This window comes from Gossypium raimondii, chromosome 3, assembly GCF_025698545.1.
Source record: "Gossypium raimondii isolate GPD5lz chromosome 3, ASM2569854v1, whole genome shotgun sequence".
NCBI classification, from domain to species: domain Eukaryota; kingdom Viridiplantae; phylum Streptophyta; class Magnoliopsida; order Malvales; family Malvaceae; genus Gossypium; species Gossypium raimondii.
The window spans coordinates 18529913-18602001 of NC_068567.1; the positions used below are offsets into that span (position 1 = coordinate 18529913).

A 72089-nucleotide genomic window follows, 5' to 3' on the forward strand; every position below is an offset into this window, starting at 1 on the left:
TCACTATTCAGATTATTGGAAGCTCAACCTTTTTAGAAGCTTGTCGGAGATCTATCACACTATCCAGCAATTATATCGGTAATTTTTAATGTTTTAGCAAAGGTTATAATGGCATGTATAAGTGGACTTGTGTTTGATGTTTGTTTAAATGCTTAGTCATTGATTTTGGTATGTATAAGTTGGTTGTTTGGTGCCATTCTGATGATCATTACATTATGATAATTTGGTACTTATAATGTGTGAATGGTATGGTACAAATGGTTAGTTTATGCTGAAGTGATATAGGTAAATTTGTGATAAGTTTTGAGAGGGAAATGAATTAGATGTTGATGAATGAAATGTGTCAAGTACAAGTATATGTTTAAGTAATTTTGTATGTTTGCATTTGAGGTGCCTATATGGCATATTGGTTGAATGGAATTTGATCATTTGAATAGGTCATTTTATGCATGTTTGGATATGTTTTGATGCCTTGGTCACCTGTGCAAACTGTGTTTAGATGCATCCTTGAGGTGGGTGAAGGAAAGGCTTGATTTTGGTCAATTTCTTGTCCACACGGCCTAAGACACGGGTGTGTGTCTCAACTGTGTATCACATACGGCCATGCGACATGGCCGTTTGTCCCCTGTAGGTTTGAAAGGTTGCATTTCAAGGGTTACACGACCTAGCACATGGGCGTCTGGCTTGGCTGTGTGACCTAAGTAAGAGAGTTACACGAAAACGGGCTAGGACACATGACGCATGGCCGTGTGTCCCCTGTAGGTTTTAAAGGTTGCATTTCAAGTGTTATACGGCCTAGCACACGAGCGTCTGGCTTGGTTGTGTAACCCATGTCAAAGAGTTACAAGGGCACGGACACGCGCTGGGATATGACCATGTGTCCCTACTTCGAATTTCCACAAGGCTTGAGACACGGGTGTGTGTCTCAGCCGTATGAGTCACAAGGCCTGGCCACACGGCCGTGTGACCCCTACAGTGTGAATTTTTCGATCTTCTTCCAAACAGTTTTAAATGTTTCTGATTTGTTCCCGAATCGTTTCTAAAGTGTTTCTAAGGCCTCGAGGGCTTGGGTAAGGGATGGTATGCATATGTCTTATTGGATTTTAGAATTATTATGAAATGTTGAGAGTAAATGATTTGAGTTATGTTTTTATGGTAATCCTTTGTAACCCTATTTCGACAACGAATACGGGTTATGGGTGTTACAAATGTTAAACAGCGGTCAGTCGGTTTGAAGAGCATAAGAAAATATAGTCATCGCTTCTTTCTCAGAAGGGAAGGGAAAGCACACTAAGAAAAGCAATGCTAAGGTCTCTAGGCCACCACAAGTGGAAATGAAGAGAACCAGAAAGCCAAAAGACTTATCTAAGTTAAAATGCTTCTTTTGCAGCAAGAAATGACACTTCAATGTAAACTGTAAAGAGTGGAAAGAATACCTAGCTATCAAAGGAAATGGTGTAAGACTTTTGATCATAAAAGCTTGTTTAGTGGAAGACTTAGTAGACCACTGGGTCATGATTCTAGAGCCATTAATCATGTCTATGTTTATCTGTAGGGGTTTGAGGAAATGAAAGATCTTAGAGATAAGAGCTTATCATTGCAAATTGGGAACGAGACAAGTGTGGCAGTTGAAGTATTAGGAGATGTACATCTTTATTTTGGTCATTTATGGAATATTATTTTAAAAGACATTTTCTATGTACCAACTTTCAAAATAAACTTAATATCTATTGCATGTTTATATAAAGATAGCTTTACTGTGACTTTTAATAATGGAATAGAATTGTGCATGTTTGTAGGATACCTAAAGGGAACAAAGCTGGTTTATTTTATAACCCGAAAGAGTAAACTGTTATAGTCTCAATTCATGCTAATTTTCTTAAAGAAAGTTACACAAATGACTTCAAACCTCGAAGTAAAGAGGTGTTCGAGGAGCTTTCGGGAAATATACAAAACCCACAAAAATGGTTCCAAAACTAACTCCTAGTAGTAGATATACAAACAATCAGTAACATAGAGAGCCTCGTTGCAGTAGGAGGGTCTCTCGTAGGCCTAAGTTCTTCTAATATGGTAGAAATGTTTTTAACACTAAGTTTTTATCGAACAGGAAGATGATGACCCACTCACATATGACGAAGAGATGTAAAGTGTTGATTCTAAGTTTTGAGAAATAGCTATGAAAATTAAGATAGACTTTATGTATTCCAACTCACTGTGGGAACTTGTAGAATTATCGGAAGAGATAAAACCCATAGGGTGTAAGTAGATCTACAAGAGAAAAAGAAATGCGGAAGGAAAAGTGGAAATTTATAAGGCTAAACTTGTAGCAAAAGGTTATAATCAGAAAAAATGCATCAATTACAAAGAAACCATCTTTTCGGTTACCATGCTGAAGTCAATCAGCATATTACTATCCATTGTGGTGGCTCTAGATTATGACATCTGCCAAATGGATATCAAGACAACGCTATTGAATGACTATCTTGAAGAAAACATCTACATGATGCAACCCACCGAATATATAGTTAAAGGAAACGAGCATAAAATTTGCAAATTACTTAGATTCATATATGGACTTAAGCAAGCGTCCCACTCATGGAATCAAAGATTTGATTAAGAAATCAAGACTTTTGGATTTCAGCAAAACATAGATGAACCTTGTGTTTATAAACATTTAGGGGATGGAAATGTGGTCTTTCTCTTTCTATATATCGATGATCTTCTACTTATTGGGAATGATGTAGGAACATTGTCATCGGTTAAATTGTGGTTAACCCAATAGTTTAGCGTGAAGGACTTCAGAGAGGCTAATTTTGTTATAAGGATTCAAATATTAAGGGATCAAAAGAACAAAGTGATAACACTGTCTCAGGCTTCATACATTGACAATATATTGGAGTGTTATGCAATGACCAATTTGAAGAAGGGAAATCAACTCTCTGTATCAGGATTTCATCTCTCTTTAAAGGACTGAGCTAAGATAACGGAAGAACGAGAGAACATGGGGGAGGTTCCATATGTTTCGGCAGTAGGAAATGTTATGTTATGCACACGCCTAGATTTTTGTTTTGTAGCTGGGTTGGTAAGTTGATTCAGGCAAATCCAGGACCAAGGCACTGGCAAGCAGTTAAGCATATACTCAAGTATTTTCGGAGAACAAGAGATTATATGCTTGTCTATTCTAGAGAAGACCTTACTCCTATCGGATAAACTGATTCTTGGGGTTCGAGGAAACTTAAGTGTGGCTATGTTTTTTTCCTAGACGAAAGGTCCATTATGTGGAGAAGTGTAAAATAAACTTGTACTACTGACTCCACTATGGAGGCTGAATATGTGGCTACTTTTGTGGCTACCAAAGAAGCAGTATGGCTTGGAAAGTTCCTCATGGATCTTGAAGTCATTCCTAGCATGGAAAAAGTTATCACATTGTATTGTGACAACTGTACGACAATAGCTAATACCAAGGAGATGGGAAACCACAAGAGGACAAAACGTATTGATTGAAACTATCATAGCAAAAGGAAGACAATTAAAGATGAAATCATGGATGTAATCAAGGTCGCATCTGAGGACAATCGTACAGACCTTTTTACCATGTCTCTACTAGCTAAGAGTGTTCAAAAACACGTGGAGAGCATGGGAATGCGAAATATGGCTCATGTACTTCACTAGGGCAAGTGAAAGACAAGTGGATCTTGTGCCCTGGGTGTAGTATATTCATTTGTAACTTGTAATTTTTTTGAATAGATTGGTTAACAAAATAAATTCATTGAATACTTTAATATACTTTGTATAATTGTCCTCACATGGTTTTTGCATGCAAAGCAAAATAGGTGCAAATGTTGCTCATCATTTGTCTAAATGTTTTACTAATACTAAGTGGTATTACATAGCCCGATCGTAGTACGGATAGACAACTTGTATTAGTAAACGAAACTAAAAATGTCATTAGTCTAATCAGAAATAAACAAGCCGATTAAAAGACTAATATGTTGTCTATCATGTCCAGTTAGGGAGATGCCTTGTCTTGAGCATCGAAGCAAATGACTCCCATAAGATATAGGCATAGATGTGACTGACTGGACTGACAGTACATCGGATAGGACTCAAGCAGAATAGATCCTGAATCCATTTGTGGATTTATTCACTTGTGACATTCATACTGTGGCATCCTAAATCCTGAATTTATGACATACTATATATGCGTGACTCATACACTTTGATGTAAGTAAATGCCTGAGTTAAAATAGATAAGAAAACGAAAGTTGGTGTGTTGGGTGTATGACTTCTATAGTATATATCTTCATTCACAACAGTGGAATTCATAACCCAAAACATAGGTAAATGATATCCTCTCATTGGAATTTCATGGTTGATGAAAAGTAAACGTGGCCACGAGTCGTCTATCTTCGTGATGGATGACTTAATCACTATTTGATTCTGATTGACATTTCATGAAGGAAGATGTAATGATTACCATGAGATAAAATAAGATCATATTGGGAGAATGGATATTATCGCAAAGACATCAATGATATACTATGATGGTAACACACATATGACAAGGTCATTGGACAAGCATTGAGTAGTTTCTTTCATAATGGTATGTCGTTAGGGAGAGCTTAGTGACGATACTATAGTGGAATGACTTCATGACTAAATGAGTTTATAATTAATAGGAAAAAGGTCGAAACTTAATTAAATCATTTGAGCCTCAACTACATATGTCTAATCAGTCCCTCCATTAGCTCATTGAAACTAGAAATGTGTTGTGTGTTTGAATAGAAATGAACAGAATGAAGAGGAAAAGAGAAATGGGAAACATTCAGGAATGGTTATGGTTTTATCCGAAATGAATAAATTTAATCATTTGAAAATGAATGTAGGTTTCCAAAAATGGAAATGGAAATGATCCATTTACAATCATATGTGGATTATTTAAAAATGATCATAAGAATGAGTTTATATTTTGAATTGTTTTGAAGCTCTAAAATGAAAATAAATAATTAGGTCATAGTGAACATGTTAAGTTTTGAAATATTGAACATATTTTCTCAAAATTTTACCAAGGGCTAAATCGACAAAATTTTACCAAAGGTAAAATTGTCCAAAATTTATTGGGGGTAAGATAGGGATGAGAAAATTATTTATATATAAATATTAAATTTTCTTTTAGGAAATAGAAAAAAATTGAATCGGGTTGGATCACATTCTAGAGTACTGGGTTAAAAAGGCTTAGGAAGTACTCGTAATTGGACTAGATGTGAGAGAGCCCCAAAAACCCCTCATGGACATGAAGGGGGCGACAATGTAGCAACTCGTTTTTGGTGGTGTGAAAAATAGTAGTTTTGGACCACAAATCTGACGAGTAAGTCCGTGGTAATTAGTATTTAAATTAAACGAGTGAATTATAGTTTTAAATTGAATTCTTATTTGATGAATTTTAAGTAAATGAATTAATAGTTAAGTATAAGTGTTTGTTTCCAAAGTCAAGTGATTTCAGAAAATGAGGTATCGGGACCTCATTTATATAAACCGAGCCCGCAAATATTTAATATATAAGGAGTCTTATTGGAGTCATATTAAAATGTGGTTATGAAATTTTAAAGTTTAAATAATTAATTAATTAAAAGGATTAAATTGTAAAAGCTACAAAAGTAAGTTACTATAAGTTAAAGGTGTTAATTTAATAAAGATATAGTAGTGGAAGGATTTAATGGGTAATTTGACCCTTGGATGTGTAGTGGTCCGTTATTACAAATATTTTAATTATATTTTATGGTTGGTTAATGGAAAATTGGTAATTTAATTGAAATTATAATAGAAGCAATTAGAAACAAACATTGGTTATCATCTTTTTTCTCCCCTACCATAAAAAATGAGAAGAAGAAACACCATTTTTGCATTCATAAGGTTTGGCCAAGCGTGAGTCTATTTCATGGTATGGTATTTTGTTCCGTTTTCAGTAATTTTGATGTTTTTGAGCTCGTATTAACTTAATCTAGCTAGCCCGAGGGTCAATTTGTAAATTTTTTAAAAGTCTAGGGACTTTCCATGAATGAATGTGAAGTGTTTGTGAATTTAATTGATAAATTATTAAGGTTAGTAGTTAAACATAAATGTTTTGTTAAGTAATTTTTAATGATTTTGTGTTTAAAGATCCATTTGTGAAAATAGGAAAATTCAATGAAACTAATGTGAAATGGTGGAAAATATGAGTTCTATGGAACCCCTAGTAAATTCAGCTAGTAGGATTTCTCTTTAAAAAGTGTAAATTTGCAAGTTTCAGGTTTAGGGACTAAATTGCACAAAAGTTAAAATGTTAGGGGTAATTTTGTAATTTCATATTAAAGTGGGTTATAAGCTAGAATTAATGATATTAAGCTATTACGACTATTTGTATCGAGGTAAGTCCATAGAATTACTGAATAAGTTTATATGCTTGGAAATTATGTTATTTTTCTATTTATTTAATTATGAAGTGCATATAAATTAAGTATAAATTAAAAGTGTACAATTCGAAAATTGAGAAATGGTTGTGAAGTATGAATGATATTATCTCAGAATGGATGAAATAAATATACAGTATGTGTACAGATATTGTGGAAGTCCCTTTGATTTTGTTTATGTGATGAACTCAGTTTAGATGCCCGTTTGAACATAGTAAACGATTAAGATACAATTGACATGCCAATAGTGTTAGAACGCGCACTTGTGTAGCGCCCCAAAATTTGTATATTTGTTTCTGTGTATTTATGACATAACTGTGTATCCGCTTCAGTGGTTAAGTGTTCCGAGAGTGTCTGAAAGGTCTTGAGTTCAAGCCTTAGCTTGGGTAAAATTTTTTTTAAATGAATAAACCCTTATCTCTAATCAGTAAGCTTATAAATAAATGTTGGTAAAATATGACAGAACAGGCCTGCAGGTTTGGTGGTTAAGTGGAGTGGCAAAGTGTTGGTGGCCTTGAGTTCGAGTCCTAGTGTGTGTAAGGGAGTGTTTTATTTTGCTACTTGTGCCATGTGGGTGTTCTAGTTTAGCCAAAATACTGAAGAGTTTGACTGGAATTTGAATTAGGTGGTTAAGGGAGGGGTATGGTGAGAAAATTAAGGAGTGAGGAGTTTGAGAACATCCAAATTGTGGTTGCAAGTCCGGTTCTCCCCCTCACTTTTTCATTTTCTGACAATTTGTTCTCTGATGTTTTGTTTCCCCATTATCGAATTTTTTTCCTCACCCTTGCCGTTTCTCTTCTTTTCTCCAAATTCTAATGTTGTCGTTTATTCATTTCCCCTTCTGCCGAAACTTCTGCTAGATTCCCCTCCCTCTTATTTTTCCTTTTTGCAATTTCAGCTTCCGCTCATCTTCCCAAATATTTCTTACGCTTTCTGTTGATTCCATTTTTACCATATTTCCTTATTTTTCTTTTGGGTTCTAGCGTTTCCCTCTTTTTCTTCTGCTGCTGATTTGTTTTGTTTTCTATCCTTCGTCTAGTGGCCACGACTTGTTCTTCTAAATCTTTGAGCATTGACGGAGACCAGTAAGTGGTTGCAGAACTCTTCTCGGTGCCATTGAATTGTAAATCCACTGGTGTTCGATTGAAGAATTCTTAGCAATGAATTGTGAGAGTGTGACTTATCTCGTTGGAATTCGTAGTCGAGGGTTGCTCAGTTTTGAAGGTGCTGGTGACCTTAAAAGTGCTTTTAAGTGACAAACGAATCAGGTGTGTAAACACAACTTTGAAAATAGAAATCGGTAAAAAGCCAAAAAATGTGATTGTTGACGCCACACGGACATGCGGCCGCCCGTGTGGTAGGCTGTGTGATCGAACATAGGCATGTGATTGATGAGCTGGCCATGTGCAATTCATGGGCTGGGCCGAATTGGGCCGTATGGGCCACATGAGTGCGTAGGCCCCACACAGGCGTGTGAGAATATTGGGCCAGGCCATGAGATCCACACAGCCAAGGCAATTTTGGGTCGTGTGGGTCCATATGGGCAAGTAACATGGGCCATGGGCCCATTTTCACTGTTTGACTGATAAGGTTGCACGGGTTGCCCGAGTCAACTGTGGACCTACTATAGGGTCGGTAAGCTTACCTAGACCCCTAATTGTTTGAAATGATTGTATGACTGATACAATTATGCATGTTATTAAGCATGATGATGTCCCACTGGTTTGATACTGTATGCCCCTGATTTTATGCATTATATTATGTTTTAGCATGTCATATATGTATATTGCATTGCGTTGGGGTGAGGTTATATTGTTCTGAGGAAGTGTAGTGAAAGGCCTCGAGCCTAAATTACTGGCAGCTAAGCTACAAACTACTGTCTAGTGTCGCATTCGGTACTTTTTGGAATGTAGGGATGGGTGGGTTGATTATATCCCCACATGGAGTGTAGGGTTGGACGGAGTTGGAGTGTAGAGGCTAGTTGGGTAGGATTTGATACGGCATATCTGTTACTGTACTAAGTATTGATACTGTATTGGGGTAAGGCCCAAATGCATGACTGCTTTTGTATTGTAATGGGCTAAGGCCCTAACTGAAACTGAAACTGTTACCAAAATGGGCTTAGGCCTAGACTATGATTGCATACTGTCAGCTTGTTTATGTGGGGATTACACACTGAGTTTTCGTAAACTCACCCTTCTGATTCATCTGTTCAGGTAATCCCCAGGCTTAGGCAGATCGGAGCAGTAGAAGACTCAGCTGTGGCCACACGACTCATTTTTACTGTTTCGTATTTAATTAGGTTTATTGTTTTTAAAGCTTTATTTGGGGGATTTTTCTGTTATAATGGCCACTATGAGTTTTTGCTTAAAATTTGGATTTTATACTGCTTTATGTTTTATATTTGCTAGAGGTAGATAAAACATGGGTTTTAAAAAAATGCATGTGTTTTAGCAAAATACCCACAAGGACACAAACTGTTTTAAAAAGTTTCCGCAACGTATAATATTTTGCAAACTAACGACTGAATAAAAATCACTATTTTAGGATTAATAAAAGATAACGACGAGATCTAAACAGAGAATGTTTTAAGCAAAGTTACGGTTTTTCAACATGAGCATCAGTTTTCAAACACATTATCATGTGACATCGCTAGATTCGGCCATAACGTCCAGGCTGGGTTTGGGATGTTACAACTTGTACGGGATTGCACTTCGGTGCCTCTGTTTGCACATTTGTGTCTTTGTTTGCACTTTGGTGCCTCTATTACACATCTTTGATGCCTCTGGTGTGGTGTAGTTTCCCGAGTATCTGAGTCAATTTACTATAGTTCATCGGGCTATGTATTAATTAACTTAAAACTTATTTACTTGCTCAATTCTATGGAATGTTTAAATTGCTACTATTTGATAAATAACATTATGAAATGCTTATGTATAAATGTTTATAAGTACCTTAAGATATCTTTGTTTGATGAAATCTGGTTAATTTTTTGTAAAGTATCATTTATGTCATATATGATTATAAACTAATGAGGTGTGATTTTGCATTTAGTTATCGTGAATTAGAAATTCATCCTCTTGATTATCTATTTTGTTTAAGGTAAGTTGATATTGAATTCATGATTGATTTGAAACTTATATGTTTAAGGTAAAATTCCTATTTGACTTGGATTTTTGTTATTAAATTGTTTGTATATATGTATATGAAAATATTATTTGCTTTGGTTTGAACCATTGTGTATATGGATTTTCTTTCAGTATATGTTCATTGAAATGGAGGAATGTTTGATGTTTCATTATTAAACTCCTTAAGTTTCGAGATTGGTGTTATAATAGGAAAAGGATAATCTCTTAAGCATGTCAAAGAAACTTTTTATGAAATACATAAACTGAGCCTATTCGATAAGATTATGTTTAAGATTTATATGAGCTTACTAAGCATTGTTTCTTGCATTGGTTGTTTTCTTTTCCTGCATATCATCAGAAAGTTTGACTGGTTAGAATCTCGTCGGAACACCATCACACTATCCATTCATCATATTGGTAGTTTTGGTTGCTTTAGTTAAAGTTTATAAATGACATGTAATAGGAGTTTATTTTATGCTCTTTGTCTATATGCCTCGATGTTGGCTTTAAAATGTATATATAAGTAAGGGTTTTGGTCACTTGTAAATGTCTTATGATTTAGATGACTTTTGGTTCATTGAAGTGTGAATGAGGTGGTTAAATGGTAGATGTGTGATGTGTGATGTAAGTTTAGAGTATGAATTTATGGCATTAAGTTTGAGTTGATTTGGATGTTAACTTCTCGTACAAAAGAGGGTGAATTGGATAGACATGTAGATGAAATGGTGATCTGCCGTAATTTGGTATAGCAGATTAAACTAGTTTTCACATTTAAGGAGCTTGAATACAAGAATTTTTGTGATGATTTAGATAAGTTTTCTTAGTTTTATTTATATTCAATAAAGTGTGCAAATTGACTCTTTTATTGACCTTAAGGGCCAAATAAGGCTTAAGTGTGAGCTAACGCACTCTGTGAGTGTGCAGGAGAGCATTAGAAGGTATACTAAACCGATAATGGTTGCTAGTCACAACAAAGATAACTCGATGTCGCAACATAGGGAGCAGAACCGAGAAAGCTCAAGACTGCCATCGATGTCGCGACACAGACTGAGGGTGTCGCGACATACCCTTGAATATAGCTGAAGAGGAGTATATTGATTGCTATGTCACGACACAGATCCTAGTGTGTCGCAACATTGACTTTGTGAAGGATATTAAACACGAAGCAGCGACATTTTGGTCTGCACAATCAAACTTAAAGATTGGGAATGTCAACTAACGTAGGGTTAAGAACAACGGCCACCTGAAGGCTATAAATAGGCTCATTTGTCACTTGTTATGAACACTATTCCTTTAGCCTAGATTCTTTGTGTAAAATTTAGTTTAATATTTCATTCTTAGGTTTTAGATTTATTTCAGTTGTTTTTGTTGAGATTTGATTTGTGGAACCATTCAAACTTTGTGGATTCACAACTAACCTTAATATCATTAGACTATTTCATTTACTCTATCTTGTCGATTTAATTAGCGTGCTTTCTCTTTACATCAATTCTATATTGTCTATGAATGTCATGAGGAACTAATCCTTCTATGGGGGATTAGCCAGTAGAGGTATGATTTGTTAGCTATGTTGGAGGGTTACTTAACGGATCAGCTATTTGGGAAAGGAAAAACATGAAACAAACCCTAGGTCTGAAACCATGGGAAGTCATCAAAGTGGGAATTAACCCAAATTGGTATGACCTATTTGTGAACACCTTCACCCTAAGCCAGTCTAGACTGTGAGGTCGGAAGATAAGTAGTTCTTGCTAACTTATTATGTTAGTGGAAGATCAGAAGATCCAGCTAGGGTAGCGACAAGTTGATTGATGTGGAACCCAAAACAATAGTTGATGGAGATTCCCAAAGCGAGCTAATCACCCATAATTAAGATTTGATTTATTCTCCCTTTCTATCTCTTGAATTATATTTGTTTTATGTTATTTTGTCTTTATTATTATAAAAACCCTAAAAATCCTTTATTTTATATTTTCGTACTATAACTAATTTAAAAGTATCAATTAGATATTTTAGGATTTAGGTTAGAATTGATCTAGCACTCGGTTCCCTTGGGTACGATCCTTAGAGTACTCACCGACTTCATTGTAAAACTATATTACAACTTGACCCATATACTTGTGGAAACTGCCTTGTCTTTCTATATTTTATTGCAGTATTCACACTCTGGATGTTAGTATGTCCGGAGGTGGTCAAGTTGTTGGCACCGTTGTCGAGGAGGCAACGTCACTATAATTTTAATTTTTGCATGTAAATGAATAATTACGATATCTTTAAGCTATAAATATGAATTTATTTTAATTATTATTACTAATCTTTTATTTCTGGGTTTATTGTATGACTTGTAGTAGGGGTCCACCAGCAGTCACAGATCTAGAGAATATAATCCGAAGAAATCGCTGACAACAACAATAGTAGCAACAATTGATGCAAGATCCACCACCACTTGCTGTAGGTAATGTACCACGTGAAAATCAATTGTTCGGTGACCCTGATAATAACGCCCTAGGAAACCCTTCAGCACCACAGCTACCTACAAACATACACATGGCTCGGAATGAAAGAACTTTAAAGGATTATGTCTTACCAAGTTTAGACATGGTTCAAGAAAGTATAGTAAGGCCAACAATTACAATTAATAATTTCAAGATCAAACTGACGATGATTCAGATGATCCAGAATAATCTACAGTTTAGTGGCACAATGACAGAGGACCCTAATTAGCAATTAAAAAGGTTCCTCCAACTCTGTGATACTTTTAAGTATAACGGGGTCACATATGACGCTATTCATCTTCGATTGTTCCCCTTCTCTCTGATTAATAACACCTTTTCTTGGTTAGACTCGTAGGCACAAGGTCTATCACAACATTGGATGAACTCACTGGAAAGTTCTTATAGAAGTTCTTACCAATTAGAAAATCAATTCAACTAAGAAGAGAGATTGATATCTTTAAACAGATGGAGGGAGAAAGTTTCTATGAAGTGTGGGAACATTTCAGGATGTTGATTCAAAAATCCTCGCACCACGAATTTCCTGAGTGGATGCAGCTGTAGGTATTTTATAACGGGTTGGATACGAATGCACAATTTGGATTAGACGGAGTAAGAGGAGCCCTTATGAATAGAATGTTCGAGTATACGCACGAAATCATGGACAACATGACATTAAAATCCAGTCAGTGGCCTATCGAACGATTTACATGTGGTCAGAAACCTGCTATGGTTAAAGCTGTCCAGGAGGATGACAAGTATTAACAGTTAGTGGATAGAATCAACCACATCGAATCTGCTTCTACACCATCTATGCATAGGGGAGACAAACATCTCTTCCATTATATCAAAAATCCTGTCGAGGATATAAATTACGTAGGGAATAAGGCTGGAAACCTTATACGAATACTTATAATCCTAATTGGAGTGATCACTCTAATTTGAGATGGAGAGAAAACCAAACAGTAGATAATGGTCCATATCAAGTTAAAAATACTAATTGTCAACCTCCTTATTTGCAGAAACCCCATGATAGGGCAAACCCAAGTGACCATACTACATGTGGTCAATGTTTGGATAGAATTGAGTGAGAAATGCAATCAATGAGAATTGATGTCAAGCAGGTGCAGTTCGATTGCACAAACTGAAAAGGAACAATAACTAAGCTCGAGGATCAAATGATCCAATTGATCAGCATGATGGGAACCATCAAAAGACAAATTTGCATAGGTATTCCTAGCAATACAGAAGACAATCCATAGAGGGAAGGTGAGGAGCATGTGAAGGCGATAGCACTTCGATCGGGAAAAATACTGAGTAGCCCAGAAAACCTTACTTTGGAGGTAATTATGAAGAATATTGATGACCCTCCAGAGGAATCCTCAAAAGCTGAAGATGAACTGAAGCCATTAGAGGTAATAACCCCAGTAGCTGAACTAGAAAGGGAAACACCTCAAGATGTCGAAATCACAAAGATCCCATTCCCTTCGAGACTTGAAGAAAAACAAAAGCAGATAAGGATGAATTTGTAAGTTTCTTGAACTTGTTTAAAACATTAAATGTTAACCTACCTTTAATTGAGTTAGTTGAGGAGGTTCCCAAGTACGCCAAGTTTTTAAAGGAGATGATGTTGAGGCGTAAGAAAATTAAGGTAGGTGAACAGGTTAACTTAAGTGCTTCTTGTAGTGTCATTATTTCAAGACAGATACCTCAAAAATTGAAAGACTCGGGGAGTTTTACTATTCCCACAGAGATAGGGACATTCATTTTAATAGAGCTCTATGTGATTTAAGAGCTAGTATTAATTTAATCTCTTTATCAATTTTTGAAAAATTTGGGTTGAGAGATCTTAAAACAACTCAAATAACATTACAGTTGGCTGGCAGGTTTTCACTACATCCGAAAGGGGTATTGGAAGATATGTTAGTCAAGGTGCGAAGTTTCATTATCCCTGCAGATTTTGTGATGCTTGATTTTGAAGAAGATCATGAGATATCGATCTTATTACAAAGACCTTTTTTGGCGACTTCTAGGTCTACCATTGATTTAGAAAAGAATGAATTGACCATGAAAATCAATGATGAGACATAAATATTTAAATACAGTCATTAATCAAGCGAAGAGGAATGTAGGAGGAAGTTAGGAGAATAGTGTAAATTATTTGTTTCTAAGGTTCCCAGATCAAGAGACACACTTCCTCTTATGCATGTAGAAATATTAGGCAAGTTCAAGAAAAGGGATAAGCAAGATAAAGTGGAATGGCAAGACAGACGATGGATTAATATCGATAGAACAAGAAGATCGTCCACCTGTAAATCGACAATACTACTGGATGAATCTGGCAGTAAAACTTAAAATTATTTGAATTTCTTAATGTTTGTAAATTATTGTATATTTAACTAATCCCATAGTTTAGATTCTCACTTTTATTTGATAAATGTTTATTTTTAGACCTAGGCATATGCAAGATGGAAATTTAGGTTGAAATAGAGTCAGCGGGCAACCCTATGTTGCAACATTATGCACAGAATACAGAACTTAACGAAAAGCAGATCAACGTGGCGACATGGCACCATCGAGTCGTGACATCATAGATAGTTTCCCTAATATCTTCAAGCTAATAGATGTGTTGGAACATGGAACCCCTATGTCCCGACAATGGTACACTGCCAGGTATGTCGAGACATGAAACCCCTGTGTCGCGACATCGCTGCAATTTTTCGTAGGGTTGACCCCTCATTTTAAACCCATTTCTGTAACTCGATGACTTAAAAACCAAATTTACCTAATTTTAAATCCCCAAAATATTTTTTTTAACCTAGAACCACATTAACCCCTATTTAACCATTATATTTTTCTTTTAATCGTTTAAACTCTCTTGAAACCATAAAACCCTAAAATCACACCCTTTTTCCTCTTTTTTGAGTTGTCTAGAAGAATTGCTTCTCTCAAATTCTATTGGTTCAGACAGAAGCATAGAAAAGAACAACGAACAAGATGAAAACATGACAAGGCATCCAATGATCCATACAAGGTTAAGGGTTCCTATATCAAATTTTATTGTTCTATTGAATATTGCTTGATTTGGTTCTTAGTTAAACATGCCTCTTAGAAAAGTTAGACGAACCAATGAACTCAAACCATTGATGGTTCCAAAACACTTTAATTTCGTAAACCTGAATATTGGAAAATATTTGACTAAACTACAAGGAAAAACTTTTATCAAAGAAAGGGGATTTGATCTGTCGATGATTTTGCGTAAGGAAATATGGCCCTTGGTTAGATATCGTACGTAAGAGTATTTTTGGACAATCCTTAATGATAGTTTTGTGGTTCCTATTGTTCAAGAATTTTATGCATCTTTATGGGACCAAGAGTCTAAAATTATTGAAGGCCATATGTGGGAACCAATACTTGTGCGAAGGAAAGAAGTGCAAGTAACCCCTCGAATTATTTCTAAATTTTATAATACTCCATACTATGAGAATGATCTCATTGATGACACTGATTTAGAATATTTTTGAGATATAGATATGGATAATATTATAAACTTTTTAATTGAAGGGACAGGTGAATGGAAATATCGCTCAAGTACTAATATTACAATATCCTTTCATCAAGCTATTATGTATCCTAAGGCGAAGATGTGGATCCAATTTGTGTGCACATGAATTGTACCTGATTCAAATGTTTCTAACATTAATACTTTTAGACCAATTTTACTCTATGCTATTTTGCAGAAAAAGTAGGTATGTATTGTCAAAAGGATCCACAAGAACATAAGGACATGCATTAGCTACCAGAAGGTGGGAGTTTTCTTTCCCCATCTAGTGACTGCCTTATGTAAAAAGGCGAGTGTACCTATGACATCTACTGAGTAGTCGCTGAAACATTTCCAAAGTATCATCAAAGATACCTTGTTCCAACAATACATTGAGCTGCGAGCCAAACAGATAAAAGATTGGAACAAGCTATAGCAAGAAGCAACAACTACACCAACTTCATCACAAAGGTTGGCACGAGCTCAACAGGAAATTGGTGAGAGTTTACATCCAAATTTAGATTGGATGATTCAATGGATGCAAGATTTGGTACCAATTTTTTAGGAAATTGCTAGGCAAAACAACATTCGGTCCCCAATTATACACCTGATATGTTTGGGGCAACAAATCTGGAACAAGAAGAAGTACATGAAAGAAAAAAGGGAGGAGAGGATGAGAAGGACGACAGAATTGAAGAGATAGATTTTGTGGAAGGAGATTGAACAACTCTTAATTCTGTTTTTTTTTCAAGACTTGTATTAATTTTGGATGCTTTTGATTTAGACTTTGTAGGAGTAGGATTAATAGTAGATTTTTAGTTATATTGAATTTTTTATAAGTTTTCTATGTAGGAACCCAACATGAAGGAGACACGACAATTCGAGCTTTACACGATGAAAGGAGGAAGCACCCACCATTAGCAATTGGAGCAACCAAGACCAATCAGGTAACTTCTTTCCTTATCTTTTTAAGGGCTAGACATTGAGGACAATGTGTCAACTAAAGTGTGGGAGTAACATAGAAATTTTGTTTTGTTTTCAATATTTACATTTTCTTTGATTTTTCTCGTCTTTTATGTGCTTGAGCTTGTGGGAATACAAGTGATTAGTTAGGAGCACGTACATAGGTTGCTTGTCTTTTCAAATAAATTTGTCATGATGATAGGTGATTTTAAATTTTTTATTATTAGACTACTAAAGTTCTATATGTTACACTGTAAATAGGAATTAAGCAATCAACTGTACCAAGTGATATAAAAAATACAAGGAACGAGCATGCTAGTATGAATGATAAATGGTTGAATTTGAGTCTGTTTGGTTGACAAAATTTGGGCATGTTGAAATATTTAGGAATGACCGAAGGCATTGTCTGGAACACATCCAGAGCAAAAATTCCAACCTATTAATATTAACCTTTAGTACTAATTTTATAGCCTATTGCCACTTTTTGATGAGCCTCATTACAAATCTCAAGCCTAAAAATGTTAATTTGTATTCACCCTTTTTCTATGGTCCTACACTACATAATTATAGACATCTGACCATACGTATTGAGGGTTAAGTAGATACATTAAGGCAGAGTTTGTAAAAACAAAGTGAAATAGGAAGGATCAGCGTGATATGGGAATAAAGCTTAGCCTCAAAAGTGCAAAATAAAAGAAAAATCTAAAAATAAAAACAAAAGTAACACAATTAGAAAAAGTTCTCAAAAAATGAATAGCATTCTTGAATGAGATAAGCTGAAAAAAAAGTGACAAAGTCATGAAAGAAAGAGAAACTCGTTCATTAGTGTATAGAAATTTGTAGGCTAGCCATAGTTACTATGTCATGCTATGATTTCCTATACATCTAGAAACAAGGAATGTGAGAGAAGGAGAAATAAGGTGGTGAGCGGGTAAGGGTCACTAAGGGGGGAAGAATAGGGATCAATACGATGTGCCAAACTATTTTCTTGTTTGTAACCCTTTTTGATGTTTACAATTTTTGAAATCCATACCTTTCCTAAGCCTCAAAACATTACAAGCTGAAAAGTCCTATGTGACCTAAATATCCTTATACATGAATAGACATCATACTAAACATAGACATAAATGATTATTTGTATTCTACTCAGATAATCAAAGTACTTTTACGATTTGTTGATGGACCTCTACAACTAAGACCCTTAATGCTTGTATATTTTGTAACATACTAAACTTAGATGTTTGTGATCAAAAGTGGTAAGTCAATTATTCATCATGTTAAAGTTGTTAGTAAGCATAAAATGCCTAAGTCATATGCTCCAAAGGGAATACATGTATCATATTTTCTCAAAGGGTGTCATTTTTCTTTATGTTGTATGAGGAAAGCAATGACTTAAGTGTGGAGGATTTTGATTTGTTGTAATTCGGTGTAGTTGATAAAACTAGATTTCACATTTAAGGAGCTTGAATAGAAGCATTTTTGTGATGTTTTAATTAAGTTTTCTTAATTTTATTTATATTCAATAAAATGTGCAAATTAAGTCTTTTATTGACCTTAAGGGCAAAATGAGGCCTAAGGCTGAGCTAACGCACTCGGTGAATGTGCAAAAGCCCATTAAAAGGTGTACTAAATGGATACTGGTCGTTATGTCACAACACGGATGACTTGATGTTGTAAAATAGGGAGTAGAATGGAGAAAGCTCAAGACTGCCTTCAATGTCGCGACACAGATTGAGGGTGTCGCACATACCCTTAAAGATAACTAAAAAGGAGTACATTGATTACTATGTCACGGAACAAGTCCTGGTGTATTGTGGTATCGACCCTGTGACGAAAATTAAACACGAAGATGGGGCGCTTTAGTCTGCACAATCAAACTTAAAGCCCGAGAATGTCAACTAAAGTAGGGTTATGGATGACAGTCACCTGAAGGCTATAAATAGACTCATTTGTCACTTGTTATGAACACCATTCCTTTAGTCTAGGTTCTCTGTGTAAAATTTAGTTTAGTAGTTCATTCTGAGGTTTTAGATTTATTTCAGTTGTTTTTGTTGATTTCAAGAGATTTGAATTGTGGAAGCATTCAAACTTTGTGCATTTGCGATTAACCTTAATATTATCAGGCTCTCTCATTTCCTCTATCTTGTCAATTTAATTAGCATGCTTTCTCTTTACATCGATTCTATATTGTCTACGAAAGCCATGAGGAAATAATACCTCTATGGTGGATTAGTGACTGGAGGTACAATCTATTAACTATTTTGTAGGGTTACTCAACGGATTAGGTAATTGAAAAAGGAAAAATGTGAAACAAACCCTGGGCCTAACAACCCTAGAAAGTCATCGAGGTGGGACTTAACCCGAAATTGGTATGACCCACCTGTGAACACCTTCACCCAAAGCCAGTATGGACTGTGAGGTTGGAAGAAAAGTAGTTTCTGTTAACTCTTTATGTTAGTGGAAGATTGGAAGATCTTGCTAGGCTAGCGACTAGTTAATTGGCGAGGAACCCGAAATGACAGTTGATGGAGATTATCGAAGCGAGCTAATCACCCATAATCAAGATTTGATTTATTCTCCCTTTCTATCTCTTGAATTCTATTTCTTTTATATTATTTTTTCTTTATTATTATAAAAACCCTAAAAGTCCTTTATTTTATATTTTCTTACTATAACTAATTTAAAAGTACTAATTAGATCTTTTAGTGTTTAGGTTACAATTGCTCTGGCACTGACCTCCCTTGGGTATGATCCTCAGAGTACTAACCTACTTCGTTGTAAAACTATATTACAACATGAATGGTATACTTGCGGAAACCAACTTATCTTTCTACATTTTACTGTGGTATTCACACTCTAGATGTTAGTATGTCCGGAGGTGGTCAAATGGTAAATGTGTGCTTTGGCATGTAGTTAGGCTTGAATGTTGATTTGATAACTTGATTTTTTTTGAGTTTATGCCAAGCTTATATGTGTCTTAATGTCCTTAGTTAATGAATTGCAAATGAAAGTGAAAATATATGCGTATTTGACATTTGTGTATGCTCATATGAAAGTAGGTAAAATATGGTTGAATGGTATGCTTTGAAATGGTTATTTGGTTTATATGTTTTACGTTTAATGAATTAACTTGAAATGTTGAATTGAGTCAAGTTGATGTGTTAAATTGTGGTGTCATTTGAAAGTATATTGGTTAGGCACCTAATTTGGTTGATTTTGGCAAGTTTTTGGTTTGTTTTTAATGTGTTTTGGTCATGTGAAAATGATTAGAACTGGTATCGTGTGTTGTGCAAGAAAAGGTTAATTGTAACACCCCTAACTCGTATCTGTCGCTGGAATAGGGTTACAGAGTATTACCATAAAAACATATCTTAAAACCATTCATTTCCAACAATTTCATAAATCATAGCAGAATTCATTCAAACACATGTATATCATCCCTTATTTGAGCCCTCGAGACCTTAGAAGCACTTTAGAAATGATTTAGGACTAAACTAGGAACATTTAAAACATTGAGGAAAAAGTTAAAAAAATTTATATTGCAGGAGTCACACGGCTGTGTGGCTAGGCTGTGAAACAATCAAAATAGGGACACACGGTCATGTCCCAGCCTGTATCTGTGCTCGTGTAACTCTCTGACTTGGGTCACACGGCCAAGCCACACACCTGTGTGCCAGGTCGTGTAACATTCGATATGGCCTCACACACCCGTGTGCCAAGCCATGTTCTAGGCCCTGTAACTTTTGAAATGCAACCTTTAAAACCTATAGGAGACACACGGCCGTGTCGCAAGGCCGTGTGTGACACACTGCTGAGATACACGCCCGTGTCTTATGCCTTGTGGACAAGAAATAGGCTAAAAACAAGCCATTTCATTCACCCATCTCTAGCATAAACCTAAGTAATTTTGCACACATGATCAAGGGTTTAAAAAATGCTCAAAACCTACATAAAAAGACCTATTCAGAGATCCAAAATACATCCAACCAATATGTCAATAAGACACCTCAATCATCCAACATCAAACATACCTAAATATGTGTATATTTGTCCATACCTTAACCATATACACCTAACTTATTTCCATATTAAACATACCACAATTGACCACATTTCAAACATACCATACCATACTAGATCCATACCATATCAAAATAACTTTACAATTATTCACATGCATCAAAACTACCTAAGTGACACAAACTAACCATTTTCAAATGGTACAAAACAACTATCATATATACATACCAAATTAAACACTTAGCATTCAACTCAAACTTTAAACATAAGTTTCCTATACATGCCATTATAACCGTGGCAATAACATTGAAATCTATCGATATATCCATGTGATAGTGTGATAGGTCTTTGATGAGCTTCCAAACCGAACGAGTTTCTGATTATCTATAAAACATAAGAAAGAAAACTACGTAAGCACATTATGCTTAGTAAGTTCGTAAAACATAAAACATAACTTACCATTTCATAACATGACATTAAATTTATGCATAATACAATCCAACCCTAAGCTTGACACAAGCCTAAGCACCAACAACAACACACGTTAGCATACTAAAACAGAATCCACATGAGTTTAACATAAATAAGCCATTATACATGAACATAATTCATTTGAATTCATCATTTTTCTTAACACATACTTTCAATGCAACTCACCATTTAAATTCTTTTCATATATACATATCATGGTTCATATTGAACACTTACCATTCCCTTTCCTTTTTATGCACATTGAATCGTTTAGAATATCATCGGATACACGGGATAGCTCACACAAAGTGTGCTAAACATATAATCGTAACCTTTCCTTTCCTTTACATCATTGCTCGCACGAGCTGTGAAATGAGCCTACTCAAACGACTGTAGGTCGGAATGCAAGCTACACGATGCTGCTCAGACGAGCTGTGGAGTATTTGTAACAAATGCAGGACCTCAACCATCGTTAGGACATTCAAGACCAACACCCGAAACATGGCAACCCTAATGACATGTCATTTGAATCCTACAAATTCCTAAGGTTCAAACAGGGCTCGATAGTCGTCGTAACATCATTAGATTTACATTATTCAGATACATACTATTAGTACATTACATATAGCTCAAAACATAGCATTAAAATGATAGACAATCATACGAACTTACCTCAATGATTAAGGCATAGAAACAATGTTGAATAATCTGAAGCTTTCGCTTTACCCTGATCTATATCCGTACGAGACCTATCTTGATCTAAATAAGAAAATTCAATCTGTTTAATTCACACACTACTCAATTTAATCCAAAATTCATATTTTCGCAAATTTACATTGTAACACCCCAAACCCAACCTAGACATTATGGCCGTATCTGGCAATATCACACGATAGTGTTTTTGAAACCTCGTTTTTACGTTGAAAACATTCCATGTTATTATCTTTAGTAAAAATTTGTTAGAACTTAGGAAGTCGTCTTTATTCATTTAAAACATTTGTTTTGAAACATCCCTCATTGTGAAAGCTTTAATAAAACAGTCTAAGTGATCATGCATTTAGAAACTACTTTAACTGTTTGAAAACCGACTTTCCTATGACCAGCAGGTATAAATCCATAAAATAAAATAAAAAAATAAAAACACAAAATTTAAAACCAAATTCGCAGAGGGTCTTTAAATTACAACCCAAATAATCAATCATAATTAAATCATAAAACGTAAATTGCCATGGTCACCGCTGAGTTCTTCGTCGCACTGATCTGTCTAAGTTTGGGGATTAACTCTGCACATTCAACAAAAAGGTTGAGTTAAACTCAACGTGTAATCCTGTAGAAACAAACAAACAGTTAGTATTCACAGTCCACAGTTGAACACTCTTGGGCCTAAGCCCTTCTAGTATCAGTGACAATTTGGGCCATAGCCCATCACAGTATCAGTAGCAGTAACAGTTATGCAGTAGCAAAATCCTACCCATCCAGCCTCTACACACCATCTCCCTCCAACCCTACACTCCATGTGGGGATATAATCAACCCACCCATCCCAACACTCCAAGTAGTACCAAATGCGGCACAAAATAATAGTTTGCAGCTGAGCTGCCAGTAAATTAGGCTTAAAGCCTTTCAGTACACTTCCTCCAAATAACAACCCCCAACCCAATGCAATGCAACATACAATGGATGATATATGATTATGCCATTTCAGTACATATATTCGGTTCAGAATTGACATGCTCAGTACAGATATCATTCACTCAATTTCACGCATTTATGGGTTTAAGTAGCGCTCACTAACCTTACAGTAGGTTCACAGTCGACTTGGACGACCCGTGCAACCATAGAAACCTTCTGGTAAGAATGGGCACACACGGGCGGCCCAATTGGCCCAAATCAGCCTTGGCTGTGTGATCCATTTTTAATGTAACCCATGCTATGTAAATATTCATATATGTTTTCACTATTTACTTATATGTTCATTCAAAGGTGTCTACTTGAGTCATTGTCTCTAAATTATTTATATCTTGAGCTACAGAATTCAGAATTAAGATGCGTTTGATGTTTTCGAAACTAGACTCAAATACCTTTCTACCATAAATTTTTCAAATTTTATAGTTCATCAAATAAGTACAATAAAATCTTCAAATCTATCCCGATTCTGCTGTTCGGCAGCTTCAACCTTTTCTTACTAAAAGTTATTTATCTCTTAGTACAGAATTCAGATGATATTTCCATTTTTTTCTCTTGAAAATAGACTCGTTAAGGATTTAAACATATAAATTTAAGCCCCTAATTAATTTTTTATAATTTTCGATGATTTTTCAAATTCAGAACAGGGGAACCCAAACCCATTCTAACATTGTCTCACAAAATTCATTATATCTCATAACTTAAAATTTCATTACTTACATTGTTTCTTCCATGACAAACTAGACTCAATAAAATTTGATTTCGTATTTTATTCAACCTCTAACTCAATTTCCACTATTTTTGATGATTTTTCAAAATTAGACTACTGTTGCTATCCAACACTATTTTAGTGCAGAATGTTGATTTCCAAGTTTATAACACCCTTATTTCCTTTCTCTACAATTTTTCGCATCATTTTCTCTTATTTCTCGACAGCAAACAATTTTGAATTTTTTCTAAATCCCATTTTCTACGTTTCAGGTACACGCCTGGTATCATTTCTGATGTGTAAGCACTCCTAAGCCTCCAAAACCTAAAAATTGACCAAAAAATCTTCAGATTAATCACTTAATTCATTTTTAATCAACCAATTTTGGAAGGAACTCGACTAAAAACCTAAAAAAACCCTTACCTCGCTTGAGTAACCATGACTTCGCACAATCACAGCGTCAATTCAAAACCACCAGCCCTTTGGTTAACTCCTAAACACTAAAAAAGAATCCCACTTTCAGAGATTAACGAAGAACGATTAACAATAAACAAGATTGTTACTTACCGAACACACGCAAGCAACAATGAACAACCAAATAAATTGGAAAATAAAGAAAGAAATGGAAGGGGAAAAATAATGGAATTTTCAACAGCAACTAGGGGAAAGAATCCGCAGAGAAGGGAAAAAAGAAGAAGAAAATATCAGAAAAAGTTTGGGTAATTGGAGAGAAAACCGAAACTCTACTTTTTTTCTGCAACAAAAAGATAATCGAATTATTTTCTGATAACCTCTCCCCCATTATCTCCTAAAATCACTCTATATTAACCCACTAAAACACAACTACTCAAAATTTTGCCCTAACATAACTCTTAGCCGAAATTGGAGCAAAAATACTGTCTCCCAGCCATCACAGAGAATTGAACACAGGACCTCCTTCACACCAACACTCCACTTATCCACCAGACCAGCAGGCCCATTCTATTAATTATTTGCCAACTTTTACTTAAACGCCTACTAACCAAAGATAGGGCTTATTCATAAAAATATCAAAATTTGTTCAAGTCTTGGCTTGAACTTTGGACCTCTCACACACCCAGAACACTTAACCACTGAAGCAGATACACAGTTCTATCACACCTTCGCAAGAACAAAAATAAAAATTCTAAGGCATTACATACAGTTTTTCCCTTAACATTTTAACTTCTTTACAATTTAGTCCTTAAGCTCGTAAATGGAAATTTATGCAATTTCGTCCCTAACCCATGCTAGCTGAATTTATTATGGACACATATCATATCATACAAATCATTATTTCATAATTTTATGATGTACTTTTACTATTTTTACAAATAAGTCCCTAATTGACATTTTCATCAAAAATTACTTTACAAAACTTGTTTATTTATTAACAATGACTCATAATCATTCATTAAAATCTATAAATCATACAAACATGTTCATGGAAAAACTCTAATCCTTTAACAATTTTGCAAAATAGTCCCTGACCTAGCTAGATTAAGCTACAATGATCCCGAAAACATAAAAATTATTAAAAAGGGGATGAAATTATACTCACATGCAATAGATACTCTTAGCAGAACCTAGCAAGCTTCCTTGGAGGTATTTTCTTTAGATTTTCAGTGAAAAAGATAGATTAAAGATGATGGGTTTTATTTTTCTTTTATTTTACTTGAACTTATTTACTAATTTACATAATTAGCCTTAGTAATTAACCTTTCAATCACTTAATAAGTTTTCCATATTTGTCCACTCATAAGAATAATGGTTTAATTACCATTTAAATCCCTTACATAACAGTTCTATAGCCATTTAACTCCTTTAGCTACTAGAACTTCACTTTTGCACCTTATACGATTTAAACCTTTTTATGAAATTAAGCATGCAAATGAGAAAATTTCCTAACGAAATTTTTATACGACACTAAAATCATACCATAGACCTTGAAATAATAATAAAATTAATACTTTCATGTCAAATTTGTGGTCCCAAAACCACTGTTCTGATTTCACTAAAAGCAGGCTGTTACATTAATGTTTTGGTTTGTTTTAAAGGCAACCAATGTTGTAAACGGCCCAGGACACGGGCTATCACACAGTCGTGTGCCACATACGACCACCCTACACTGTCGTTTGTCATTATTTTTTTAGGTGCAAGTTATACACAGTCTGGCACATGGCCTACGACACGGCTGTGTGACCAAACATCGAATGTACACACGGTTATACACGGTGTAGCACACGACATCCGACACGACTATGTAACCCTATTTGAAATACACACATAGGCTGACACATGGGCTAGGACACGGCCGTGTGTCCAGATTGTAACGTCCCGCTTAGTTTATTTCTGATTCTCTAAATGTCTGACATAAATATGTATCTATTTCAGTGGCTAAGTGTTCTAGGTGTGTGTATGAGGTCTTGGGTTCAAGTCCCACTTTTGGTAATTTTGTTATTTTAGATCCAAGCCTTACCCTTGTTGAGTGGGCTTATATAAAATTGTTTGATAATCCATATCAGAATGAGCTTGTTGGTTCGAATGGTAAGGAGTTATTGTCTTGGAGGTCTTATGTTCGAGTCCTTGTGTGAGTGTGGATGATTAATTTTTTGTTTCGGTTGGCTTAAAGAGTTTAAATGATCTTGAAAGTCTGAGTTAGTGGGGTTGTTAGTGGATGTAGTGGGCTTGTGATCAAGTGGGGATCTTTTTTTTTTCTTTCCTAAAAATTTGCTACCTTCTTGACGTTTCTGCTTCCTTCTTCCCTGCCACTTTTTGTTTTGCTTTCTTTTTATTCTGTTCAACCGATCGTTCATTTTAATTGTTGGGGTTCAGTGTTGCGATTGTGCATCATTCCTCTTGGGGAAGACCATGAAGCTGTGGAATTTGCTACAACAGCTTAGTTCGTATTAGTGATTTCCGTTTGACGGTGGTTTCGTGGGTCTCGGGGTTGGTTTCCACAACAAACTGAACCAGGTGTGTTCCCAAAATGCAGAAAATTGAGTTTCAGCGAAATCCAAAAAATACGAACGGGATTTACAAATATAACTTTTTTATGACTTCCGCTGTAATTCTGTTTTGGCAAATAAATTAATTAAATAAACGCTTTCGATAATGGTTATCAATGAATAAGAGTTACAAAATTTGAATGATTTATCGAACGACTCAGTTTTCAAAAACCCTTCTTTATGACATCTCTGAAAACGACCATAACATCTAGGTCGGGTTTGGGGTGTTACACAGATTTTGAATGTTCACACAGCCGTGTGACCCCTATTTCAAATTATTTTTCCAAACTTTTGTGTTTATTTCAATATGATCCCTGAATGTTCACCCACTATTTTTAAGGCCCCGTAAGCTCGATTTAAGGTCTGTAACTGTAAATTTATGTATTTTTAAATCTTGTTATTAAATGTTATCAATTAAATTGCATGACTATTTTTATTTTACGTTAAATATTCTGATTTGTACAGAAATGCTGCATAACCCTAATCTGACGATGGAGATGGGTTAGGGGGTTACAGGCAACCCTAGTAGGAATACTAGGGTGTGTCGTCCACCTTTGTCCTATTCTACGTAGGATATTGTTTTTCTATTTGAAATAAACCACTACAACTCAGTAAGGGTTCTAACTTCTCTTCCTATAAATAGATGGAACTGGTAGAGATATTAACACAACTTGGGCAGATTGTTATTCTACCAAAAAATAGAGAGAATTTATTCTCAACTATTACATATCTTTTTCAAGAATAACAATTCTACCGATTTTTATTAAGAAGAGAGAATTTTAGTTTTCACCAGAAAATGAGAGAAATTTTTTTTTATTTTTGTGTTTCGATTCAATTGGTTCAAGCCCACACTCGAAGCAGTTCGTGGCATGAGAATAGTGGGGAAGATCGTTTGGTTAAAAGCTAGGAACAACCAATGTCTGCTAAGCCAAAAGCACATGTACGAATTAAGTTAAGGTTTATTACTATAAATATAACAAATCCAGTCAGTTTCAACTTTTAAATTTTTATCTATGCATGAAAATTGTTTTCAAAATAGGGTTTTTTCAACAAGAACTATAGCAAGTTGCTTTCTATTAGACTTGTTGCAATACCACTTAGGTCACATATAGATACTAAGACCCTTAGCCTTGAAAATTGGTTCAAAAACACTTGAAAACATCTCTAAATATTACCATAACGTATAAATGGGTTTCAAATAATTATAAGCCAATTTCTAAACTAATTTAAACTAAAAATACAAGGCATTTACGCATTTGGGATGAATAGCATAGTAAAGCTACCTTAAGAAAAAAAACTAAGATTCAAGTTACGAATCAAATTTTACAAATACAATTCCAAACTAAGCCATTATGTACATGCCAAAGTTATCATACCATAAAAAATATCACAAATACATAACAACCTCTAATAATGGGTGATGTGAAGCTCCCAAGTTGAAACCATAACGGATTAACGAATATGGCACCTACATGTTGAAATAACTAACATGTGATCTCGATGTGCTTAGTAAGTATCAATGGATAAACCTACTTATCCTATGTCATTATTAGTGTTGAGCCCCGTTTAGTCGTGTCTATTACATTTTAAGAATTCAAATAAATACATTCCATATTGCCAAATCTTTAAGGCTTAACTTACCCCTTTATAATATATTAGTCATTCACCTTAGTATTTCATATTCGAGACTCTCATCAAGGGTACCATTATTGCATAGTCCAAAGTTTATTACCTTTTTTGACTATAGCCTACTAACATATTCACATGTGAGTTCCAATTATGGCCTTTGGTACATTATGCAAGTCTTATATTCCCTTGTTCAATTCTCTATTAAAGGCATGTAGAGCCATAAAATTTAATCTCAATTTTATGACTTATGGCTCATAGTTTAACCTTGTTTTTAAAAACATATTCTTTTCACACGTAAATCTTAACATTTTCCACATTAGAATATATTTTTTGACTTATAGGCATAAAAGCATCTTACCTTTAAGATTCTAGTTCAATAACCACATAGTACTTTCCTCATTCTATATCATAATTAAATTAAACATATTCCAAATCACTTATAACTTACAAGTAGAATTTATCATAAATTAAGTTTATTATTCTAACGTCGTGAAAAGTATGATATGACATATGGCATAATTCTCAACTCGAATATCGAGAAAATTATGAGAAAATTTATGGAATGACTCGATTAAGAAGTTTTCTGAAAGGAATTTGATATTGGAGATGAGAACATATGAAAATAATTGAAAATGAGAAAATGTGGCAAAAGGACTAAATTGTAAATTTTGAAAAGTATGAGGACTAATATGCAAATTATTTGAAAATGGAAAATATAACTATTATGAATTATTTGGCATGAAATTAATTGGAATGTGATTTGGAGTGATGAAAACCACTTTTGGGACAAAATTGAAAAAATTGAATAGTATAGAGACTAAATAATAATTTTCCCATTTTGATGAGAAAAAGGCTAATGTGAATTTTCATTACTCATAGAGTTATAATAAGGTTTGTGATGAATTACGGACTTGATTTCATCTCAGTATCAAATTTTGAGAAGAAATCGCTAAAAAGGGGAAAATAGGGGTAAAATGATAATTTAGTCATAAAAGAGCAATTTTGTTAATTTTTTAGGCTTTTATGTTGAAAATAATATTTAAATATAATATTTGATACCCAAAATTATTTTGGATCATTGGAACTTCGTATTAAGGATATGAGATTTGAATTGACATAAATTGGACTTGAATAGTAAATACCCATTTGTGGATATTTTTACATGGTTGAACACCCATCAGTGTAACGCCCCTAACCCGTCTTTGTCGTCGAATTAGGGTTACAGAGCATTATCGTACAATAAAAAAATTAATATCATAACATTAAATAAATTAAACATATTATAAACCAATCAATCATATGTGTTTTGTCCTTAAATCGAGCCTTTGAAGGCCTACAAATAGCTTAGAAGCGATCGGGACTAATTTGGAACAAAATAGAAATTTTAAGAAAAGGTTGTAAAAGTTGGAAAACAGAGGTCACAAAGCCGTGTGACATAGCTCAGGCCGTGTAACATTCGAACAGAGGGACAAACAGCCATGTCCCAGCCCGTGTCCTCAACCGTGTAAATCACTGAGTAGGGTTACACGACCATGTCGCAGGCCGTGTAACTTTCTGAGTTGCCACACATGACCATGTGTCAGGCTGTGTGTTAGGCCTTGTAACTCATTGACTTAAAATAATAGAATTTTACAAATGACACATAGCCGTGTGGCAGCTCGTGTCCCAGGCCGTGTGATCACAAAAATTAACCTAAAATCAAGTCATTTCAAGTCCAAATCATACCTAACCAATTCTCGGAGCCAGAACTCACACTTGATAAATTTAGCAAACAATTGGTTATCGCGCAAAATCTACAAAATTATTCTCAAATGCTGGGCATGCTCAATTTCATCTCGGGAATAAATCAAAATGTCATCAATCAGCACAACTACAAATCTATCTAAATACGGTTTATGCTCATCAAATCCATAAACACAACAGGTGCATTAGTCAAACCAAAAGGCATAACTAAGAATTCATAATGTTCGTACCTGGTTCTGAAAGTAGTTTTTAGCACGTCCAAATCTTTAACCAATAATTGATAATCTCCAAAATGGAGATCAATCTTTGAAAATGCTATCGCACCTTTCAGCTGATCAAACAAATCATCAATACTTGGCAAATGATACTTGTTCTTGATCGTGACTTTGTTAAGCTGTCGATAGTCGATACATAACCGCATTGACCTATCCTTTTATTGACAAACAATACAGGAGCACCCCAGGGAGAAAAACTAGGCCGAAAAAAACCTTGGTCTATTAACTCTTGCAACTGTGCTTTCGACTCTTTCAATTCTGTAGGTACCATTCTATACGGAGCTATCGATATTGGAGAAGTTCCTGGTACTAAATCAATTGCGAAATGAACCTCTTTGACTGAAGGTAACCTAGGTAACTCTACTAGAAACACATCTGAGAATTCACAAATATTTGGAACCAACTTTAATTCCAATTTTGAAGCCCTGGAATCAAATATATAGGCTAGATATGCCTCACAGCCCTTTTTGACATATTTTTCTGCCAATATAGCTGAAATCACATTAGTTGTAGCATCAAATCTTTCAGATTCAACCTGAATTATTTCACCATTCTAACATTTCAATACAATTTGCTTTCTTCTAAAATTTACAAAAGTATCATGCAGAGTTAACCAGTCCATTCCTAGAATCACATCAAATTCATCAAATGGTAATAGAATCAAATCAGTCGAAAAGTTGCAATCTCGAATCATCAAAGGACAGTTTTTACATAATTTATCAACTAACACATACTTACCTAAAGGATTTATTAATTAACTCACAAATTTTGTTGACTCACAAGGTATTTTCTTCTCCGACACTAAAGTTGTGCATACATATGAGTGCGTTACACCTGGGTCAATCAAAGCATTAACATTAGTTTCAAGGATAGAAAATGTACGGTAATCACATCAGGTGTTGAAGCATCCTGTCGAGCTTGAATCGCATAAGCCCTAGCTGGTGCTTGAGCCTCAGATCTAACAATAGAATCTTTCATTCCACTTTGACTATTACCCGTATTTCCAGTATTTCTAGATAGTCTCCCTCTCGTAGCTATATTACTCGAATGAGTTTTATAAGTTTTCTCTCTATCAGATCTTTCAAGACAACCTCTAAGGAAATGATCATAAAAACCACATTTAAAGCATGATCCTTTATCTTTTCCCGAAAATGTCATTTATTGCATTGTTGGCATTCAGGTTTATTATTTCGGACACTACCCACACTCGCTATAGAAATAGCCTGAGGTCTCGAACTTGAATGTTTCTTTCCTTTATCTTTTCTCGAGAATCCCACTAAAGCTGATGTACAACTATGAAATTCATTTGATTTCTTTGATGGAGATGAAAATGACTTTTCCATAGGTCATTTACAGTGTCAAGAGCCTCAAAATCTGCCTTTCTTTTAGCTTTACTGAGTTCTTCGACTTTATGTGTTTGATCCACCAAAACCACGAATTCTTTCAAATCCAGAATTCCAACTAACAGTTTGATATCTTCGTTTAGACCGTCTTCACACAGGGTACACATAACATCCTCAAATGGTATACATTACCTAACATACTTACTGACTCACACGAATTTTCTTTCATACTTGGCTACAGACAAAAGGCTCTATTTTAACTCAAGAAATTCTTTTCACTTCTTGTCGAGAAACCACTGACTAACATATTTCTTTCTAAATTCTGTCTGAAAGAAATCCCAATTTACATGATCCTTAGGTACCACTGCAATAAAGGTATTCCACCACTGATACTCTAAACCTTTCGATAATGATACTGTACATTTTAAACATTCGACAGAAATATAAGACAATTCATCAAAAACCCTCATAGTATTTTCTAACCAAAACTAAGCTTTTTTAAGATCGCCTTCAGCTGTACTGTGAAACTCTTCAGCCCCATACTTACATATTTTATCAATTAGAGGCTTACTTACACGTACTTGTTCCAAAACTTAAGGAATGATAAGGATAGGTTGGGGTATGGGAGGGGGTGGAGGTTGTTAAGCCATCGGGTTCGTTCTAACAAACTCAGAGAACCATTCTGACATCATTTGGAAGAAGGCTTCTTTCTTCTCACTTCCTCGGCCCTCACCTACAGGCCCACTGTTAACTGCACCGTATACGGAGGCTTGCGCATTACTCTCAACCTCATCGAAATTGGCTCTGTTGGATGATATGTTTTATCTATACAAAAACATAGTTCAATTTGGGTCAGGAGATATCACACTATCACAGGTTCTATAATGGCAGGTATTTCTAAATTCCATACATGCTATGTTCAGTCTAAGAAAAGACTAAACCCTAGCTTTGATACCACTAAATATAACACCTATAACCAGTCTCCATCTTTGGATTAGAGTTATAGAGCATTACAGTACAATTGGAAAACATTTAACAGAATAACATTAAATAAATTAAACATATTATAAACCAATAAAGCATAAGCGTTTTGTCCTTAAATCGAACCTTTAAAGCCCTACAAATAGCTTAGAAGTGATTCAGGACTATAATCATACAATACAATACAATGCAATACAATACATAAAAATCAATAAAAATGGGGCACTAAATCATACAATACAATGAATAATTCAAACCCGAAGCTATCCCCCTCTTTAATGGTGTATTCAGCCAAAGCAAAAAAGAAATGGGGAAGATGATATCTTTTTCTTAGTTTAATATAATTTTATTTACTAATTTACCATTTTACCTTAATAATAATAAAAATTCAATAAAACCTTGTCCATGTACATCCAATAGCTCTTTAAATGGTATAATTATTATCTTAGTCCATTAGTTTAAAATTTCATAGCCATTTGGCCCCTTTAACTAATGGAACTCAACTTTCACTTTTTATGATTTAATCCTTTTTACCTAATTAACCTTTTAAAATTTAAAATTTCTTAAAGAAATTTTAATACGACCTTAATATAAACTCAGTAGACATTAAATAAATATTAAAATAATAACTCACTTGTCAAAATTGTTGTCCCGAAACACTATTTTAAACACCACTAAAAACGAGCTTTTACAATCAGTCATTCATTATTTTTGTTTCTTTCTTTCTCATCCAGCCAATAGCCCTCATTGTTGTTCAACTTCTTCCTCTTCTCTTCGTTACCATTTTCTCCATTTTTCTTTTAAATGGAATATTTTCCATCACTTTTTATATGGTAAGATATTTTGGAAACCACTTATTTATAGTTACCATATTATTACATCATTTTTGATATTTTTATGTGGTTTTAGACTTGTATGAAAAATTTCGACTACATTGAAATCATCAAAATTGATTTAATGGCCTTATAATAAATATGCTATTGAATATTGATATCCGAAATGTTGTTAAAACATGTTTTTGAACATATTTGCTAAAGTTCTTTTATATAAAAAAATGTTAAATTTTGTTAATGGCATGGAAACTATGTGGTATATGATTTTCATTTAAAGTATCCTTATGGAGATGTAAATGAAATTTTTCAAAATCATAATACAGTGATTTACTACTATTAATGAAACTACTAATTTTATGATCTAGTGGCTAATGCCATGATTTCTACTTCTAAATTGTGATTTAATCTAGTTAATGAAACATTGATATTCTGAAAGAAATGAAACAAGGCCCTAGTAGCTTAGATAAATAGTTAGGATACGATTGACAAGTTAATAGAGGATTCTAGTTTTTTACTTTGGTACTCTTGTAACTAGAACTTTGGTGCTCATATTCCTGGCACTATGGTGCGATATTTATAATGTCTTTAGACACCTGTGCTATAGCACTCATGATATTTTAGTTCCAGATAACTTGTCTCTAGTACCCCTTCTTTATTTTCTAGGCATACTAAGGGTATAAGTTAACTAATTTCGATTTTGAGAATAAATTGCTTTAGACATGTTAAATGTGGATTCTTGAATTTTTTGATGCAAATATTTACATGTGCTCTTTATAGTACTAAATTGCTCTCTGTTTTCCTATACTATTGTGTAGTTATTATGCACACTATTTCTAAACGATTTATAAAACCTTATACTTAGTCTAAACCACGATTTTAAAGGTAAGTATATAAGGTATTTCCATATTATCTTACTAAGTTTTATGCTTAACGCATTATTATCTTTTCGCATAGGCTTTCTATATTCAAGGCTTAGAGCACCTTGGGATGACAAGCATTTACCATTGCCATTTTCAAAGGGTATAAAACCATTATATTTGTACAAACATTCTTGGTGGCATGTACTAGAAAGGTCTTTAAGGAAAGCATGCATATTTTTTTATACTACCATAATATCTAATGGTTGTTTTAATGATTTCCACTTTTAAACATGATTTAGATGGCTTTGAGCCAATTTGATATGGTTTTAAAGTGGTGGCATCAGTGATCTTGTTTGACCTTACTTGGAAATTGGTTTTGAAGAGTTTATACACATTTTATAATGCTTGCAAAAATCATGCATGTTTCACAAGTTTTCATTCCATTTGACTATGTTATATGTTAAGTTTTAAATGAAAATTTGTTAATCTCGAAGCATGTTTTATAAATAACTCATTTGGAGGTTTTTTAGTGTTTGGCTCTAGAGGCTATGCCTTTTTTGGAACTTGGGCTCAAGGATATCAGCACAAGTAAGGCAGAATGCCTCCGTGTGCTTCTTGGAGCACTTGTATCAGTACATCTAGGTACTTCTACAGCAACAAGTGGCCTAGACTCAAAAACATGCATTGTTTTGAGTCGTTTTGACTTTTCAAGGTCCATTTTGCATCCCAAGCACCTCCGAACTTCCTCGAGCATCTCCAAAAAAAATTTTAATTATCTCTAAAGTCTTTTATTTGATCAAAACTAGGATCAATAATTTTATGAAAATGTTTTGAAAGTTTCAAGTTTAGTAAAACTCTACTTCAAACATTTTTTTATGAACTAAATGGGTTCTAACATGTATTCAATAACCCAAAATAATTTCAAATTTGTATATTACTCTTTCTTGAATGTTGTGAATTGTTTTAAAGAAAATTTTTAAGGCTGCCAAATTGTATTTTATTAAAATAAAATTTTGACTATGGTTTGGAAAGTACTCTAATAACACCTCCCAATCGCATCGTACCTCGGGAAGAGTGACAAGTGTTATATTTATTCATTTCCCACACTGAAAAGCAACTTATTATAATATTTAATTTTCATATCCATTTTCTGATCCTAGTAAAATATATTCGGACACCCGAGATCCTTTCATAGCCCATTAATATCAAATTACTTTGATTTTTAGATATTCCATTTTAGTTGGTGTTTTAATAGTCGTTCCATAGAAGCCAAGTTCTCAACACATTATTAAGTAATTGTGGCACCTTATAACCAAGGCTAACAATACCATAACCTCTTTACCACTTAATTTCCTTAAAGTTTACACACATATATCTACAATTTAATTTCATATTCCTTCCCTAATTTAACCATTTTCTAATCATATTAATATAGGAAAAGTGTGGATATCCAATGTTACTTACCTCCTGGATGTGCAAAAATAAAATAAAAAAACCTAGCTTTCTAACACCTTGAATAATCTCCCATACAAGCTTGAAAATTTCATTTCCAAATTTTCTCATAAATCAAAATATAACAAAATATTAATCTTTAAGCTTTCATAGTTTTCTCATAACATATATGAAGCTAAATTACCTAACTTGATGAAGCTTTCTCTCTCTAGCTTCCATTTTCTCTAACTCCATGGAAATTGAACAAAGTTAACAACCAAGCTAAATTAACTTTACAAATTATCCCTTCATACTCAAAGTTTCAAATATATCAATTTCAAGCTTAATTCTTCAAGAAATCAACAATGGCAACTTTCCAAAACTTAAACAATTTTACACATTGGTACATGGGCTAGCTAAATCAACTTCCATGACCTCAAATCTATGAAAATCACAAGAAAATAACCTAATTTTTCTTTTAAGTTTTACAGCTTTACTTATTGGTACATGGGCTAGCTTGAAGGTTTTTCCCTTTTGTTTTGTCTTTCTTAGTCGGACAGTGGAATAGCTTGGAGAAGATGATACCATTTTTCTCCACTAATTTTATTATTTATACTTTAATTATTACTTAATTAAATGAACTTAATTATCATTAACATAACTTAATTAAATTATTTTCAATTTAATAATTTTTAGTGAATTTTGCCATCATCATCTATTATCTCTTGTTTATAAATGGTTTAATTGCCATTTTGGACATTTTGCTAATTGCAATTTAAGTCCTCAAGCTTTTTGTTAATTAAAACTCAATAGTGATTGGAATTTTTCAATTTAGTCCCTTAGCCTTAATTAACCACTTTTTCAGCTATATTACTTAACCGAACATTAATATATTTTCAAAATAATTTTACATGTTTTTATTTAATATTTATAGACTTGATTTACGAAAATAGGGATCTAAAACCGTATTTTTTTACTCCACTAAATTTTGGGTCGTTACATATTACCTTCCGTAATCCTCCTTCTATGCGTCTAGGAGCAAGGTTATTATTTTTACCTTCTATAACTCGGCCCCCCCATGTGTTTAGGAGCAGACTCATTATCTTTACCTTCCCTAAGCCTCCCCCCATACGACTAGGAGCAAGGTCACTATTCTTACCTTTCGTAAGCTTCCCCAATGTGTTTGGGAGCAAGGCCAAATTTATTACATTTCATAAGTCGTCCCCATTCGTTTGGGAGTAAGGTCATTATTTTTACCTTCTGTAAGCCTCCTTCCATACGTCTAAGAGTAGGGTAACTGTTTTTACCTTTCATAAGCTTCCCTCATATGTATAGGAGCAAGGCCAAATTTATTACCTTTCGTAAGCCTCCCCATACATCTAGGAGTAGGTGATCTGTCATACTTCGATGTAGCATATTAAACTACTTTTCACATTTGAAGAGCTTGAAACATGCATTTTTATTATGTTTTGGTTGAGGTTTTATAATTTCATTTACATTTAATAAAAAGTGTAATTTGAGTCATTTATTGACCTTAGGGATCGATTGAGGCCTAAGGGTGAGCTAATATACTTTGTGAGCGTGCAGGAGACCATTAGAGGGCGTACCAACTCAATACTGATCACAATGTTGCAACACGAAGAACTTGATGCCTCAACATAAGGAGCAGAGCATAAGAATCCCAAGATTGCCTTCAATGTCGTGACATAACCAAGGGAAGTTGAAACACACCCCTGAAGCTACCCTGAGTACAAGCATACTGCCTTTGATGTCACGACACATGCACTAGGGTGTCACGACACTAGTCTGTACGAGAAGTAATTAAGAACCAAGGGTGTTTTGGTCTGCAGAATCAAATATTAAGCATCAGAGCATCAGCTAACCTAGGGTTGAGGACAACAACAACCCTAACTCTATAAATAGGCTCTTTAACACTTGTAAAAGGACAACTTTCTTACTTGATAATTTTCTTTGTAATTTTAGTTTTCAATTTTTCCTTTTTCTTAGGCTTAGGTTATTTTTAGTTTTTCTATTTCCATTTGTGGGGAGATTTGATTTGTGGAACTTGATCAACTCTTTGTGGATTTCGTGCTTCAATCGATACAATTCAAGATTATTTTAAACCTCCATCTCTTGATTCATTCTTAATGTTTATCTTTTGCATCAAGTTTATGGTGTTTTTAAGATCCATGAAGAACTAATCCTCTTAGGGGGATTAGCAAATGGAGGTGTAATTAATTGATTGTTGTGCAGGGTTTTCTTAGCGAATCACCTATTCGGAAGATAAAGAACTTAAACCTAGGTGAGAATTAACCCAAAATTGGTATGGCCTATCTATGAACACCTTACCCCTGAACCGGTCTGGACTGTGATGTTGAGAGATAAGTAGTTCTTGCCGACTCGTTAGCCTAGTGAAAGATCAAGAGATCTTGCTAGGGTAACTACTAGTTGATTAAACAAGAAACCCGAGGCGATAGTTAGTTATGATTATCGAAGCGACCTAATCACCCATGTTTCGATCTAATTTACAAAAATACCAAAAATCTTTCTTTGTGCTTAGGCTAGGACTTATTTAGTGCTCGCCTCTCATGGGTATGATCCTCAGAGTCCTCACCTACTCCGATGTAAACTATATTTATAGCTTGAACCGTATACTTGCAAACACCGACTATTTCAAATATCTTGTGCGGGATTTTTACTCTAGACGCTGGTACATCCAGAGGCGGTCAAGTTGTTGGTTTTAATTGTTGCATTCTAATAGAATAATTAGGAAAATTTTAAATTATAGATACAATTTTATTTTCTTATTGTTGCTAACATCCTTTATTCTCTTTTTGGTTTAGTATATGACTCATAGTAGGGGAACGCCTATAGAGCTAGCCACAGCAACAGCAACAACAACAGATGCAAAACTTGCCACCTGCAGTTGGCAACTTACCTCATGAAAATCCACTATTTGACGTGGCTAATAATAACCTAAAAAACCTACCACCACCACCACAGCTACCCCCAAATATACATATTGCACGCAACAAACGAACCTTAAAGGAGTATGCGCTACCGAATCTGGATATGGTTTAGGGAAGTATAATAAGTTCGACCATCATGGCCAATAATTTTGAAATCAAACCATCTATAATCTAGATGATCCAAAACAACTTGTAGTTTAGAGGTACAATGACAGAGGACCCAAATTAGCATCTAAAACTGTTCCTTCAACTTTCTGATAGGTTTAAATATAACAAGGTCACTGATGATTCTATTCGTGTTCAGTTGTTTCCCTTTTTCTTAATAGAAAATTCTTTCTCTTGGTTAGATTCACAGGCACCAGGATCTATCATGACATGGGAAGAGCTAGCCGAATATTTTTTACAAAAGTTCTTCCCTATCAGCAAAACAATCCAACTAAGGAGGGAGATTGCCACATTTAAACAGTTAGAAGGAGAAAGTTTTCATAAAGCTTGGGAGCATTTTAAGGCACTAATTTATAAATGCCCACATCACAGACTACCTAAGTGGTTATAACTGTAAATTTTTTATAATGGGCTGGATGCACATGCAAGATCAAGACTAGATGAAGCCGCAGTAGGAGCTTTAATGAATACGACATACGAGGAAGCGTATGAACTTATAGAAAACATGGAAATGAACTCTTTCCAGTGGATAATAAACGCTATAAATATGGCCAAAAACCATCTACAGTAAAAGTTATCCAAGAAGATGATAGATACCGACATATAGTGGATAGACTCAACCGTATAGAGTCCTCGTCTAGCGTATTGTCCATATATGGAGGAGACAAACCACTCTTTCATTATATTAATAACCAATTGAGGATATGAACTACATTGAGAATAGAGATAGAAATCCTTATTCGAATACTTATAATCCCGAATAGAGAGACCACCAGAACCTGATATGGGGCAGAAATTAAAAAGCAGGAAATAACTCTAACGAGGTTAAGAATGCTAATTATCAGCCTCTTTACTTGCAGAAGCATCAAAAAAGGGTCAACCCAAATGACCATATTGTATGTGGTCAACGCTTGGATCCGATCAAGGGGGAAATGCAATCAATGAGGACAGATGTCAAACAGGTGCAATCTGAGTGCACTACTACTGCAAAAATATTGACTAAACTAAAAGATCAGATGAGCCAGTTGATGAGCATGATGGGAAAGATTAAGAGATAATTTGGCACTGCTATCCCTAGTAACACTGAAGATAATCCTCGAAGAGAGGGGAACTAGCACGTGAAAGTAATCGTGCTCCAATCAGGTAAATTGCTAAGTAGTCCAAAGAACACAACTCAAGAGGGAACCAAGAGGAATATCAATGATCTTCATGAAGAGCCCCTAGAAGTTGATGATGGACCAGAAGAAGTAGTTAAACTAATAGCTGAGTCAAAGAAAGAGCTAATCAAGGAACTCGCAACCACAAAGGTACCATTCCTTTCATGGTTTGAGAAAAAAAAGACGAGTTTAAGATGAATTTGTAAGCCTTTTAAACTTATACAAAACGTTAAATGTTAGATTGCCTCTGATTGATTTAATTGAAAAACTCCCTAAGTATGCTAAATTCCTAAAAGAAATCATGTCTAAGCATACAAAAATTAAAATAGGGGAATAAGTTAACATAAGCACCTCATGTAGTGTGATTATATCTAGATAGGTCCACCAAAATCTAAAAGATCTCCCCATAAAGATAGGGAATATTCACTTTAGTAAAACCCCATGTGATTTAGGAGATAGCATAAACTTAATGCCTTTATCTGTATATGAAAAACTCGGGCTAGGGGACCTCTAAAACACTCAAATCTTACTATAATTGGCTAACAGATCTTTAGTGCACCCAAAAGGAGTATTGGAAGATGTGTAGTATTAGACTTTGAAGAAGACCATGAGATACCTATCCTGTTAGGGAGACCATTCCTAGCAACATCGCAATCCACCATCGATCTGGAAAAGAATGAATTAACCATGAGCATTAATGGTGAAACTAAAATTTAAAGGTGATCACCAACAAGATGATGTAGAGAGGAAAGGATTAGGCAAACCATGTCATGAAATATTTGTAAATATCCCTAATAACCTTGAACAAGGGAAAATGTTTCCTGCTATTTGTACAGGGCAGAAGGATAGGTATAAAGAGCAGGACAAACGAAATAAAATGGAGTGGCACGACGGATGTTGGACAAAAACAGATAGAAACAATTCAAGAAAAATATCCTCATGCACATTACTTAAACTGACAGATGAATCCGACAATAAAACATAACAGTTCTAATTAAACTCTAATTTTATGCATATTATTGTATATTTGACCAACTACTTAGCTTAGACTTTAATTCATATTAAAATTGTGTTGTATAGGAACTGGAGACTTCAAAATCAGAAATTTGGGTTAAAATAAAGTCAGTGTCACAAAATAGAACACTTGTATTGCAACACCACGTCTAGAATGAAAGGATCAAGAAAATCATCTCGTTGTCACGATACAGGACATCTGTGTCGCAACATACAAGAAAGTTTACCCAAGGTTCCAAAATTTCAAAGTGTGTCACGACATTCTACCCTAATGTCATAAATTAGTGTCCTGCCAGTGATGTCGCAGCATGGAACCCTTGTGTCACGACATCGCTACAATTTTATGTAGGGTTGACCCGACCCAATTGCACAACCTGGTGGCATAAACCATGTTTTAACCCATTTTTAAGACTAATATAGCCTTTATTTTAATACTAAAATATATTATCAACCTCTTCCAAACTCTACTACCCTCCTTAAACATCTTAAAACCACTCAAATTAAAAAAAAACCCTAAAACCCTTATTACTTTTCCTTACTGTTCTATCACAAAATCCCTTCTTCTAATCTTATTCGGTGCAGAAGCAAACGGAAAACTCTCAAAGGAACTACAACAATCAAAAATTACAAGGAATTCAAAAAGAATTTATACGAGGTTAAGGGTTCCTAACTCATCTTTTTATTGTTCCATTGAAAAATTTTCTTGTTAGTTTATTAGTATTAGCCTAGTACACCATTAAATACTCCTTCAAAGAAAGTTATGAGAACTAGCGACCTAGAACTATCGACAGTTCCCAACCCCTCTAATTTCCTGAATCAGAATATTGAGAAATATTTTCTAGAACTTCTGGGAAAAACATTGATTCAATAAAGGGGATTTGAATCGTTGATGATTCTCTATTAGGAAATTTGGCCTTTGCTCCGATACCATAGATGGGAACACTTCTGTGTGATCCCAAAAGACTCTGATGTGGTCCCCGTAGTTCATGAATTTTACACGTCTTTGTAGGACCAATAGTCTAAAAGGACTGAAGGTTCCACTTGGGAAACAGTACCGATGCGATGGAAGGAAGTACGATTACTTTAGAGACAAATATGGACAATTTTATAAACTATCTAATGGAAGGAAGGGGTGAATGGAAATGTCGCCCAGGTACTGACTAACATCGTTTAATCAAGTAATAATGTTTCATGTAGCAAAAAAGTGGATTCAATTTCTATGCACTCGAATTGCTCCTGCGTTAAATGTTTCTAATGTCAATACTTTTTGAGTGGTTTTTCTTTACACTATTTTGCAGAAGAAATAGATATGCATTAGAACATGGATATACAAAAATATGAAACGGTGCATTAGAGGGCAGAAAGTAGGAGTCTTCTTTCCCCACTTAATGATGGCTTTATGCAAAAGAGTATGTGTTTCGATGGCTTCCACTAAGTAGTCCATGAAGCCATCCCAAAGCATAATTCAAGACACACTTTATACACAGTACACACAGCTTCAGACCAAATAAATAAATGAGTGGAACAAATGCCAACAATAAGAGACGACTACTCCAGCCTCATCTTAAAGGAAAGCAAAGTCAATAATATGACAGGAAATCAGCGAGAGCAGTCATCGAAAGTTGGATTGGATGATACACTGGATGGAAGAATCAGGCCCAATTTTTCAAGAATTGTGAGCAGGAAGAAGAGGAGCATGAAAGTGATTAATAAGAAGAGAGTGAAGATGAGGAAGGAGAGAAGGATGAGGACATGGGCTCTGAGGAGGATGGTTGAACTTTTTTTTTTAAAAGATTGTAACTATTGGGATAAATTGTTTTTATTTTTTATTTTTTTGAGTAGATTTTTATTTTATTTATTTTTCTATTTTAAATTTTCTATGTAGAAACCCCACATAGAAGAAGCACACCAAATTCAAACTCCCAATGATCAAAGGAGGAGGCACCCATAAATAGCCTAAGAAACAACCGCAATCAATCGGGTAACTTATTTCCTTATCTTTTCAGGGTACACATTGAGGACAATGTGTTCTCTAAAGTGTGGGGGGTAACATAGAAAATTTGTTTTAATTTTTATAGTTTTCTTTAATTTTTTTTCTATTGTGTGCTTGAGCTTCTAGAAATACAAGTGATTGGTTAGGAGCATGTATATGGGTTGATTGTATTTACTGTAACTTTAGCATGATAGTAGATGATTTTAAACTTTTTAGTATCAAACTACTAAGTTCTATATATTATACTATAAATAGGCATTTAGCGATTGAATGTACCAAATGATTTAGAGAGTAAAGGGAAATGAGCACGCTAGTATGTTTGATAGATGGTTGAATTTATAATTGTTTAGATGATTAAATTTGTTTATATTGAGATACCTAGGGATGACCTAAGACATTGTTTGGTAAACACCCAGAGCCAAAAAGCTAACCTTTATTTATCCATCCTTAGCGCCTATATTTGAGCTAGAAAACACTTCTTAAAGAACCTTCATACAAAACTCGAGCCAAAAATTTTAATTTATATTTACCGTTTTTCTTTGATCCTAAACTACAAAACTATAGACATCTAGCCATACATATTGAAGGTATAAATTGTTTATTTGATATGAAAATAAAGTTATAGTTGCTCAAGGTATTTAAAAGGAATAGTAAATCTTATTAATATGAAAATATACTACTAAGATGGATTAGTTTTCAATGTCTACAATCCCGCTAGCATCTATAGGGGGTCCTTAATAAGTAGGTCACCACCACCACCCGAGACATTGATTCCCTCCTTCGTGGCCTCAATTTAGACCTCAAAGCTCTCCACTTTGAGGATGATTGACACATATTGGTCTCGCATCATCTCGAAATATCCTTCCCACGTGGAACCATTGGGATAAAAAAATCAAACCCAAGATCCTTCTCTTCGGAGCTTGAAATTCCTTCAAAAGGGTTGAGATCTAGGTTGTAAACATAAAGTGGGCAATGGTACAGTAACATTCCCAAGATAATTGATATGTTGTAAACATAAACTTTAGGAGCTTGAAATTAAGCATTATCATTAGGATCTTATTATGTTTTAGCAAGCTTTCTTAAATTCGATAAAATGTGTAAATTGAGTCTTTTATTGACCTTAGGGGTCGAATGAGGCTTAAGGATGAGCTAATGAACTTTATAAGTGTGCAGGTGTAATGCTCAGTTTGTGCAAGTGTACACAGTCGTTATCAAGTAATAAGTAAAAGAGTCATCGTCTCCACAGGGACTATGCATGTTAATCAATATTTTGCAACACTAAAGTTAACAAATTGGTGATAAAAACAAACTATTTTGAGTGATGATGATTAAGCTATCTAAATGCAAGATGATTCCTAATGCAATTTAATCTAAATACCAAGTATGAAATGAGATGTATGAAATGAGATGTAAGAAATGAATTTAGTAGCAAAGACACAAAATTGAACAATCAATAACATGAATAAGCTAGGGTAATTACATCTTTCAACTTAATTCATTTTTCTTATATTTAGCAGTGTTCGGAAAATATTCCACGACAACTCGATCTTTCATGAGTTTTGAAACCAAATTAAGTCCTCTCGAAATCTTTTACTTAGAAAACATGCATTTTACTGATCATATTAAACTAAGGGTTTCTTAGAATTCATTTGAAGTAACAGAGACGAGTCAGGTTTGAAATAGTTAAATCACATAAACCTAAAAACTATGCAAGATAATAGAGCTCGTCAAAGTTACTACGAACCTTCAAATTAGTCAGGTTAGGATCTAAATTATGTATGTACATTTCAATTATTGCGTCCAGTAGCTGTCGTTTGGTCAGGATCGCTAAGCTAATTCTAATACATCCAATCACGTATGAATGAAATACGTACTTGAGTTTAATTGAAAACATGATCGACTAAGGCACAAACACTATAAACATGATTTAAACAAACTTCATTGAATCAATGCAATCATCCTAGCTAAACATATTTAAGCTACCATTGTTGATGAAAAGATAAAAAAAGCACATAGCAAACATGATTAAAATCAAAATAACAAAGTAAAGGAAGAATAAATTCTGTCGAATCAACAGTCTCATGAACTCTGATTGAAGATATTCTCCTCTGGTCCTTGTATTTCTCTTTTGCTAATGGCTCTTCAAGTTAGCCAGCCAAGAGATGGTATTCTCAAAGTTTCGCTGGCTAAGGGAAATGGGATGCTATGCGTGGGAATGAAGAGAGGAAATGAGAGAATAGTTGAATGAGTGATGTAGGGAGGATTAAGGAATGAATGAATGAGGGATGAGGGATGAGTGGGGGTATTTATACTTGAAGTATATAGTAGATTTTACTAAAAGTAGGGATTGGAATCCTCCATTTTCTCCATTTCTTGGTCGGCCACATATAGTAGAAGTAGGTGGATGGTGGTTGCTTGATTTGAGCATAAAATCATTCTAAATTTAGGCATGGGTTGGACAGTTTCAATGGAAATCTTTATGTGTTGATTTCCAATAATTCTCCAAATGTAGGGACCTCCAAATAATTGACCCAAAAGAGATTTCTGGGCAGCCAACATGCTTGTGCCAAATTTAGGCTTGATCTCCCCTTGTTGGACAGTTTTATGACCCACTAACCTTGCCAGACTTGTCCATCATGTTTAACCTTTTTTACTGGGTCAAAGTAATACCTTGATGACCCATTTAGCATGGTTTTGCCATCCAATATAGGAAATAAATAGCTCTTGTTCATGCAACTTTATAATAAGCTCCATATTATGTCATCTCTATGGTTCACTGCATAATAAAATATAGCACATTAATAATTAACATGAAATAATTTAAATTATGCACAAAATTAATACAATAAAGCTTATATTTGTATTTTTTATAAATTCGTGGACATCATCGAAATATAAACAAAATCCACTTAATTAATTATCAAATACTCAGGATTAGTATTATTATTAAGTAAAAAGGTGGTAAAAATGACCAGAAAAGCCCTATATAATTTAGAGTTTACACACCCCCAAACATAATCCATTGCTCGTCCCGAGTAATGTTTCATATAAAGCACAACTTTTTCTAAGGCAATTTTTTGCAATAAGTTTAAGTAGTATCAATCTTTGCACACAATCATGCATCAACAAAATAATGCTCACAAACTCTTTTTATTGATAAGTCACTCATATGCAAATATTATTTCAAAATTTTATTCTAAGTGCGGAAAAATTCTAACATAAGTCATAGAGTGCATGTTTTTCAAGATCATACATATCATTCACCATTCAATCAAATTTTCCTTCTCAATCAAACAAAACAATCACAAGGTCTAATTTAATGGTCCTCATATGTTGAACTTAGCAATTCCTCTCCACTAATGTAGTCAGCATAATCACCTAAATCAATAGGTCTTTTATAAGGTTGTAATGGGGTTAGGCTTAAGATAGGGATAAAGAGAAACGAATTTTTAGGTTCAGTAATCTTAACCCTATTTTTTCCTTAGATTAATTCGAGGTACATCCTTCCAGTTAATGGGTTTTACCACCCCAAACTTAATTTTGAATCATATGCCCATCAATATTTCTCAATACTTTGAGTATTTATTTTTTCCCATTTTACTTGACATTTGAATAGAGCTTTTTTTTTATTTTTTTTAAAACATACGAAGAACATGTACATCTTTTCAAATTTTTCCTCGATCTTTGCTCACCAAGACAAGTATAGTTAAGATAGGAGCAAAAATAAGATAAAATTTAAAAATATGGTAGCATTGCTTATAATTAGAGGTGATCATGGGTTGGGCGGCCCGGCCCGGCCCGAAATATGGAAGGGTTCATGTAAAAATATAGGCCCGAAATATGAGTTTGGGCAAAAAATGAGACCCGTTTAGAAAACGGGACGGGCCTCGGGCAAAACTTTTTTGGTCCAGGCTCGGCTCGAATATATAATAAATATATTTTTTATTTTTAAAATATATTTCCCATTTCCCATTAGACATTTAGTATTTATATAATAAATATATTTTTTTATTTTTTTATTTTAAAGTATTTTTAAAATACTTTTTTTAAATACATTTCCGAATATAATAAATTGATTGCAAAAAGGACGATGAGGATGATGTTTCTTCGGTTGCTTTTTAGGATACTTCCTTTCTAATTGTTGAAAATTTATTTTAGCTTACAATTTATATTTTGTTATAAAATTAAATATATTATTGGTTAATGTATGGATATTCTAGTTGGTTGATTATATTTTGTAAGTTTTTTATAAAATTTTGGTGTTTACTAAAAAAAACAGACCGATCCGGGCCGGGCTCGGACTTAGGAATTTTTTTCTTGGGCCAGGTCTGGACAAAATTTCAGGCCCATATTTCGAGCCGGGTCGGGCCCGGGCCTAGGACGCGAGTAGAAAATTTTTTCTAGGCCCGGCCCACCCCATGATCACCTCTACTTATAATATAGATAAATGGTAATAAAGTAGGCTTTAAGGCTTAAATTAAGGTTTCAAGGGTCAAATTTTATATGATAGGCTTGAAAGCCTCAAACGATCCAAAGAAAATGCGTCTAAATCATGTTTAGATTCTTATGCCTCCTAACATCTCGCCTCAAGAAAGTTACTAAGTTAAGGGAGTTTGATTTTCATGGCAAACGGCTATATAAGATCTAAGAGCATACAAGCATTCCATAATTCAACATAACATAAAAAAGCTTAGATAAAATCAAAAATCATGCCCACATTTAAAATAACTTATGAACAAAAATATTCTCTAAACATCATTCTATTTTAGCATACTTATATGAAAAGATTGAAACATATTTGAAAATTTTAAAAATTTATGCAAATATTTCCTTACTCCCCTTTTAAAAAGAAGCAATGTTCTCATTGCGAAAAAAAAGTAATGAATAAAAACTGAACACCAACTAGGGTTGTAAGAAAGAGAGGTGAATCATGAAGACTACTTAAGTACCAAGTCTTTCTCAACATTCCATCCTAGACATGTTCATTCCCATTACCACATCACTTCATTTTTTTCTGATAAAGAGGCATTGAGCTTATTTTATTCATGCTTGCAATATCTTATTTACTATATGAAAGCAAAATACTAACTAAGTAACAAAAATAAACGCTTAAAAATAAATACTAAAGACAAAAAAATTCCCCACTTTTATTTGCGTCATCCTCCACATATTTTTCCTTTTCCCTTCTTTGTTGCACTTGATCCCACAATCTCTTCTTGTCATGTCCCGAATATATGATCTGGGAACTAAGGAACAAAAGTGTTAGAAATATTCTTTAAATTATTTCGTAAGCTATCATCTTTAATTTTTGTATATCTCTACTAAGGTAGTTGTTGGTTCTGCATGAACTTCCTCATATCCATTATAGTTGAAAATTTTGATTTCTTCATAGTGTTTGAAGAAGATGGCATTGGAATGGTCAAATCAGGATTAAAACTCGGCTCCACTGGTTCAGCAGCATTTGGCTTTGCCCTCAGCTCAGGGCTATTTGGTTCCTCCTCAGTTTCTATTTCTTCTGTTGCGTTTGCTAAGTCAGCTTCCAGTTCAAACTTAGTTGATGACTCATTAGATTTTGGTTCGTTCGGTTCATTTGGCTCTACTTGGTTTAATAGTTCAACATTCTCCACTAACCTCTCAAGGTCATGTCTTATTATGCAACCTTGAACATAACGATCTTTTAGGTTTGCTTTCGATCTTACTAGGGCCTTTAAGCAAAGTGAAGTAATCAATAATGGAAAGTAGGCACTTCCTGCCTTTTTCCTTGTACAATCGTGGATCTCCTTAAAAATAATTCTCCCACCATTGATAGACCTTTCTGTCATAGTCGGATACAACAAAACCATTCGTTCCATCGAGATGGTGGAACTATGTGAGATAGGCATGAAGCTATATCGAATAAAGTAGAACCATACCTTAGACACTGGATTTAATTTCATTTTAGCAAAAATGGCTACCATACTTTCTTATGATTCATTGGGATCCTAGATTTGTAACCACATTAAGAACTTGTTGAAGAAAATCCCAATTGATATTTGTCATCATGGTAGAGTATTCATCTTCTTCAACATCAGGTAAATTAAACAAATAATTAATGGGCTTAGAAGTAAGGGGTACCTTCTTCTTATGAACAAGAACTTCATTAACATCTGTCATGGTCAAGTTGGTATTGAACTCTCATATTAAGTCTTCATCAGGCATTGATCGTGCATCATAGAACTGCTCCCAATTTAAAGCATTAATCCTCTTTCGAAATGACAATGGCATGACCATCTTGTCATTTCTCTCCAAATTAAAACCTTTTTCCGGCATCATGGGTTGATTCTTTAAGGTAGAATCAAATCTTTCCATTTCTTCCTCGTCTTGAATCACAATTGGATTCTCGGTAGTAGTTTTGGAAGATCTAGTTCTTTTGCAAGATAATGTGACTTTTCCCGAAAAATAGGTAGAGTTTTTGCAAAGGGAAAAATAAAAAATCGACAAGGTGTGTTGGTGAAAGTTGTGGCGGTGATGGAATTGTGCCAGCTACGATGTTGCGACAACGTCAGGATTGCAGTGGCAAAGGCGTTGCTCTGGCGAAGGCTTTACGACGGTAATAAGTGAGACTTGTGGCAAATAAATAAAATTGGGGAGAGGCTTTTGGGAACTTGAGGCTGACGGCTAAGAGAAGAAAATTAGGGTGAAACCTAATTGTTTAGGTGTTGTGAATTTTATGAAGTATGAAGGTGTTTATATAGTGATGGATTAGGGCAAATTTGTAGAAAAATTTAGCTACAAGGGTTGCTTGGGCAATAAGGTAAGGATGGAAAAGAAAAGTGGCAGCAAAATTAGGGTTTTTAGAACCCTATGGATAGCACCTAGTGGATAAATTTCTCCTCTTCACTGTTTTGGGCCTTGAGCCCAAACTACAATTATTTGTTGTACTAAAAAATTAAACTGAACTAGAAAAATAAATTGATGAGTCCTTGGGCCAAATTGAGCCTCTTATTAAACATAAATAAAGATTTGCAAATAAAAATTAAACTTAGAAATTTCTTTTGGCTTATTTAGAATTTTTCTTTTCGAAAAATTACATTAAATTAATATCCTAGGAAAGGTTGAAGAGGTCACTAATGGTCCTGCTTAAGTTCCAATCTCTTCAGGCAGTTTTAATTTAATGTATTAATTCAAGAAAAATAATTTCTAAGTATGTCATTTATTAAAAATAAAAATATGAAAAATTAAGGGTCTTTTAAATTCAATGAGGTTTCAATTCGCTCAACTTCACCGTCCCAATAGTGTTTGAGATGTTGACCGTTAACTTTAAACGTACCTCCATTGTTGTTATACAATTCTATAGCTTAATATGGATAAAATATATGGATGGTATAGGGCCCTTTCCATCAGGATTTGAGTTTTCCCAGAAATAACCTTAGCCTTGAATTAAACAACAACACTCTCTATCCTTCTCTAAATTCACAAGGTTGTGTACAATTGTCATGCCATCTTTTAGTCTTTTCTTTATACATCTTAGCATTCTCGTATGAAAATAACCTCAACTCCTCTAACTCATCAAGCTGTAAAATCCTTCTCTTACCGGCTTACTTAAGATCCAAATTCAATTGCTTCAAACCCAATGAACTTTATTCTCCAACTCAAGCGGCAAATGACACGCCTTTCCAAAGACTAATCGATAAGGGGTCATTTCTAATGGTGTCTTACAAGCAGTTCGAGAGGCTCATAGAGCACCATCAAGCCTTCAAGACCAATCTTTTCTATTAGGTCACACCACCTTCTCAAGGATACCTTTGATCTGATGGTTTACCCGTTCAACTTGCCCAATTGACTGTGGATGATAGGAAGTGGCAATTTTGTGTTTCACCACATACTTGTCAAGCAACCACTAAAGCCATTTGTTTACGAAGTACGATCCTTCATCATTAATTATAGCTCTAAGAGTCCCTAACTGTGTAAACACATGCTTATGTAGGAATGACATAACTACCTTAGCATCATTCATTGGGTATGCCTTGGCTTCAACCCACTTAGATATGTAGTCGACGACCACGAGGATATACCTGTAGCCATAAGAAGAAGGAAACGGGCTTTGAAAATCGATGCCCTATACATCAAATAATTCTACCTCTAAAATGTTTATCAAGGTCATTTCATTCCTCCTTGATATGTTTTCAGTCCTCTGGCATCTATCACAATTTCTCACATACGCATACACATCCTTAAACACTGAAGGCCAAAAGAATCCTGCTTGTAAGATCTTTGCTGGAATGCGAAAACCACCAAACTGTCCCACACTTGGAGATGAATGGCATTGATACAAGATCTCATCAATTTCACTTCCGACTGCGCACTTCCTAATTATGTTATCTGCACGTTGTTTAAACAAAAATAGATCCTCCCAGAAATAATATCGACTATCATGAATTGCTGGTATGTCATTTCTCGAGGAATTATTCCACATGCTAAATCATTTGCATAATCAGCAAACCAAGGTATTTCATGAATTCGGCTTACCTTTAAGATATGCTCAGCTAGAAAATTCTCATTGATAGGAACAAAAGAATGAGTTACCTCATTTTGTTCCAACCTCGACAAATGATCGGCTACTTGATTCTCAACACCTTTTCTATCTTGTATCTCAAGGTCAAATTCTTGGAGTAAAAGTATCCATCAAATTAGCCTCGATTTAGCATCTTTCTTTGTGAGTAAGTATTTAATGGCCACATGATCGGAAATAGCTGCAACTTTGGGACCTATGATGTAACGACCCGATAGTCAGGGATGTCAGAAAATGCATTTCCATGACTCCATTTTCATAAATCAGACTTGTAAATATTTTTAAAAAATATGTACGAAGCTAGTTGTGTAGTTAATTAGGTTTTGGTTAAGTGAATTTGCTTCAATTAAGAGTAATTATGTATAATGACTAAATTGCATATAGGGTGAAAGTTGAATTATAGATTAAAGAATAATTAAAAGGACTAAAGAAGTAATTATGCCATTTTTCTTTAATGAGGCAACATAAGTGTAAAATTTATATATATTATTAATAAATTAAAGTTAAAATATATATTATATAATATGTTTTACTTAATATTTAAGTAAATATATATAATATAATAATAAAGTAAGTATAATAAAAGAATGAATGAATAATAAAAAGAGAGAGAGAAAGCCAACGAAATTAGAATGGAAAGAAAGAAAAGAAAAATGGAAAGTAAGAAAGAAGAACTCATGGCCAAGGATTTCAAAAATTTCAAAGTTTAATTCGTTAGTCAATTTAGTCCCTCTTTCTTGTAATTTATGTTTTTGGAATCCCAGTGTTGAATCCCAGTGTTAATTACTACTCGACCCATGTCAAAATTTTAGAAATTATTGAGTTTTTAAATGTTGTTAATGTTGATTAATTTTAGAATTAGGGATTAAGTTGATAGATCTTTAAAAAGGATTAAATTGTAGAATGAATTGTAAATTTTGTGTAATAGGGACTAAATTGTGAAAAATTGAAATTTAGGATTTAAGTGAAAATAAGGAGTTGGATTTATTTTAAAGTGGAAATTGTATGAAAATATAGAATTAATTGTGAAGAATAAAAATTAGTCTCGGTTTAGGGACTAAATTGGAATTTAGGCAAATATTGAATAAAAATTGAAATATTCAATATGAAATTGAATTGTGTAGTATTGATGAATTTTAATTGTTTTAATTACGTAGCTAACATCGTATCGGAATCCTCAACTAAAATGGGGAATGATAAAGTTGAAGTGGAATAGCTCGGAATTCTTGGTTTGTATTTCTATAATCTGAACCTAGTTACTAATTGTTGTATTTTGATTTAATGTATATGGTAAGTGGTTGAGGTGAGTATTTGGTACTTTGATATTGAATTGAATTAAAGTTTGATTGAAATGGATTGAATCGGTATATATATTATGAATGTATTGATTATTTGAATAGAAATGAATATATATGTGTAAATGTGATAATGTGCAAATATGATAATTGGATATTGGTTGTATTGGGAAAGTGAATTGGAACCCTATTAATTGTATCGGGCTGAGTCGGATATAGATGGCATGCCATAAGATAGGAAGAGTTCAGGGATTTCTTCGACTTCAAGTCGATGAGGTACTGGGTGCTAATTTACTTCGATTTAACCGATGAGACACTGGGTGTCAAATTTATATAGCGCCGGGCGCATATTACTTCGGATTAACCAATGAGGCACTGGGTGCCAAACTGGTGTGATGTTGGATCTGTGTACCCGTCCGAGTCTGAGTCGTGTTAATAGGGGTAATTAAATAAAATAGTACTATGATTGATATAGGATGATATTGTATGTGAATGAAAATGGGATAGTGAATTGAAACATGGAAATGAGACACATGAATTACGTATTCATGAATTGGATTTGGATTGAATACTATTATTGTTTAAATGATATGTATATTAAATTGTGGAAAGTTATTATATAACAAGTGATGAGATTTGAGAATGGTATGAAATTATGTATTTATGAATTGAATATTGAATGGCTAATTCCATTGTATGAATAAATGTGGTCTTAAATATTCAAATGTGCTTATAATTAAAATAGGCATATTATATTATATTGTCTTTAAATATTCATATTATAGAAATACCACTGAGTTTTACTTAGCGTACGGTTTTGTTTTTCATGCGCAAATCAGGTACAGTGATTTTGAAGAGTTGTAATTGAGGTTGTGAGCATCCATCTCATCACATCTCCAAGTGTCAAGAGGGTATGTTTCAAAATTTTGAATAGAATGGCATGTACTTAGGAAGATCAAATGTGTTCCAAGTAGTAGGGACTAAAATATAATTTATGAAAACTTTATTTTTTTTAATGTTCAAATATATTAGTGATTAGCCAAAATCACTTTAGCACCAAATGTAATATCCCTATATCAAGTTGTCAAAAGCAAAAACTTGGTATAGGGGTGTTACATATGAGAGAAGAACAGAACTTCTCAAAAGCAAAAACTGTAGCAAAGAGTTCTTTTTCAATTGTCATGTAATTAAGTTGGGATCCCGTCAAAGTTCTACTTGCATAGTAGATAGGATGAAACACTTTGTTTCTTCTTTGCCCCATCATAGCTCCAATAGCAAAATCATTCATGTCACACATTAATTCAAAAGGTGAGTTCCAATTAGGTGTAACAATTATTGGGGCTGAGATTAATCAACGTTTCAACTTTTCAAAGCTTCTAAACATGCTTTATCAAACTCAAAAATAGTATCTTTCTCTAACAACATACACAAAGGCTTAAAAATTTTGGAAAAGTCTTTTATAAACCTTCGGTAAAATCCGGCATGGCCTAAGAAACTCCGAACTCCTTTCACACTAACTGGAGGTGATAATATTTCAATCACATCCACATTTGGTTTATCAACTACAATTCCTCTTTTGGAAATTTTATGCCCTAAAACAATTCCCTCCTTAACCATAAAATGACATTTCTCCCAATTAAGGACAAGATTTGTCTCCTCACATCTTTTAAGTACCTTAGTCAAATTACTCAAACAAACATTACAAGTATTATGAAAAATAGAAAAATTATCCATGAAAACCTCAACAAAATTTTCTACCATATCAATAAATATTGCAATCATGCATCGCTGAAATGTGGCATTTGCATTACATAAATAGAAAGGCATTCGCTTAAAAGAAAACGTACCGTACAGACAAGTAAAAGTCATTTTGTGTTGGTCTTCTAGGGCTATGACTATTTGGTTGTATCCCGAATATCCATCTAAGAAACAATAATATTCGTTACCTGCTACTCGGTCTCACATCCGATCCATAAAAGGCAATGAGAAATGGTCCTTCCGAGTGGCTTTCTTCAATTTTCTATAATCAATACAGATTCTCCAACCCATGAAATTTCTCGTTGGGATTAACTCATTACATTCATTCTCGACAATCGTGATTCCACCTTTCTTTGGTACATATTGTACTGAACTTACCCACGAACTATCTGAGATGGGGTAGATAATTCTCGCATCTAACCATTTGATCACTTCCTTTCGAAACTACCTTTTTCATGATAGGGTTGAGTCTCATTTGCCCATCAATCCTAGCACTTTCACCCTCCTTTAAAATAATTTTATGCATACAGAAAGAAAGGATTATACCTCGAATATCAGTGATGGTCCAACTGATTGGCCTTTTAAATTTCTTTAAAACAGCAATTATTTGATCCTCTTGGTGTTCTATTAATTCTGCTGAAATAATCATAGGAAAGGTAGAACAGTTACCTAAATAAACATATTTTAAATACGAAGAAAGTACTTTATGTAACACCTCTAACCCGTATCCGTCGCCGGAACAAGGTTGCGGAGCATTACCGGAGTTTCAATCAAACGACTAGAAAATTTCAAACATTTCAAATTATATCAATAATCATATTAAAGTTAATCCAAAACATACATATTGTCCCTTATACGAGCCCTCGAGGCCCTAAAAACCCATTAGAAATAAGTCAGGACTAAATCAAAAACTTAGAGAATTATCCAGGAAATACTAAATTTTTTTAACACTACAAGGGTCACATGGCCAAAAGACACGTCCCTGTCTCAGGCAGTGTGGACATTCAAAGTAGGGACACACAATTGTGTCCAAGCCCTTGTCTGTGCCCGTGTAACTCACTGACTTGGGTCACACGGCCAAGCCACACGCCCGTGCACCAGGCCGTGTACCTTTCGAAGTAACCTCACACGCCCATGTTCCACGCCGTGTGCTAGGCCATGTAGAAGCTTGACTTGCAACCCTTCGAAAGCTACAGGGGACACATGGCCGTGCCGCCTAGCTGTGTGTCACACACAACTGAGACAGATGCCCATGTCTCTGCCGTTTGGATGAAAATAGGTCATTTTACAAGCCATTTTTCTCACCCAACTTAGCATATACGTATAATCAAATTTGCACGTATACACAAGCCAAAACAAGGCATCAAAATCATGCATAAACAAGTCATATACATATGGAGGTATAATTCATCAACTATTTTGTAGGGTTACTCAATGGATTATCTATTTGGGAAAGGAAGAACTTAAAACCCTAGGCCTGACAAACCTAGGAAGTAGTCAAGGTAGGAATTAACCAAAAATTAATATGGCCTCTCCCTGAACACCTTCACCCTAAACCAGTCTAGACTGTAAGGTCGAAAGGTAAGTAGTTCTTACTAACTCACTATTTGAGTGGAAGATCGAAGGATCCTACTAGGATAGCGACTAGTTGATTGACAAGGAACCTAAAGTGACAGTTGATGGAAAATACCAAAGCGAGCTAATCACCCATAATCAGATTTGATTTATCCTATTCTTTGATCTTTTTAATTTTATTTCTTTATGTTATTTTATTTTGTTATTATAGAAAAATATTAAAAACCCTCTTTTATTTTACCATCATACTATAACTAAATTAAAGTACTAATTAGATCTTTCGGTATTTAGGTTAAAATTGATCTAGCACTCGCCTCTCTTGGGTACTATCCTCAAAGAACTCACTTACTCCGTTGTAACTATATTATAAATGGACCTATATACTTGTGGATACCTCCTCATATATCTATATATTTTGCTGCAATACTCACACTCTGGACGTTAGTACATCCGGAGGCATTGGCTAGGCACCCAACCTTGAGGCATTGGCAAATTTGAGGCATTGGCTATTTTTTCCTCAACCTTTGATTTGGTAAGGGTGTGGGCTCATTGCTCCACCTTCAACTCCTAATTTTTCTTTACTAACTACTCCTCTTTCTAGGCTAAACCTTCTTGGGTTAAATCACATTTAGTTTTATAAACTTCAATTTGCCCTTTTCAAAACTTAACATCATTCTGAACTTTCTTCTCAGTAGCCTTAATTTTCCCATTTACAACATTGACCTTCGCCTCTATAGTGCTAGACGAGCCACAAAAGTCTATTATAGTTAGCATAGTCATCTCAGTAACAACATTTTCCTCATATAGATGTCATCTAGGCTTCCATGCAAGTATTATGCTATATTTACTCAGACATATTAGGTGAAATGATAAGGGGTAACCAACACTTACCAGGAGTAGATAATAGTGGAGCTGTGTAGCAAATAGATACAATCTAGGTAACAGGGGCAAATGGATAAGCAAGAGTGCTAGAATTTTTAGCCTTTGTTTGACCTTCTACAACAAGAGTGCTCGATCATTCATCTTCAACTGGGGTCTTGAGTGAACTTTCATTCACCCCACACTAGAAGGGAGCCTTCATCATAACATCCCCTCTTCACATCGAGAGGAGTCCTTTTCAGCACTATCCCTCCCCCTTATAGGGAGGTCGAATGGAAGACTTTTCCTTCAATGTTAGAGGTGCTCGAGACATTTGATTAGGTCTCGAAAGGATGTCACCCTTCTTCCCTAACACAGTGTTAGCAACAGGGTCTTTCTACCCTCCATACCTTCCAAGTCCAGGCTTGTACAGAAAACATCAGTTAGAACAACATTAATATCAATGCAAACAAAAAACATAAGATGAATACTCAAGCTGCTTCCACTTTTTTGAATGAGAGGGGAACACAAGTCTCTTCTTTGCAATCTCAGTTTCATCCCAATCGTGTATGTTACCAAAATGACCCATTCCCCGGAGGAAGCCTAGGCACCCAACGATGCCTGGGACATATCTTCCTTAGTTCAAGAAAGTTACAAGGCGTATCCATATTGTGAGGAAATTTCATTCTAGGGCTTATACCCATCCCCAGGCTTGAAACCATCCTCCAAGTCAGATTCCCTGTAAACTTGAATTCTTTCCTCCAAAAAAAAGGTACTTGAACATATTTCGAAGGCTAATGGTTTCAAAAACAACCAGTCGTCCTTCTTGGTTGAGGATCTTAAATTGACGGGTGGCCTTAGCATTGATCGCCTCTCCCTCGATCGATGAGAAAGAGATAGAAAATCAACACTCAAGAAATAAAATAAAATATAATTATTAAGGTTTTACTGCAAATGTAATAGGTCGATTGTAAATTTTGTATTGTTACAATGGAACACTAGAGTATTCCAAGGATCGAACCTAAGAGAATCGTGGATTGAACAATTTCTAAATAATGTAAGTGTAAAATAAAGAGTCTAGCCAACTAATCGTAAAAAAGTTATATTACGAGAAATCATAAAATTAAGAAAAATTAATCTACTTTACTATCTAGCTAGCAATGACTAAATTGTAAAATATGCAAAGTTACGAAATAAAAAATTAAATAAAAACGGTGGTTGGCTGACATTGATGTGGTTCAAAAATCCTTGAATTAGGGATCCAGGTTGCTTAAACTCCCAAAATCACTTCATTTTACCTCTCGGTCTCCATTTTAACAAGTTAGACAATTTAATCTAGATTACCTCTCGATCTCAGCGGTTAACCTAGGACTAATGAATTGGTGCCAACAAGATTTCCTCTCAGTCTCACTTGCCTAAATGTTTCCTTAGGGTCGTTAATCCTAAGATTTTAAGTTCATTCAAATTAGTTCAATTTATTACAATTTGGTCATTCATCCACAAATCAGCTCACTACATCTCCATCAACCAACACCCTTAAAGGTTTAGTTACTCTTACTGGAAATAAAACTAACAATCATGAAAATGAAATGCAAAGAATTCATTAAAACAAAGCTTAAGAAAAAGTTAAAAGTTAGGATTGTTATGCAAGAAAACTTAAATGGCAAAAAATAGAAAGGTATTCAACAAGAAAATCTAAAGCAATAAACATAAAAGGAACAAACTTTAACAAGTGTAAAGTGAAAGAAATTGAAATACATTAAACTAAATTTTAAAATATCTTACAACCAAGGTACTTGGACTAAAAGTGCAAATAACCCAAGCTACAGTGATAACTAACTTAACTAATACTAAGAACGACTAATACAAGAAGAAAAGTTGTTGGGAAATATAAAATCTACAGCTAAGGAAATGAAAATAAGAAACCCTAGTAAAAGATGAAGAAAAGCTAAAAGAAAATCTAGAGAAAACTAAGCCTAAACTAAGGTAATGGGGCTTTTTTATCTCTCAGCCAAACTTTGGCTATTATAGCAGCTATTCTGACCCAATTCTTGCGCGCAAAATACCCTTGAATGGGCCTTCAATTATTGGTGTTTCAGGTAGATGAAGACTAACTTTTTTGTCTATTTTTTCCCCTTACAATATCGATATCGCGATACCAAAAGGATATCGTAATATCTCAGACAATTTTGAACTTGAGGGACTTCTTGGAGGGTGGATATCACGATACCACCGAAGGGTGGTCTCCACTCTCGGGTCTGTTGGAGGTATTGTGATTCTAAGGTTTGGATATTGAATTACCCTCTTTCTTGGTACCATTCTCGCTCGATTTCAACCTTTAACATGTCCCTACATCAATCAACCATACGTTAGGGGCCCCAATGCCACTATTGGCCAAATTGGGTCTCAAAATGAGTAAAAATAAGACTCTTACACTTATTAAATTAAAAATGTAAAAATTACCAAAAACTACGAAAAAAATGCTACTTTGGTTGAAAATAAGCTCCTTAAATATACCAAGAAACCCTAATTTTCCATATCAGATTACGTCATATCAAGCATCAACTTCTATGGACTCTTGGAATAAAAAACATTTGTGGGTGGAAAGCTCCAATGAATGGGGAAATCAAACTCCTTTTTCTTCAACTACACTCCCATACACTCCAAATGGCTATTGCCCATATTGCTTACTCATTCATATAGTAGGTAGTGAGCATATGGCAAACCTTGCTGGTGAAAGAACCACTTTAACCTTCTCACTTCTATGTAGTTTCCCCAAATATTTGATAGAAATTCTAAAAGAATTTTAGAAAGGGTTTATTCCCTCTTTCCTTGCTTAAGATAATGAATCCTAAAAGGATCTACCAAGATGCGTCCATCAGCTAGCCAAAAGCAATGCCATAGAAAGTAAGCACCTCCCACGCGTGCGAATGGAGGAAAAAGGTAAAGCCCCCTTCCCACGCGTGTAATAGGATCAAAATACCAAGATTTTTAACATCCTCTTTCCAAATTGTACTTAAGCGTTGTCACTTGGGGTCGAAAAAAATGGTATTTAAAGTGAAGACACATAAGCCCCCTACACTGAAGCAAATACATATACTCTATTTTCCTAATTGTACACTTAGTAAATGGTCCAACTACTTATCTCATTTCCAATTGAGGGGGAATATTATTCTTTTTCCCTCTCTCTATGGAAGAATTGCTTGCCTCTCCTCCATGAGCTATGGACACCATGATCAGCTCTTAATGAAAGAAAAAGATAACTATTACCTATGTTTAACTTGGTAAATTTTGTTATAAAGATGGCCACGAAAGAAAGAAGGTAGATAAAAAGCAAAGAAATCCTAAAAAGCCAAAGGAAAGTTTGAAAGCATAGAACAAAGGATTGTTGAAAGAAGCAAATAGAAAAATGAAAAACCAGAAGCAAAGGTTGGGCTTTTATAGATAGTAGAGGTTATGCAAAAGGTTTTGCAAAATAACCCGTATTTATCAGTACCCAATCAATGATAAATGTGTGTCCTATTAAGGTTTGGTTGGTGCCGCTCCATCAATGATATCAATTCTTTAAGCAAAACTGTTAGACTGCACAATGCCCTGTACATTCCTTATGTATCTTCTAAAAGCTTCCTTAACAAACCTAAGGGCAAGTGCAGCCTCATTTTTCCTATGACCATCGATTAAAAATGGTTGGTCACCCTCAAACCATCTGTTAAATACAAGTCTCCATTAACACTACTCGCTAAACAATGGATTGTTACCTATTAAACAATTTTGGATAAAGAGGCTTTTATAAGGAAAAAGATGGAAAAGTATAGCAAGACTCAAGACTACCGTCCACTAATAAACAAATTATCATTTTCACAAACACAAGTTATAACAAGTTACTTTATACCATCCAAATTGGCAATATGGAAATGCAAAGGGAACACACAGCCACAAAATATAAAATAAAAATATAATGTTCTATTAAGGTAATAAAGAGGTTATAATTATAAAACCTTAGCAACATTGTATTTATATTTAGACAAAATTTCCCATACCATCTCCAGTTGAAGCACCCTCTAGATGTGCACTTGATGATTTTGATTCCCCGCCCGTTGGTTCTACTCCTTCCCTTTCCCCTTCCCCTTTGAACTTCTCCAGATAGTATCTTAATCTCCAGGTCTCATTTTCAATGAAGTTATGTAACACCCTTATACCATGTTCGACTCAAGGAACCTAATATAGGAATATTACATTTGGTGCCAAATTAATTCTTGGCTAATTACTAATATATTTGAACATAAAAACGGACACTTGGAACATACTTAATATTTTTCCTAAGTACATGCCATTCTATTCAAAATTTAAAAATATACCCTGTTGTTGCTTGAAGATGTGATGAGATGAAAGCTTGCAATCTCAAATTCAACTCTTCAAAAAAATTTTCTGTATCTAATTTGCGCACGGAAACAAACCGTACCTTGAGTATACACTTAGTGGTATTACTATAATTCAAATAATTAAGGTAAAAATAATATATATACACATTAAATCTTACCACTATTTTACCTTTAGTAAATCATTCATGCATTTAAACTTTAATTTTATTTTAATAATATGTATTTTAAATAGCTTCTCTTCATTTTAACTTATATATCTTCTTAGTATATCAATATCCATTTCATGCATTTCATCAATAACCATTTCATAAAATCATTATTTCATATATTTCATTTTCACATCTCAATTCAATGTCTCATTTCAAATCAATTTAGTTCAATTCAAATAGCTTTTAATTTCCACTCAATATACCTTCAAATATTCACATAATTCATAATTCAATATCATTTCTTACTTCAATTCTTTTATTTCCCCTATTAACATGACTCAGACTTTTGCGGATACACAGATCCAACCAAACACACCAGTACGGCAAATTCACTTCCAGCATCAGTATCACATATCAATTTCCACTTTCTCAATTCAATTCCAATAAAATCCATATCAATCACCAATTTCAATATTCCAATTCAATACCACAATAGTTCAATAATTCAATTCAAACCATTTCAATTTCTATTCAATAATCACATTTCAATTTCACTTTCTTAATTCAATATTCATCTCAATTACTCACATATAATTACAATTCAATCTAATTTCATTCAATTCAATATCAATACTTAATTTCAATAATCATATTCACTTGAAATCAACTCCATTCAAAACAATATTATCATACCAAATTTCTTACCGTATTTATTTACCATGCATTTCAATTAAAACATAATAATTAATAATAATTAAATTTGAATTATAGTAATACAAACTGTGATTCTCGTGTCTACTCCTCGTCCATATTTTCTTTTCCTTTCTTCGTGGATACCTCGGGTGCGATATTAGCTACGAAAAATTAGGATAATTTTCATAATCATTAATACAATATTAATTTATGTCTAATATTTAAATTTTCCTATTCAATTTCTACCGTATATTCAATTTGGTCCTAATTAAATTCACTTACTTTCCTATCTTAATTCATACTTTATTTCTACTCAAATTTCAACCAAACATAGACATAACTATCTAAATTTTATCATAAATACCTAATTTCAAAATTCTTGCAATTTAGTCCCTATGATGCAAAACTTATAGCTTACTTTACAATTTAATCCTTTAATCAATTCTAACTAAAATTTCTATCAATTAAACCCCTAATTCATCAATTTGTTCAACATGAGCTATATTCAAAAACCTAAGAATTTCCAAAACTTCAACTTGATTTCAACAAAACTTTGTTCCAAAGCTTCTAAAACATCAAAATTAAGTGAAAAGGACTTAATTGACTTACCAATTAAAGCTTTAAGCTTCAAAACCCTAGTTTTTCCTTTTCTTTTCCCTTGTTTCGAATTGCTCTCTGTTTCTTTTCTTCTTTGTTTTGTTTCTTTCTTTCTTTGTTTTTTTACTTCACTATATATATATTAATTAACAATAATAATGATAATAATATAATATAATATAATAAATATCATTTAATTAAAAAGTAATTAAATAAATATATTACAAATGTATAAATACTATTATTATATTTGTATATTTTTATCACCATACACTTGCCTTTAATTTAATTCAATTCATAATATGATATTTATAATAAATTAATTTAATAATAAATATCTTTAGTTTAAAATATAAGTAAATAAATAATTATACAACAAATGTTTACATATATTTATTACACATGTGTTTTATCATCACCATACACTTGTCCTTATTTTATTAATTATAATATAATTATTATAATTTAACATAATTAAATTTATAACTAATTTATTTTTATATTAATTAAACAAAAAAATCTTAGATTTTTGTTTTGTTTGTTGCTTCAACTTATGCTAAATGGCTTATTTGCCATTTTGGTCCTTTTTATTTTCTTTTAATCTACAATTCAACTTTTACCCTTTATTCATCTTAGTCTTTTTTTTTTAATTACTCCTAATTAAGCTAAATTCACCTAATTAGAACCTAATTAGGCACACCACTAGTCTCATAAATATTTCTAATAATTATTTACGAACCCATTTCACTAAGACGAAGGTCTGATATTGCACTTTTTCGATGCCCGTGAATTTTGGGTCATTACAGGTTACTTCTCGAAGATTCCCCCATAAAAATGAAAGGTTGCATTTTCTGGAAAAAATAGTGTCAACCAACTAATGTTGAAGTCTAAGCATGGCCATACCTGATTAATCAAAGAACGACTCGAAATCCATCCCATGCATGTACATGGGCCAAAGGCCACATGCATAGCCAGCATGACCCCATCCACAACGATGGTAAAGACAGTTACTTGGACGTCCTCTAATCTTTTTTTTGTCCTTCTCTTAATATGAGTACATATTTTGAAACTAAAGGCTCAAATCTTTATCTTTAACATCTCGCTCCATTAAGGCCTTTTAAAGTTTTTATTTGTCCTCCAACAAACACTCATCCACTTTCTCAACCAACTCAGCAAGTAGTTGTAGCTCAGCATTTCCCCCGTCAACTATGTATTTCCCTTATTGGATAGGGAATTTTCCTCTTAGACCTTCCATAACATCTCCTTCATTTTTTGGTGTTGCTCCCTCATACCAGTTATACCCTCCTAAGCCAATCGCTCTTTCTTAGACCTAGACTATTGTACTCCCATCCGTTTACTTTACCATCTGGGGTAAAACCTGTAAAATTAAAGGATATCAGGTTAGCATGGAAACACACAAGCCAATTAAAAAAGAGTTAACATTACATACCCATTGAAGGTCAAATAGTTTTTGTCTCATAATCATATGAAAAGAAGATACCAGAGAGAGAAGAGAATGGCTATTTAGGTCTGGATGTAGCATGGGTGCCATATGGGGAGACCCGAGTGGGATCTTCTATATATGATTCAGATTATCAACCACCAAGAGCTCTCAACTAGTTGTCTAGGTGCGAAATAGTAAGAATTCAACAAGTCTATGATAAACTGATGAGGTGGCAAGTGAAACCCTACCTCTAAAAAATACAATGGCAGATATAACCATGGCCTTCCCCTTCGTAGTTTGTCTCGAACAAGGAGCCTAGGTAATTCTTCCCCTTCAAAACACTGAACTCATATTTGGGATATCTTTGGAGGAGCTAACCGCCTCTGGACGTACTAATGTCCAGAGTGTGAATACTGCAATAGAATAGAGAGTTATGTGGTGGTATCCGCAAGTATACGAGTCGAGTTGTAATATAGGTTTTACAATGAAATAGGTGAGTACTCTGAGGATCATACCCTAGAGAGGCGAGTACTAAATCAATCTTAACCTAAACAATTAAAGACCTAATTAATACTTTAAGTCAATTATAGTACGAGAGTAAAATAAAAAAATATGTTTAGGGTTTATAAAATAGTAAAATAAACAAAGAATTAAAACTGCAATAGATAAAGGTAGATAAAGTGAATCAAATCTGAGGATAGGTGATCAACTTGCTTCGACAATCTCAATTAACTATTGTCCCAAGTTCCTCGTCAACCAACTAGTCGCTACCCTAGTAGGGTCTTCCGATTTTCCACTAACATAATGAGTCAGTAAGAACTACTTATCTACTGACTGTCCAGATTGGCTTGGGGTAAAGGTGTTCACGAATGGGCAATACCAATTTTAGGTTAATTCCTACCTTGATGACTTCCCAGGGTTGTCAGGCCTAAGGTTTGTTTCACGTTCTTCCTTTTCTAAACAGTTGATCCATTGAGTAACCCTACAAAACAGTTAAAAGATCATACCTCCACTCGCTAATCCCTATAGAAGGTTTAGTTCCTCATGGCTTTCCTAAATAACATGGAAAGAATGGAAGAATTAATCATAAGGAATGAATTGAAATAGAGAGTTTAAGAAAGCTTGATTGGTGTTGATGAATAGAGTGAATCCACAGAAATTGATCTCCTTTACAATCAGATCTCTTGAAAAAAACAAATAAACTAAAATCTAAGAAATCAAAATAAAAAATCTAAACCTAAAGATAGAATATAAGCTAATCGAATGGTGTTTCTAATGTGTGCCAGAGAGGTCATTTATAGCCTTCAAGTAACCGTCGTCCTTAGCTCTAGGGTAGTTGGCATTCCTGAGCTTTAAAGTTTGCTTCGTGTTTTATTCTCGTCACAGAGTCGATGTTGTGACACACCAGGACATGTGTCACGACATAGCAACCAACATGCTCATCTGTAGCCATCTTTAAGGGTATATCGCGATACTCTCAGCCTGTGTCGCGACATTGAAAGTAGTTTCCCACTTTCTCTATTCTGCTCTCTATGTTGCCACATTAGATAACCCATGTTGCACATAGCATCCAGTATTGACCCAAAATACCCTTTAATGGTCTCCTGCACACTCACAAGGTACGTTAACTCTCCCTTAGGCCTCATTTGGCCCTTAAGATTAATAAAAGACTCAATGTGCACATTTTATTGAATGTAAACAAAACTAAAGAAACTGAATTAAAACATAATAAAAATGCTTGTATTCAAGCTCCTTAAATGTGAAAACTAGTTTAATCTGCAACACCAAATTCTGGCAGATCAAGAGCCTCCTACACCTTAACACCCTATGTATTTCAAAATCTATGGTAGTACACTTGTACTCACCACTAGCAACCATCTCATCGGCAGCCCTTTGGTTTTCTAAGATTTACCCCTTAGCACTAAGAATTGTTGCAATTTCCCTGAGAATCATTGTCGCCACTCTGTTATCGGTGGTGAAAAACCTACCCTTGCCTCTTTGCGATGAAACTCTATCAGCTCTTCCTTCTCGTCTTGCAAGCCTGGTCATGATTAACTTATCAAAATGTCAAAAATGATGATGAAACGAAGAAAATCTCAAACTACAACCATTTAGAAAAACTCCAAACAGTAGAAACAGAAAGAACTTCAAAATAATAAAAATGATTCCAAGACCAAAAACTAGATTTAAAGAACTCAACGAAAAGCTTAAACACATATTTTTGCGAAAAAAACCATAACCAATGACATCTAGCCATTTATGTAGTGTCAAATGCCTCACATCACAGTCACTTTTCCCCAAAACATGCCATATATGGTTAATACTTTGGAATGAACTTGGTGTTTCTTCATCTTCTTCAATAGGGGCAAATTGTCTCCATCATTAAATTCTTAATTCGATCTTGTCTCATAGAATGCCTCTTTATAACATTTTGTTCGACTTGGGGTGCTGTTGTTATACCCCTTATCCACTCAGACTCGTGTCATCACTAGAAGTATTATTGACTTCCTTATTGACTCCACCTAAAACTATGCCTTGTCTGACCATCCATTCTTAACACCCTTTGGTAAGACTATATATCCCTTCCTCAAAGGAGCTAGTCACCTGCTTTTTAGGTGTGAACACTCTTCAGGCATGAACATGCCTTTAAGACTATGAGGGGCCTAGCTAGACATAGCAACCTCATACTGATTAAGCGGATAATGGAACAGGCCCCATGATGTACGTCTTTCATGGATAAGGATAATCTTATTCATGGCAATTTGTCACATCACACTAATGGACAAGGGGACCTATCTTATAAATACATTGACCAGTTATGAAGAAGGGATCGATTTTTAGCACCCTAACATTACTTTGAGAAATTTCCGTCTTAGCCTGTCCTATTTTCCTTGTTCTCGCTCTCGGCCTCTTTAAGTGTACCAGCCTTTACTGCACCACCTTAATCTCCTTCTTGTTCCACCTTGTCTTCCTTCCTTGTTGCACACTATATCAACACTTACTAATAGTTGGGTGACTTCTGGTGTAATTTACTTTCAAAAAAATCATTTATTAATAATTGAGTAAATTGCACCCAACGTCCCCAAGCTTGATTGATATAATCTCATCCCCAAGCTTTGGAGATTATATTAATCAAGTCCTTCCATTACTAAAACTGGTAATTTTACCATTAAATGATACATCATATATATGTATGTATTTTGATATTGATATTGATATGCTTGGATTAATAAAAATTTCAATACAAAATTCCATTCTTGTAATTTTTCCCACCAGTCCTACAATCTCCTTATAATTTTAATATTATTCAATCTTTAAGCTTTGGGTTTTATGTTTCTAAAAGGTTTAATACGTGTTCAAAGTTCCTCTATTTCTTTATAGTTATAGTTTTAATTTGTTTTTGAATTTTACTTTTAATTTTTTCGTTAAGTTTATGTCATTTTGTCTTTTCTTTAATTGAATATAAAATCATTTCACATAGTATTTGATGTGTCATTTAATAGTGAAATTAATGGTTTTAATAATGGAAGGACTTGGTTAATATAACCTTTAAAGCTTGGAGATATAATTAAAATGTTTTAAAATTTAAAGAGCAATTTAGAATGTAAGATATAACTTGGAGACATTTGGTGCAATTTACTCTTACATAAAAAATTGTAAGGGAAAGAGGAAAGGAAATGTTAAATTACGTTGCATTTGTACGTAAATATATTTCTTTGTATATAATTGAGATATATTTGTATATATATTAATATATTTTTAAAATGACTATAAATATATATAAATTTAAATTAAAATAATAATAAATAAAATGACATATTAAGTCGCACTAAAATTAATAAGTATCTTATCATATTAAAAAGTCTTAATATATTATTTGGCACTTGAGTTTGACATTTTTTTATTAATGTCGTAGTTATGTTATTTTTAGTCTAATCTGGTACTTGTATTTGACACAGTTGAAAGGTAACGATGTTAACTTTTAGTGTTTAATTCAAGTTTGAGGTTATTTTGATGAGAGTTAATTGATAATATTATTATGTTTGAATTTTTATGATTTTGTAAATAGAATAAATATAATGTTAGTTGTGAGTTTGTTCAATTTTAGTTTATTTTGTACATACATGTAATATAATTCATTTTTGAGGTTGATTTGATGAAATTTTTTAAATATTATTAGTTAATTATAAATTTTATTAAATCAACTATAAACTCAAATTAAATATTAAAAATTAACATTATTATTTTCAAGTACTAATATAAACACCACATTTAGAAAAAAAACACAAATATTACATTTAAAAAATATCAAATTCAAATATGCCTCAAACCTAACAAAACTATACTAATAAAATTATATGAATGGTGATGGAATAATATATATGCAATTCCAATGTAATAGGAAAAGTAGGTGTAGAATAATTATGCAGTAAAGTTGAGTACTTGACGGACATTGTTTTTGTTGAAAAAAGAGGTGGACAGCTTTTCTTATTTCAACCTGACATTCTAGATGTGCTGATGTAAGATCTATATTTAATTGTTAACGTATTGATATTTAATTCTCAAAAGTACATTTGTTTATGATATTTAATTGAGGCTACTGGGAAGGCTACCGCACTTGTGAATTGAACGAGAACATCACATCTTGTTCCAAACGTAATATATTAGTTTTCTATGATTTTTTTTTTGTTTTTGTTATTATTTATTTGGATAATTGACTTCAATTTTCATACTCTTGTTCTTGGGTTATGGCTATTTGTTGATATTGATGAATAAATTTCTTAGGACATCCTCTTTTCCTATATTCCAATGTTGACTATTAGAAAGATAATTCGAGGATACTTTTTATCCGTTGCATTATATTTTTAAAAATGCATAAGAGATAAAGGGTAGGTTCTTCAACTTCTAATCTGAAATAGAATATTTAGACACATTTGCTAAAACAACTAAAATTATAAATATATTTACTTCCACTCTATGATTTTAAGTTGGTTCTAAAATAATTCTAGTGCACTGAAGCTATAATTCATATAAATTGACTCAAACAAGAAAATTTATATTAGATTATCGCATCCTTATAATGTATGCAAATAAATTATATAAATAATATTTTAAAAATTTGGAACACTTTAATATTTTAAGTTTAAGTCTTACCGTATATGTGTATTTTTTTATATATTCACTTTGAATTTAAATTATTTATATATGAAAATAAAAAGAAATTGTTTCGATTCATAAAACCATGCATTCCAAAGAACAGTTGACTATTTCGTACCTTTCATTTGAAAAGCCTGAAGGATTTAAATATCAAAGTAAAATTTGACAATCAAACTCTAATTCCCCAAAAGGATTGTATGAAATGTATTTCTTTGTCAGCTTTTATCTCTTTCACTAATTCAAATCATATGATATAATTAAATTTTAGGAAAAGGTCAATTATTAATTATAATCATCATCATCTAATATTGCTTGTACTGTGTAATAAATAATTATATATTTAAAAGTAATGGAAGTTATGAAACTGACATGATTTTCTCGGATATACTCATCTGCAATTTTTTTTAATCCCTGCAGTAAAGCTCCCCATGTTTTAGATAATAATAAAACAGAACTTATGTCCCCTTAGGATCGGCCAAAATACAATACATCTAAAATTTACCTTCAAACATCAAATAATTCTCTGGTTTCTTTGAGAATTTTATGATCTCATACTTTATATAAATTATGCAATTCAATTTTATTTTTTAATTTAAGTTTAAATATATTATAATTATTTATCTGATTGTATTTTGTAATATTAATTCTAATTATTGTTATTTTACCCTCAAAGAAATAATTTCCTTTGGTAGATTAAAAGGTGCATTTCTAATTACTTAACATCTTCAAAACTAAACTACAGCCCGACAAAATATCAAAAGTAATCAAATTCCATTCAATTCCTTTAAAGGTTATCGAATTTAACCAAGTCGAATTCCACTAGCTCCTAGTTGGATTTTTAATTTTTTAAGACTATTTTTTAGTATTTAAAGTTTTTTATTAATTTAAGGGTAAATTGTATTAGAGGTGAATTTTAAAATACTTTAATTACATCTTTAAAATTTTATATTACATCAATAAAAAAACTTTCATTATCAAAATAATTAAATTTATTATTAAGTGACACAGCGCTAATTTAAAATTAAAAAAATAAAACTTTAAAAATGAAAAAAAGGGGTTAAAAGTTAAAAAATAATAATAATAAGAAAAGAAAAGGAGTTTTATGTTTTTCGAAGGCTTCATAGTGCCTTAAGCCCTTAACTCTCTCTCCCTCTCCCTTTTTTTTCACTTCCCGTCGCCTTTTAGTTTGCTTTTGCCTCTTACTTCATAAGTTTTTACTTTATTCCGTGTTTTCCCTTTTAACCCTTTTTTGGTTTTTTTTTAATATGTTAATTTTAGATTCTACCATCTAGGGGTGAGCAAAATTCGATTCGACTCGAAAAAATCGAAAAAAAATTCGAATTTCGAGTTAAACGAATCGAGTTATTCGAGTTAATCGAGTTATTCGAATCAACTCGAATTTTTTTTTCGAATTTCGAGTTCGAATCGAGTTGAGTTTTCAATTGAATAATTGAATATCAAACTATAATATTTTACAGTTTTACCTAAACTCCCAAACTTTTTTACTTTTCCCTCAAAACTTTTACTCCTTCCCACTTTTCCCCCAAAACTTTTACTCCTCCTCCCAACCCCCAATCTACCCAAAATCCATTTCCCAACAAAATTTTACTCTTCCATTCATTTTTTTTTCAAAATTTTACTCTCAAAAACCCTCAAAACTTTTTATTTTCCCCCAAAATTTTTACTCCCTCCCACTTTTCTCCTAAAACTTTTATTCTCTTCCCATCCCACCTCCCATCTACCCCAAACCCTCCCCCCTCAATTTTTTTTTTAATATTTTCCCTCCAAAATTTTACTCCCCCTATTTACTTTCCCTCAAACTTTTATTCCCCAAAATTTTTTTATTTTTCCCCTAAACTTTTACTTCCCACCCTTTACTCTCAAATAAAAAATCAAAATTATCCAAAAAAATCACTAAACATAAATAGTAATAATTTTATTTATATATACTATTTATATTATTAAATTAAATTTCACATTTTATATTATTTATATTATTGAATTGTTTAGTCATATTGAATATTTATATTAAAATTGAATTCTTAATTATGCCATAAAATATTCGTGTTAAAATTTTATATTGGTATCAATTTCAAATTTTATTTTTAAAATAAATTTTATTAAAAATCATATTTTTATATTTAATATATTTTTAATTCTAAAATACATAGTGACAAGAATCCGAAGATAATTGAAACAACTAAGCAAACAAATAAGCTAACCAGTATATAAAAAATTAATAAATAAATTATGAGGTGATGAAAGTTAATAAAAAATTTGATTAAGGTGGACAAATTTTATTACGATGGGTGACAATGGTTACAAGGACCCAAAATTATTTTTTAAAATCTAACTCGAACAAATATATTCGATTCGATTCGATTCGAATTCCATCTCACTCGACTCGATTCGAGAAAACTTCAAATAAAGTTAGGATGATAAAATGAGATTCGAAAACTCGATTAACTCGAAAATTTTTTATTCGATTCGATTCGATTCGATCGAATGCTCACCCCTACAGTACCATCTAGGATATGATGTATTACTTAACAATAAAATTAATAGTTTTAATAATAAAAGAACTTAAATATAACTTCAAAATTCTGTTGATTTAATTAGAATATTTTAAAGTTTGAAGACCAATTTAAAATAAGAATCAAAGTTTAAGTACCTCTAGTACAATTTAATCTTAATTGAAATATAAAATATTTATTTTATATTATAAAATTATAAATCAAATAAAATTGAAATTTAAT

General features: G+C 33.6%; 2 non-coding genes across 2 annotated transcripts; both read right to left on the minus strand.

Moving 5' to 3' along the window:
- Positions 1-12502: 12502 nt before the first annotated feature.
- Positions 12503-12608, minus strand: LOC128040199 (small nucleolar RNA R71). Its single transcript, XR_008194857.1, has one exon. It is a non-coding gene; the product is annotated as a small nucleolar RNA R71 (small nucleolar RNA).
- Positions 12609-38978: 26370 nt separating this feature from the next.
- Positions 38979-39085, minus strand: LOC128040082 (small nucleolar RNA R71). The gene has a single exon (XR_008194742.1). It is a non-coding gene; the product is annotated as a small nucleolar RNA R71 (small nucleolar RNA).
- Positions 39086-72089: the final 33004 nt, after the last annotated feature.